The sequence below is a fragment of the Rutidosis leptorrhynchoides genome, chromosome 3 (genome assembly GCF_046630445.1).
Source record: "Rutidosis leptorrhynchoides isolate AG116_Rl617_1_P2 chromosome 3, CSIRO_AGI_Rlap_v1, whole genome shotgun sequence".
NCBI lineage: Eukaryota > Viridiplantae > Streptophyta > Magnoliopsida > Asterales > Asteraceae > Rutidosis > Rutidosis leptorrhynchoides.
This window is the reverse complement of record NC_092335.1, coordinates 425,568,021-425,640,109: the sequence shown is the minus strand read 5'-3', so window position 1 is coordinate 425,640,109 and position 72,089 is coordinate 425,568,021. Positions and strand designations below refer to the sequence as shown.

The 72,089-nt window shown below is 32.7% G+C and overlaps 1 protein-coding gene and 1 pseudogene across 1 annotated transcript; one reads left to right on the top strand and one right to left on the bottom strand.

Moving 5' to 3' along the window:
- Window positions 1-12,455: 12,455 nt before the first annotated feature.
- Window positions 12,456-49,098, top strand: LOC139897840 (probable galacturonosyltransferase 12; annotated as a pseudogene).
- Window positions 49,099-49,765: 667 nt separating this feature from the next.
- On the bottom strand, window positions 49,766-50,713 carry LOC139901448 (uncharacterized). Its single transcript, XM_071884162.1, has one exon. It carries the CDS (start codon window positions 50,711-50,713, stop codon window positions 49,766-49,768), a length of 948 nt encoding a protein of 315 aa, XP_071740263.1.
- Between the last annotated feature and the right edge of the window lie 21,376 nt (window positions 50,714-72,089).

The window sequence follows — 72,089 nt, the reverse complement described above, 5'->3', positions numbered from 1 at the left end:
TCCAATTTGGTGTTATCATGATCGGCGCATTAGTGAGTTTCTCTTTAAGTATTAAAAGATTTGATACACTCATCTGAAAAGATGAATGGAGCATCCTTTTCTAGGAGTTTATTCAGAGGAGTGGCAATTTTAGAAAAATCTTTTATGAAACGTCGGTAAAAACCGGCATGCCCTAGAAAACTCCTAACTCCTCTAACATTGGTGGGATGTGGAAGTTTAGCAATTACATCTACTTTAGCTCTATCCACTTCAATTCCTTCTTTTGAAATTTTATGTCCAAGAACGATGCCTTCTTTAACCATGAAATGGCATTTCTCCCAATTAAGAACTAGTTTTGATTGTTCGCATCTAATAAGCATTCGTTCCAGATTAACTAGACATGATTCAAATGTATCACCGAAGACTGAAAAGTCATCCATGAATACTTCCATGCATTCTTCTATCATGTCGTGAAAAATCGCCATCATGCACCTTTGAAAGGTTGCAGGGGCGTTGTAAAGTCCAAATGGCATGCGTTTGTAAGCAAACGTACCATAAGGGCACGTGAATGTGGTTTTCTCTTGGTCCTCGGGTGCTATTGGAATTTGAAAATATCCGGAAAATCCATCTAGAAAACAATAGTAACTATTTCCGGCTAATCTTTCCAACATTTGATCAATGAAAGGTAAGGGAAAGTGATCTTTTCTGGTGGCATCATTTAATTTTCTATAATCAATACATACACGCCATCCTGTTATAGTCCTAGTAGGAATAAGCTCATTTTTCTCATTTGTAATGACAGTCATGCCACCCTTCTTAGGCACGCATTGAACTGGGCTTACCCATGGACTATCAGAGATTGGATAAATTAAACCTGCATCTAGCAGTTTAATAATCTCTTTCTTAACTACATCTTGCATATTAGGATTTAGTCTTCGTTGGCGTTGCACATACGTTTTATGACCTTCTTCCATAAGGATTTTATGTGTGCAATACGAAGGACTTATTCCTTTAATATCATGAATCTTCCATGCAATGGCTGGTTTATGAGCTTTCAACACAGAAATGAGTTGTGATTTCTCATTTTCAGTAAGAGAAGACGATATTATTACAGGTAATTCAGATTCACCATGTAAATAAGCGTATTCCAAATGGTTTGGAAGTGGCTTTAACTCTAATTTCGGAGGTTCTTCTATCGATGATTTATATCGATATCTATCTTCTTCTTTTAGCATTTGAATTTCTTCTGTTGTTGGTTCATATCCATTAGCTATAAGTGTAGCTAACATTTCAGCTTCATCAATTGGTTCATTACCTTCTCCTAAAAAACATTCTCCTGTTCCTTGTAATTCTGGAAATTCTTCTAATAATTCTGCATTGTGCATCTATAGTTTGAATATAATAACATATATCATCTGCAGATTGCGGTTGTTGCATTGCTCTATCAACTGAAAAGGTAACACTCTCATCCTCTATACTTAGGGTCAGTTTCTTACCGAACACGTCTATCATTGCTTTAGCCGTGTTTAAGAATGGTCTTCCTAATATGAGAGGAACTTGAGAATCTTCTTCCATGTCCAAAACAACAAAATCTACTGGAAATACTAAAGTACCAACTTTAACTAGCATGTTCTCCATTATCCCTCTAGGATATTTTATTGATCTATCGGTTAGTTGTATGCTTATTCTGGTTGGTTTCAATTCTCCAAGGTCTAGTTTAGCGTATAGTGAATATGGCAATAGATTTATACTAGCACCTAAGTCTGCCAATGCTTCTATTGAACTAAGACTACCCAGAAAACATGGAATTGTGAAACTTCCTGGATCAGATAGTTTTTCTGGTATCTTATTCAACAGCACTGCTGAACAATTAGCATTCATAGTAACAGCCGAGAGTTCTTCCATTTTCTTTCTATTTGAGATTAGATCTTTCAAGAATTTAGCATATCTAGGCATTCCTGAAATCACATCAATGAAAGGAAGATTTACATTTATCTGTTTAAACATATCCAAGAATTTCGATTGCTCGGCTTCAAGTTTCTCTTTCTTCATTTTACTCGGGTAAGGAAGTGGTGGTTGGTATGGTTTAACATAAGGTTTAGCCTTAACTGTGTTATCTTCATTAACCTTTTCAACTACCGGTTCATTTTCCTTATCTTGATCAGGTTGTGGTTCTTGTGGAGTAGGAATAGCTTCATCAGAAGTTACAGGTATTTCAGGTGGTTTAAGTGTTGTACCACTTCTTGTGGTAATAGCTTTAGCTGTTTCATTCCGGGGGTTAGCATTTGTATCACTAGGTAGACTTCCCGGTTTTCTTTCACCTATTAACCTTGCTAGGTTACTTACTTCTTGTTCCAGATTTTGAATAGAAGCTTGTTGATTTCTAAATGCTTGAGCATTTTGTTCATTGGTTTGTTTTTGAGATGTGAAAAACTGCGTTTGAGTTTCAACTAGTTTCGTCATCATATCTTCTAAATTCGGCTTTTTATCATCGGTTTGTTGTGGTGGTTTGTTTTGAAAATTAGGTCTTTGCTGGTTGTAAGTATTATTGGATACTTGTTGATTGCTAGGACCTTGTTGGTTGTTGTATGGAATATTTCGGTTATAATTCTGGTTTTGATTGTAAATCGGTCTTGGCGGTTGATAATTATTCTGATAATTATTTCCAGGCCTTTGGTTTATGTATGAAATATTCTCTCTTTGTTCCATTGTTAATTCAATACTGAGATAATCTTTTGTCAAATGTGGTCCTCCACACTGCTCACAACTAATTCGTATTGAGTGAATATCTTTAGTCATCTTTTCCATTCGTCTCTCCACAGCATCTATCTTTGCGGAAATGGAATCTAAGTCATGGCTAGAATCGGCTCTAGCTGCTTTAGATGATATAACGATATCTTTTTCTTGGTGCCACTCATGTGAGTGGGAAGCAGTGTTATCAATAATTTTGTAAGCATCAGTTTCGGTTTTCTTCATAATAGAACCACCAGCTGCTATATCTATGTCTTTCCTTGTAGTGATGTCGCATCCTTGGTAAAATATTTGTACTATTTGACAGGTGTCTAAACCATGTTGCGGACATCCTCTTAACAACTTTCCATATCTAGTCCATGCCTCATATAGAGTTTCATTCGGCTTTTGTGTAAACATAACAATTTCTGCTTGAAGTCTTACGGCTTTAGATGCCGGAAAGAATTGTTTAAGAAATTTTTCAACTAAAACATCCCATGTATCAATCGCCCCTTCAGGTAACGATTCCAACCAATCTTTGGCTTCTCCCTTTAAAGTCCAGGGAAATAACATGAGATATATCTGTTCATCCTCCACTTCTCGGATTTTAAATAGTGTGCAGATCCTATTAAAGGTACGTAGATGTTCATTTGGATCTTCCTTCGGCGCACCACTAAATTGGCATTGATTAGTCACCATGTATAGAATTTGTCCTTTGATTTCATAATCTGGCGCATTAATGTCTGGATGAGTAATTGCGTGACCTTGGCCAGTGCGTTTAGCTCTCATTCGGTCTTCCATACTTAAAGGTTCCAGATTCTCCATAATTGAATTTGTTGAATCGAAATCACTAGAGGATTCCGATTTTATGGTTCGTTCCTCAACAATCTCTGTTTGTATGATTGGTGGTTCCGGAGGAAAGTTTAGTGGTTCAGGATCTACGAATCGTTCCTGAATATTCTCCGGATTCTCAATTGTGAGGTCGGGTTCAAAAAATGGATTATGGGAAATTTGAACTGAAGTACTTGGTCGACTGGATGACGATTCTAAAGAAAAATCAACGGCGGTAATATTTGCTAAATGTCTTGATCTAGTTACAGGTGGTGAACGTACAAAAGGTGGTGAACGTCTTGCTCGGTGCATTCACTGAATATCCTATTAGTTTTTTAAAAGGAAAGAAAAATTATAATAAGTTATCCAATCAATAGACTTTTCTGATTTTGCCCACGTTTCGAATAGCCAAAAGATGCAGCGGAGGGGCAGGATTCGTTTGGTCTCAATATAATTGAGGACTGTTTGGCTCCAATAACCCGGTCCACGTACAAATCCAACTATTACTACGAACCAGAAAATTTTGATGTCTATCAATTTAACAACTTAAAATAAATTTTCGTAATTTTAAGAAATTTAGATAAGAAGTAGATTAAAAATCTATGTCCTAAAACTAGAATAGCGAGAAATAAGAAAGAAAAAGAGTTCGTCGGAAAAAGGTCGAAAAAGAAAAATGGTTGAAAAATAAAAGGTGACGGAAAAATAAAAGAAACTTATAAAACTTAAAAATACTTGACTAACCTAACCTTATTACTACAACTAACTTAAAATTATAATCGCAAATTGAGATTACTAATTGGAATGATAATTGATACATAGGTAAAAGATGTCTAAAAATATTAAAGCTTACAGGAAAAACTAAATCCCAAATAGAAATAACTTAAAAAGAAACTAAAACTTAAAAAGGCGTCGTAAAATTCTAAAGTACTTAAATCTTAGTCTAAAGAAAAAGCACTTAAGGAATTATACGGCAAAGCCTAAAAATTTAGAAGTAAAAATAACTATGGCAAAAACTAAGTTTAAAACTAAATATGAGCTAAAAATACAAATATTACGCTAAAACAATTAAAAATGGACAAAATATAAAAATATACAAAAAGTTGTAAAAAGTACAAATTTTATAAAAATATTATTTTTATATTATTTTATAAAAGTATTAATTTAAATATATAAATAAAACTAATTAAAACTTAATATAACTAAATGATTAAAATTAAATATTAATTTAATTAAAACCTAAATCTTAATTAATTAATAATAATAATTATTACTCCGTATTAATTGCAGTTAGGGTTTCTGGCAAGCGTGTCAGAAAAAGCTCCGCGAGTCGCGGTATTTTAAACAGCAAACCCCGCGAGTCGCGGGGTTCCAAAATTCAACCCTGGAACAGTTTAAAACTGACGCGTTTTTTTTTTTTTTTTTTAATTTTCTGTTTTTATATAAATAAAAGATATTTAAATAAAACTTATATTTTTATAAACTAAAATAAAAATAAAGAAACTTATAAAACTTTTAACAAACTCTTAAAAATATATAAATTTTTGTTTTTCTTTTTATATTTTCAAATATTTAAAACGTACTTTTATAAAAACGAATTTAAATAAAAGTAAAATAAAAATCTTTTTTTTCTATTAGCGTTGCGCTTCCGGCTTTTAAGAGATTCCCCGGCAGCGGCGCCAAAAAAATACTTGATGTTTTAGCAGAGTGGTATAAAATAGTTATTAATTTTACCAGGAAATACTATTAAATACGATACAATTTTACACAAGATATTTATTTATTTAGAGAATGGATATACTTAAACCTTGCTACAACACTTATAGGCAGTGTACCTAATCGTACAGTAGTGTAGTTTTTAGTAAGTCCGGTTCGTTCCACAGGGAATCTTTTTAAACAAAGCTTAACGCTATATTAGTTTACTTTTATAAAAATACAAATATATATATATATATATATAAGTAATATTATTATTATAAAGGGGGGTTTTTACCGTTTAATGACCGGTTTGTCGATTTTAAAACTTTAGTCGCAGTTAAAACCAAATGAAAAATAATAAATAAAAGACTTAATTTAAAGCGTAAAGTAAATAACGATAATGAAATTGCGAAGAATAAAAGTGCGATAAAATAAACTTGCGATAATTAAAAAGTACGATAATTAAAAGTGCAATTAAATAAAATAACAATAAAAATGCTTTAATTAGAAGTGCAATTAAATATAAAATAAAGGAAATTAAATATGAAATAAAAGAATTATGCTTATTTAAACTTCCGTAATCATGATGTTTGACGTGTTGATTTTAGTTTTATGCCCATGGGTTAATTGTCCTTTGTCCTGGATTATTTAATATGTCCATACGGATTTTGTCCATAATAGTCCATCAGTCATAAATATAAAGAGCGAAAGCCTTCGTCAAATTATTCTTAATCCCGAAGTCAAATATTCCAACTAATTGGGGATTCGAATTGTAACAAGGTTTTAATACTTTGTTTAATGAATACACCAGGTTATCGACTGCGTGTAAACCAAGGTTTTACTACTTTGTTAACAATTACACCAATTACCCTTGAATGTAATTCACCCCTGTTTCAACAAGTCTATTAACTATTAATCCAGTTCCGTGTCCGGTAAAATGAATAATTATTGGTATTTATAGATATCCCGCCCACCGTACCCAGTCATGCGTATGTGGTTATATATAAATACGTCGAATTATAAGTTTGTATATTAAATTAACAAGGTATTGTTTAGTTAATATAAAACCCATTAATAACCCATAGTCTAATTTCCACAAGTGTCGTTCTTTTATCCAAACCCAAATTATGGTACAAAGCCCAATTACCCAATTTTAGTAATTAGCCCAACATCATGATTACTTCGGATTAAATAAGCATAATAATAACTTAGCTACGAGACATTAATGTAAAAAGGTTGAACATAACTTACAATGATTAAAAATAGCGTAGCGTTACACGGACAGAATTTCGACTTACACCCTTACAATATTCGCTAACATACCCTTATTATTAATATTAAAATTAAAATTAAAATTAAAATATAAATTATATATATATATTTTACATATATAGATAGAGAGAATGATATATGATGATTAAAAATGCTCAGAATTCGGTTGATTTTATAGGGACTTTCAAAACTTGGGGCTCCGCGACTCGTGGCCCTTTTGGCCTTCAAACTCCGCGAGTCGCGGAGTTTGTAAATACAGCTCACCAGCTTTTGGAGTCTTTCTTGCCGACGATTTTATTTATAAATATAATATATATATAATTAATATAATTAATTATATATTATATTATATTTATATACATAGTTAACTTGTAATTTTTAGTCCGTTGCGTCGAGCGTTGAGAGTTGACTCATGTCCCGGTTCCGGATTTTCGAACGTCCTTGCGTACAATTTAATATCTTGTACTTTGCGTTTTGAATCTTGTACTCTTGTAATTTCGAGACGTTTCTTATCAATAATTGGAACCTCTTTGATTGTATTTTGTACTTTTGAGCTTTTTGGTCGTTTGCGTCTTCAATTCGTCGAATCTGTCTTTTGTCTTCACCTTTTATTATTTAAACGAATATCACTTGTAAATAGAACAATTGCAACTAAAAGCTTGTCTTTCTTGAGGAATAATGCTATGAAATATATGTTCGTTTTTAGCATTATCAATTAATATATCTTAATACTTTACATATGTATTTATTTTAATTAAGACGTTATTACGTCGATAATCGTTACATATATATCTTGTTTCAAATTCCTTAATTTAGTAGTCTCATTTTATGTTTATAACCCATTGTTAATATAATTAATGAGATACTTACTTATCATAATACCATGTTAAATATATATATATATATGTCCATATATATATATCATCATGTCGTTTTTTACAAGTTTTAACGTTCGTGAATCGTCGGACAAACTGGGTGGTCAAACGTTTATGTAAAATCCGTTTCAATTAATCAAGTCTTAACAAGTTTGATTGCTTAACATGTTGGAAATATTTAATCATGTAAATATCAATCTCAAATATATACATATATTTATATACATATCTTATTTACAAATATTGGTTCGTGAATCGTCCGAAAAAGTCGAAGGTTACATGAACACAGTTCCAAATTTTTGAATTTCAACTTAACAGACTTTGCTTATCATGTCGGAAACATTAATTCATTTAAAGATTAAGTTTAAATTTGGTCGAAAATTTCCGGGTCGTCACAGTACCTACTTGTTAAAGAAATTTCGTCCCGAAATTTGTTTAAGGAAAGTTTGATAATGGAAGTAAGATTATTCTTGTATCAAGAACTATAACTTGAATTCTTATCATGAATTCGATCGTTCATATAATCATTATCAAGGAAATAGATTAATGGATTCCTTGAAGGTCTAGCACTCTTATTGATAGATCTATATCATTCTAGAGTCGATTTAATCAACTAGATCATAAGTATTAGAGTTGTTTTGATACAAAACTCAATATCGAGGTTTTCCGCAAAAATGTTGAGAATCAAGTACAAATATAGTGATAACTTTTGCTTTTTGGTTGGTGGGTTGCTTTATGCTAAAAATGCTTAATTTAAGTGGGTTAGCCATGTTCCATCTAATCCATTAAATTAATTAGGTTGGGTCATATAATAGATGATACTTCTAGTCTATAGGTGCACAGAACCGGTTTTGGACCGGTTCCGGTGCAAAAAAAATCGGTTTTTTCGGGAACCGATTCCGGTTTCGGATTCGATTATTTTGATCGGTTTTTTTTTGGATTTTTTTAGGAATCGGTTTTTATTCAGTGCTCGACCGGTTTTTTTTTTGGGATTTTTTTCCCGGACTAGTATTTTACCGGATGCGATTTTTACCGGAATTTTTTTTCCCGGATCGATTTTTAAGTTATAACGCTTACCATCATAAATAATATAATTATAAGTTATAACGCTTACCAATATAAATAATATAAATAACAACATATTTATTTATAACGCTTACAACTTACACTATAAATAACAACACTTTTATTTGAACAATACAATATAAATTTACACAAAAGTTAATACATTTTGAGCTTCGGCATGGCCATCACCCAAAAATGTATTACAAGTTTACAACTAAAGTATATCGAGCTTCGGCATAGCTATCACCCGTTATACTCGCGTTGTCTTTGTGTTTCTTCATATCGATCATGTGTATCAAATTCATCGTCTTGTAAGTGTTGTCGCATTTGTGTAATACTTTCATCAATGTCAAATGGATCAAATTCACCTTCTTCCAATTCGGTGTCGGTATTTTCTTCGGTTGTTATTGGTGATAATCCGGCTTGTTCTTCTTCTATCGCTATACAATCTTTAACATCATTATCTAATGGGGATTCTAATGATGTTTGATCTTGTATCCTATCTACTCCATCCAAATAATCCTTTAAACATACGCATACTTCCACGGCTTGGGGTGTAAGTCTTGACCTTCTATCGGATATAATTCGACCGCTAACCGAAAAGGCCGATTCGGAAGCTACGGTCGAAGCTTGGACGGCTAATAAGTCACGAGCTAAAGCGGCTAATATTGGATAGGTGTCTATGTCATCTTTTGTTTTCCACCAACCCAATACGTCAAAATTGTGAAATTGTTCCGGAGAGATGTTTAATGTAAAGTTTCCAAGTTTATAGTTTCCCAACTCGCTTGTGGGTGTTGATGTTCTTGCACGCTTCGTAGCGTCTTCACGTAATTGATTAAAAAGGCTTATATTAAGGTCTCGGGGCCTTCGATGAGACGATCCGGCCGCATATTGGTCAACAATTGGGTTTGTTTGTCGACCATATTTTGTTGCGTAAACTCCAAATAATTGCTCAAAAATTTGATTAAATTCGTATATTTGATTTTTTATATAGTTGGGTTCGTTTTCTTCGGGGCCATACATACAATCCAAATTATTATATATTGTTGTCATCATAAGTTCAACCCCATTAAAATTTATTTGTGGGTCAAGCGCGCAAGCACAACAAAAAATCATGGGTATTTTACCAAAATATTTTTTAAACTTTTTTCTTATGTGAAAAACGGTTTGTCTAAATAAACGATTACTAGAACCCACAAATTCGACTATTTTTTCCGTCATTAAATAAAGTTGTTGTAATACAAGTGAACTAGTTGGGTAATAAACACCCGATAATTTATCCGTTGCTTCTTTAAAAACTTGTAAAAAACTTGTTAATGCTTCTAAGTCATCCCATTCTTGATTTTCAAACGGTTCGGACAATCCTTTTCTAATTAGTTTTTCATTAAAACCCATTAAAGTTTCACGTTGTCGTAATATATTTTCAAACATAATAAAAGTAGAATTTCATCGGGTAACCCCACCACAATTTTTAACATATTTTTTATAGTTATGATATCGTTCGTTGCTAGAACGATATATTGTTACTAATAATCTTCTAAATTTATCTTTTAACGGACTACAATAGTTTAAACAATCTTGAACGGCCAAGTTTATAATATGAGCAACACAACGTGTATGTACTAATGCACCATCTAATACCGGTTTTAAACGAATTTTAACATACGCATTGCACTATCATTATTTGACGCATTATCTAAAGAAATACTAAAAAATTTATCTCTAAATTATATTCAATTAAAGTGTCGTGTAGAATTTTTCTTATATTATTACCCGTATGCGGATAACCAAATAATTTAAAAGCGATTGTCCGTTTCATTAATAACCAAGAATCGGGATGAAATCAATGAGCGGTAACGGCTAAATAAGAATTTTTCGTTCCGTGTGGTGCAGTCCAAACATCACATGTTATAGAAACATTATATTTATAGTTTCGAAAACCTTCAATTATATAATTTTTTGCTTTTTTCCATAATTTAAACGCATCACGTCTTAAAGTAGAACGACTTACATTGTTATATCGCGGTTTTAGTCGAGTACGAATTATTTGCGTAAGCTTTGGATTGTCAAAGTGGTTGAAAGGAAGCCCTTGTTGAATGACATACTTCGTTAAATCGATACGAAGACCTTCCATATCGAAAGCCAAAAGTGAGCCATCCCGACCAAGTGGAGGTTGCATCATATCTTGATCAACAGTTGATTTACAACTTGTAGGTGTAGCAAAATGTTTTCGTAAAGAAGTGTTACCCACACTTGAATAAAAATTCCCACATCTTTTACAATGAGCTTTTTTCGCCCCATCATTCATTACACATAAGTCGAAATTAGCCCAAACATCGCCTTTTCGGCTAGTTTTTATGTGGCTAACATCGTTGTTGGTGTATTTGCGTGAACATGTTCCAACGGAAGCGGAATCGAAAGCGGATGTTTGAGAGCTATCCATACTAACTAGTGCGTTATTGTTAATTATTGAATAATTAGATATTTAGATTTAGAGAGATATTTGAGAATTGAGAGTATTAGAAGGTGTGATTTCAACCAAAACTAATACCATATATTTATACTAGACTAATGGGGGTAAAATTATTAAAAAAAAATCCAAAAAACTGCGCCAAATTTTAAAAAAAACGGCTCTTTTTTTTTTTACCGTTTCAGACCAAAATCGGTTCAGAACCGGTTCTCAAAATAACCGGTTTTTGCCCGGTTTTTATCCGGTTTTTAACTGGTTCGCATTTCAAATTGGATCCGGTTTAGAACCGGTCCGGATCCGGGAACTGGTTTCGGTTTCGGAAGAACCGGTTCCTGTCAGAACCGATTTTCGGTTCTAGACCCTTTTTTTTTTGAAAACCGGTTCGGGTGTTCACCTCTATTCTAGTCTAAATAAAATATTAAGTCCAACTAGTGAAGTATTTTACACAAGTAATTAATTTAAATCTAGTAATTTCATCAAAGTAATAATAAATTAAATATTTATTATTACTAAATAAAAATAATAATATCTTGATTATTAAAAAAAATAAGTCTACTTAATATCCAAGTCTTTTCTGCTAGTGACGCTAACTGTCGATTTTTTTTTTTTTTTGAAAGGCAAATTCACACATTCATTAACAAGAATATTACAACCACGAATATGTTCCAAGTGAGACTTGAACCCTCAACCTCTTGGTTGGAGGGCCACTACGATACCGCTGGGTCAAAGACCCTTTGGTATAAATCAAAGTAGGCTAATCATGGGATAAAGCTTTCTAAGATATAACGGATTACATCTAAATAAGTCGTAACTTCAGAAAGTCGCTAGTGACAGAAATATATAAGCAAATATATATACAAACACATATAAGAATATAAGCCGAACAGTAGGGTCATTACAACATGTTAAGCATGTGTTCTCATTTGGAAGATGTATTAATGTAAGTGGACTAAAATACCCTCACGTGTTGTGCACATGATTAATCTTAACCGTCAAAAGTTAACTTTTGTTACCACTAATGTTATCAGTGAGATATAGTGATAGATGGAGGTCAAGTCAAAATAATAGTTTAAAGTCACCTAAGAAGTTTGGTATAAAGTTCAGGGGCCATCAGCAAAATTTCGTCTACATATTTTTATTTTCTTTCAAAATATCAAGTAAAAATAATGTGAAAGCGAAATAGTCATCAAAAAATCATTACTTAAATTGTAATATACCATAATCACTTCCCCGATACAAAACATATGTTTGATATTGAAAATGAAAAGTGACGAAACATATATTAAGAAAGATATTGCACGAGTCCATAGTATTGACTACACCATATATAATAACCTAAACCTCAGGCAAGTTTAGGTAAGAGATGGCAAAACCTCAACAGATCATGGATGTCTTCTAATTAACATTCTACATTACTAATTTATATCTTCTTTTTTTTCCCTTCACATTAATACGAATTGCCCTTTCATAGCTATTTTCATATATTTATAAAGTAAGCTAGAAAAGACTATTGATTTGCAAGTGATCGATCGGTGAAAATGCAGTTACATATATCCCCGAGTTTACGGCATGTGACTATGTTGCTTGGGAAAGGAGTTAAGGAGTTTATAAAACTGAAAGTTGGATCAAGAAAGCTGTCTTATAGGATGATTTTTTATTCGATTTTGTTCTTTACTTTTCTTCTTCGGTTTGTGTTCATGTTAACCGTAGTTGATACCATTGATGGTCACGCCAAATGCTCAACCATTGGTACGTACAGTTAATTTCGGTCGATTCTTAAAATCAATATATATGTCCTGTAATGCATAGAAACGAAGATTTGTTACGAAATTAATTGAGTTCACATGTGAATAGTGGGTTTGTTTTGTTTAAATGCCACTATTTTAAAATATGAGTCATAAATTCATGTATATATATATATATATATATATATATATATATATATATATATATATATATATATATATATATATATATATATATATATATATATATATATATATATATATATATATATATAGGGTGAGGATCCATGGAGAAGTAAAGGTAGTAGAGAACCCATGGAACTCATGTAGATACAGTAAATCTGCTGCAGATTGACAAAATATTTTTTTTTTTTTTTTTGCAGATTTTTTTTTCTGTGCAGATTTTTTTTTTTTTTTGCAGATTGGCTTTTTTTTTTTTTTACAGATCGACTTTTTTTTTTATGCAGATTGAGTCAATCTGCATTTTTTTTTTGCATTTTTTTTTTTTTTGCAGATCGACTTTTTTCTGTGCAGACTGACTTTTTTTTTGTGCAGATTCAGTCAATCTGCGTGCAGATTGACCTTTTTTGCAGTTTTTTTTTTGCAGTTTTTTTTTTGCAGATTCACTTTTTTCTGTGCAGATTGACTGTTTTTTAAAAAAAAAAAACTGGAAAAAACGTCAATCTGCAAAAAAAAAAAAAAAAAATTCTGCACAGAAAAAAAAATCTGCAAAAAAAAAAAAAAAAAAATTTTTGTTAATCTGCAGCAGATTTACTGAATCTACACGAGTTCTATGGGTTCTCTACATACCCTAGTTCTCTAGAGATCCTTTATATATATATATATATATATATATATATATATATATATATATATATATATATATATATATATACACACACACACACTAGATTTTTGAGCTCGTGCGTTGCACGGGTGTGTAAAAAACTGTGCAAAAAATGAAATTTGCAGTTCATATTGCTATGTAAATAGCGATACAAAAAAAATATGAAAAGTATAAGAATTATTTAAGAGCCCGTGGTGTTAACAAATTTTAAAAATTCTTTTGAGTTTAAGAGCCCGTGATGTTGACAAATTTTAAAAATTCCTTTTGAGTTTAAGAACCCGCGGTGTTAACGAATTTTAAAAGTTCCTTTGAGTTTAAGAGCCCGTGTTGTTGACAAAATTTTAAAAGTGGTTTATGGTGGTGTTATTAACTTAATGTCTACAATTTGTTTCTCACCATTAATATCTTTTTAATATATAAATTATATACTACGTAATATTTAGAGTACATTGAAAATTTGTCATGAAACGTAGCATTAGTAAAGTATAAGTTATATTATTTTAAAATTATTATATATAATTATTTTTTTAAATAAAAGTGTAACCCGCAAGTTTAATTTTTGAAAAATTGTTAGTTATTTCAGCAAAAGAATAGCACCTGGGAGAGTCGTCATGAATAATTAATATTATAATTTTGATGTATGTATATAACGATAAAATAAAATCATCGAAAAGGCTGGACCATTGATGGTGGTGGTGTACCAATTCTATGAAAAAGTCGTGATTTTGTAATATAAATGGTAAATTTAGGAGAATGTTAATGGTTGGTATGTAAATAGCAATATTAAGAAAATAGAAAAAATATAAGAATTATTTAAGAACTCGTGGTGTTGAAAAATTAAAAAAAAAATCAATTTAAGAACCCGTGGTGTTGACAAATTTTAAAAATGGTGTTAGTTACTTAACGTTTATAACTTTTTTTAATTTCTCATCATTAATATCTTTTTGACTATATGTAATTTATTTAATACGTAATATTTAGAGAAAATATGAGTACGTAATATATTGTTGCGTTCAAATGAGAACGTGTTCTCCCTATAACTTTTGGTGAAAACGGATATGGACCAATCAATATTTAAATCAAACCTTTAATAATTATAATTATCTTAATTTAGCACGTATGTTGCCTTTCGGTGCAATTATCTACATGAAAGTGGTTCAATATGGAAATATAGTACATACAACGCTAGGCCAACGGTTCAATAAAGAAATATTGTCCGATAGTGATATTTTCAACAATATTTTTAATAAATTCACTCACTTTATACATTGATAGATTGTACATTGACATATTGTACAGTACAATCTATCAATGTATAAAATTAGTAAATTTATCAAAAACATTCTTAAAAAAATTATCACGCAATAAATATTTATGGTGTGGTGAATGATGAATTTGTTAATGTACATTAATTAAATTAAATGGCCAAGAAATAAAAGGGTAATTAATCAAACTCAGGGGACTCATAACCGATGGTTCGATACCCGTGTATGTAAAATTTTATGTAAAATTTTGAACGTAATAATATGAGTAATAATAATATGGGATTTGTAACCAAAATTAGGTAGATCACGACATACCATATGATTTCTAATATAATTAATAATTTGTAATTAATTTAATAATATATAATGTAGATATATAGATATAATATATAGATACAAACATGGGTTCTCTAGGATAAAAAAAAAACCCGCACTTTGCTACGGAATAGTTTTAGTCGATTCGTTAACCGTTTAAAAAAAGGTTAACGGTTGGTTAACTGGAGATTTAAACATAAAGATAGTGAAAAAAGTCAATTAATGGTCGGATAATTGAATAATTAAAAAAAATAACGGTTTATTAATTGAACGTTTAAAAAACAAGAAATAACAGCTGGTTAATTAAACGTTTAAAAAAATAATGAAATAAAAAAATAAATGTAAAAAGTTGTAAATAAACTAAAGATTATAAAGTAAAAATAAAAATAAAAGAAAGGTAAAAGAAATAAAAAAAAATATATATATTTTTTATGAAAAAAATCTGTAACGACCCGAAAAATTTCAACTTATTTTAAACCAATTCTCTATATGATTTAATAATTTCGTCATGATAAGCAATGAATTTTGACAAGTTTTAAAACTTTTGAAATGAGTTTTTATACAAACAATTGACCATCCATTTGTCCGACGATTCACGAACGTCATAACTTGTATTAATTATATACTTATGGATATATATGGATTATATCTAACTTGAATATATGATAATTAAGTATCTCATTAAATATATTAACAATGGATTATATACATAAAATGAGACTACTAACTTAAGGACTTCGAAACGATATATATATATATATATATATATATATATATATATATATATATATATATATATATATATATATATATATATATATATATAACGCTTAACGACGTTATAACTTCTAAGTTAAAATAAATATATATGTATTGTATTAAGATGTATTAATATACTTTTTAAAGACTTAAATATATATATTAATATACTTATACTCAACAAAGATAGCTATACTCGTATTCGCATTCGATTTTCTCAAGAATTCTACTCGTATTCATACGGTATTTATACCCGTATTATACACAGTTTCTAGATGTATTTACTATTGGAATATACCAATAGGAAAACATCATTTTCAACCTTTTATCATGGAAAATGACATCTTTGTTATTATATATGACTCCTGAGACATGTATTATATACAGTTTCTAGATGTATTTACTATTCGTATATACCAATAGTAAAACATCATTTTTAACATTTTATCATGGAAAATGACATCCTTGTTATTACATATGACTCATGAGACATCTTTAAACACATAAACAAAATAATTTTGTATTTATACTCGTATTATACACAGCTTCTAGATGTATTTACTATTCATATATACCAATAGTAAAACATCATTTTCAACCTTTTTAATCATGGGGGAGACATGTTTAACACTCTTAACATCTAGTATTAAACTTCTAGCTAAAATTTCAACTTGGAATCTCTTTATATCTATATACATATGACATTTTATATATCTATATCTATATCATTTCCATTTCAATTTTTATTCTAAGATTTTACTCCCTAAAAACACACACTTGAAAGCCTTTGTTCTGCTACTTCAATTTAGCAAAAACACATCAATTACAAGCCTTAAAACAACCTAAAATCATCATAAGAAAAACCAAACAAGAACACTTCATGAAGATGAATACACTTTTTAAAGACTTAAATATATATATTAATATACTTATACTCAACAAAGATAGCTATACTCGTATTCGCATTCGATTTTCTCAAGAATTCTACTCGTATTCATACGGTATTTATACCCGTATTATACACAGTTTCTAGATGTATTTACTATTGGAATATACCAATAGGAAAACATCATTTTCAACCTTTTATCATGGAAAATGACATCTTTGTTATTATATATGACTCATGAGACATGTATTATATACAGTTTCTAGATGTATTTACTATTCGTATATACCAATAGTAAAATATCATTTTCAACCTTTTATCATGGAAAATGACATCCTTGTTATTATATATGATTCATGAGACATCTTTAAACACATAAACAAAATAATTTTGTATTTATACCCGTATTATACACAGCTTCTAGATGTATTTACTATTCGTATATACCAATAGTAAAACATCATTGTCAACCTTTTTAATCATGGGGGAGACATGTTTAACAACTCTTAACATCTAGTATTAAACTTCTAGCTAAAATTTCAACTTGGAATCTCTTTATCTCTATATACATATGACATTTAATATATCTATATCTATATCATTTCCATTTCAATTTTTATTCTAAGATTTTACTCCCTAAAAACACACACTTGAAAGCCTTTGTTCTACTACTTCAATTCAGCAAAAATACATCAATTACAAGCCTTAAAACAACCTAAAATCATCATAAGAAAAACCAAACAAGAACCCTTCATGAAGATCATCCATTTCAAGTTTATACTTTCAATCTTTTGAACCCATTTCAAAAACTCTTTGAAGATCAAGAATTTATTATTCATCTCAGCTAATTTCTAAGTTTTAATCAAGGTAATAAACATATTCAAACTTTAGTTCAATTCATATAATCATAACTATCTTAAATCAAGATAGATTTCTTACTTGAAACTTTTGTTGATTCCAAGCTTCTACATCAAGATTTCTAAGCTATCAAGGACACCATCAACTCAAAGATCCTTTCCTTATTTTTCCAGTAACATCACTCTTTAAACTTGAGGTAGTAACCTTATTCAAAATCTCGTTCGATTCATATTCATATAGCTATCTTATTTCGAGTATATAACTTATAACAATTAGAACATAGTTTAGTTAATTCTAAACTTGTTCGCAAACAAACTTAATCCTTCTAACTTGACTTTTAAAACACTTCAACACATGTATTATGACAGTATGTCAAGCTAACATAAGGATATAAAACTTGTATACACGAAGAACACCTTAAAATCGAACATACGCCGTCATAGTTTCATCGAGGGCTGTTTTGGGTTTAATTTTGAAAACCTATCTTAAACTTTGAATTAAAAGTTTTTCTTCTGTAAGAAATGTTATTTCATATGGATATAAAACATATCCAAAATCCATGGTTTAACTCTAAGTTGAAGTATGTTTTTCAAAATGGTAATCAAGATGTTGTTCTTTTGACGTATATGACCATTTTTCTTTAAAGATTGACATCTAGACTTTAAATCCGACTATAAACCTATACTTTTTCTATTTAGATTAATAAAATACAGTTTGATACAAAACCATGGCAATTTGAAACACTCAAATCGGATTTGAAATGAAGAAGTTATGGGTAAAACAAAATTGGATAGATTTGCTAGTTTTAGCTATCGGACTATTGGACTATCGGACTATTGGACTATCGGACTATTGGACTACTAACATTGGACTACTAACTTGACAATCTAAAAGTATCATATAAGTATGATATAATTATTATTCAAATATAATTATTGTATAGTTGATATATATATTATTATCATAGGTTCGTGAATCTGTCGAAGGCCGAGTCGTATTTTTCACCGGATTGAAAAATAATATTATTTACTATATACGAATTACAGGTGAGTTTATAGATCCCTTTTTAATTTCTTTTGCAATCTATATTTTTGGGCTGAGAATACATGCACTTTATTTTAAACGTAATGGATACAAGTACATACTAAATTCTACACTGAGTTTGAACCGAAAATCCCTTAGCTTTGGTAACTAGTAGCTGCGGGTTATAAGAACCGGTGTGCGCGAATAGTTGTATATGGATCCATAGGGCTTGACATCCCCGTCCATTCCAGGTATAGAGACCCTAGCCTGAACTATAAAGCGGACGTATGCTATTTGAGTTTAGTACACGTTGGTTTACGTGTATTGTACATGTTGGTTGTATGTATGTTAAAACAGGGGTACTTATTATATATACGTTAAGTTTAGTTACCAAGGTGCTCAATTTCATAGAATATTTTGATAAATGTTTTGGATGAAACAATTGAAATCTTGTGGTCCACCTTTATATACATATTATGCGCAACATTAAAACTATGAACTCACCAACCTTTGTGTTGACACTTTTAGCATGTTTATTCTCAGGTTCTTAGAAGTCTACCGCTGTTTGCTTATATGTTATACAAGCTATGTGCATGGAGTCATACATGCTTTATTCGAGAAAACTTTGCATTCACAAAATCATCACCATGTATCTTATTTTGACTGCATTGTCAACGGATGTATTATTGTAAACCATTATTTACGATGATTGTCTATATGTAGACATCATCAGATGTCGAAAACCTTGGATTTAGATATTCATTTATGGTGTACCTTTTAAAAAGAATGCAATGTTTGTAAAACGTATCATATAGAGGTCAAATACCTCGCAATGAAATCGATGAAAGATGTACTTCGTCTAAAGGAATTTAGACGGGTCATCACAGTTGGTATCAGAGCATTGGTCTTAGCAAACCAGGTCTTGCATTAGTGTGTTTAACTGATAGTTGTTAAGATGCATTAATGAGTCTGGACTTCGACCGTGTCTGCATGTCAAAAGTTTTGCTTATCATTCCTTATCGAAAATAACCTGCTCATCATTTAGTCTAGACATGTCTTAGTGCAATTATTGCATAGATAGTGTATAGACAAATTCATATCTTAGCGTATCTGTTACTGTAAATTTTACCTGACAGCTTCCGAAAATTCCTCCGTAATCTACGAGATCTTTTGTACTATATATAGGTATTCTATGTAATTAGAATATCATCCGATATCCGAAAATCATTTCATATCAAAACTCATTTCCCTGCTCTGTACAAGATGAATCCTGCAACTAGTTCGAGTTCCTCGAATTTCGACAGCTATTCCGACATGGATTTCTACCTGAGCTCCGAAAGCAGTGCAACCGGAATGAATCAACCAATTAGCCATCATCAATTCTGGATGAATTGGGGATGGGTTTGTAGTCGACTCAATCAATGGAGACAAGAAGAAGGCAATCCTTTCCATCAATCAAATTCACCACTCGGCGAAGAACCTGAAGCACTTACCGGCGAACCAGTCCGAAACACCATTTTCACCCTCATTTCCAGAATAGCTCGCAACGATTACATAATATCTACTATTCTAAACCTTATCCATCCGCTCGTTCCCACCACTCATCATTCTAGTGTAATAAAAGAAGTTAACGAGCTTCGCGCTCGAGTAGTGGCTCTGGAAAGTATGATGCACAACTTGCAGGCATCACAAGCACCACCAGGATCAGCACCAACAGCACCACCAACATCGGCACCAACAGTACCTGTACTACCAACAACACAAGCCTCAACATCACACGCCTCAACATCACAATCTGTACCTCGAGCATAATTATCATTCTACATCGATTATATTCATTCTACATATCATTCTATATCATTTATATTCATTCTACGTATCATTATTCATCAACATACTTTCGTACAAACTATTAATGATGAGAATATTTTAACGGGTAGGTAATACTCGAGAAATATTTAGATTTCACATTAATGTGTTACATTATACATTCCTTGTTTCTGGTTCAACATTCATTAACTATATTATCCATAAGATATATTGATAATGCTAAAAACGAACATATATTTCATAGCATTATTCCTCAAGAAAGACAAGCTTTTAGTTGCAATTGTTCTATTTACAAGTGATATTCGTTTAAATAATAAAAGGTGAAGACAAAAGACAAATTCGACGATTTGAAGACGCAAACGACCAAAAAGCTCAAAAGAACAAAAGACAATCAAAGAGGTTCCAATTATTGATAAGAAACGTCTCGAAATTACAAAAGTACAAGATTCAAAACACAAAGTACAAGATATTAAATTGTACGCGAGGACGTTCGAAAATCCGGAACCGGGACCAGAGTCAACTCTTAACGCTCGACGCAACGGACTAAAAATTACAAGTTAACTATGTATATAAATATAATATAATATATAATTAATTATAATTAATTATATATATATTATATTTATATATAAAAAACCGTCGGCAGAGAAAACTCCAAGGACTGAGCTGTAAATACTATCTCCGCGACTCGCGGAGTTTGAAGGGGATTTTGCCGCGAGTCGCGGAGCCCCAAAATTCAACTCTGGCTATAAAGCAAACCGAATTCTGATCAAATTTTATATTCTATTTCTCTCATCTCTCAATATATACGATATATATATATATATAATTTATATTTTAATTTTAATTTTAATTATAATTCTAATAATAAGGGTATGTTAGCGAATGTTGTAAGGGTGTAAGTCGAAATTCTGTCCGTGTAACGCTACGCTATTTTTAATCATTGTAAGTTATGTTCAACCTTTTTATATTAATGTCTCGTAGCTAAGTTATTATTATGCTTATTTAAAAAGAAGTAATCATGATGTTGGGCTAATTACTAAAATTGGGTAATTGGGCTTTGTACCATAATTGGGGTTTGGACAAAAGAACGACACTTGTGGAAATTAGACTATGGGCTATTAATGGGCTTTATATTTGTTTAATTAAATGAAAGTTTGTTAATGTTAATATAAAGATTTACAATTGGGCGTCCCTATAAATTACCATATACACTCGATCGGACACGATGGGCGGGGTATTTATATGTACGAATAATCGTTCATTTAACCGGACACGGGAATGGATTAATAGCCACTAGAATAATTAAAACAGGGGTGAAATTACATTCAAGGGTAATTGGTGTAATTGTTAACAAAGTAGTAAAACCTTGGTTAACACGCAGTCGATAACCTGGTGTATTCATTAAACAAAGTATTAAAACCTTGTTACAATTCGAATCCCCAATTAGTTGGAATATTTAACTTCGGGTATAATAATAATTTGACAAGGACACTTGCAATTTATATTTATGACTGATGGACTGTTATGGACAAAAACCAGACGGACATATTAAATAATCCAGGATAAAGGACAATTAACCCATGGGCATAAAACTAAAATCAACACGTCAAACATCATGATTACGGAAGTTTAAATAAGCATAATTCTTTTATTTCATATTTAATTTCCTTTATTTTATATTTAATTGCACTTCTAATTATCGCACTTTTATTTATTGTTATTTAATCGCACTTTTAATTATCGTACTTTTTAATTATCGCAATTTTATTTTATCGCACTTTTATTATTCGCAATTTCATTATCGTTATTTACTTTACGCTTTAATTTAAGTCTTGTATTTATTTTATATTTTACATTAGGTTTTAACTGCGACTAAAGTTTTAAAATCGACAAACCGGTCATTAAACGGTAAAAACCCCCCTTTATAATAATAATATTACTTATATATATTTGTATTTTTAATAAAAGTAAACTAATATAGCGTTGAGCTTTGTTTAAAGATTTCCCTGTGGAACGAACCGGACTTACTAAAAACTACACTACTGTACGATTAGGTACACTGCCTATAAGTGTTGTAGCAAGGTTTAAGTATATCCATTCTATAAAAAAATAAATATCTTGTGTAAAATTGTATCGTATTTAATAGTGTTTTCTGCTAAAATTAATAACTATTTTATATACTACCCCGCTGCACATCAAGTATTTTTGGCGCCGCTGCCGGGGAAACTCTTAAACGCCGGAAGCGCAACGCTAATATAAAAAAAAAGATTTTTAGTTACTTTTATTAAAAGTCGTTTTTGTAAAAATACGTTTTAAATATTCAAAAATATAAAAAGAAAAACAAAAATATAAGTATTTTTAAGATTTTGTTAAATATTTAAGTTTTATAAGTTTCTTTATCTTTATTTTAATTTATAAAAATATACCTTTTATTAAATATCTTTTAAAAAAAAAAACAGAAAACAGAAAATAAAAAAATAAATAAAGAAAACGCGTAAAATTTCAAAGCTGTCAACTGAAATTCTGAACCCCGCGACTCGCGAGGTTTTCTTTATAAAATACCGCAACTCGCGGAGCCTTTCTGACACGCGCACAGAAACCCTAAATCTGCATTAATTACGGGATTTAATTAATTATTATTATTATTTAAACCTAATTATTATTATTATTATTATTAGTTTTATTTTTATTTTTACTTTTTATTTAATTTAATGTATTTAGTATAAATTAGTTTAATAAAATTGTAAAATTAGTAGTTTTATTAAATAAATAATATAAAAATAATATTTTTATAAAAATTGTACTTTTTACAACTTTTTGTATATTTTTATATTTTGTCCCTTTTTAATCGTTGTAGCGTAATATTTGTATTTTTAGCTCATATTTAATTTTAAACTTAGTTTTTTTTACTCCTAGATTTTTAGGCTTTGCCGTAGAATTCCTTAAGTGCTTTTTCTTTAGACTAAGATTTAGGTACTTTAGAATTTTGTGGCGCCTTTTTAAGTTTTAGTTTCTTTTTAAGTTATTTCCATTTGGGATTTAGTTTTTCCTGTAAGCTTTAATATTTTTAGACCTTTTACTATGTATCAATTATCATTCCAATTAGTAATATCAATTTGCGATTATAATTTTAAGTTAGTTGTAGTAATAAGGTTAGGTTAGTTAAGTATTTTTAAGTCTTTATAAGTTTCTTTTATTTTTTCGTCACCTTTTATTTTTCAACCATTTTTCTTTTTCGACCTTTTGCGACGAACTCTTTTTCTTTCTTATTTCTCGCCATTCTAGTTTTTAGGACTTAGAATTTTTTCTACTTCTTATCTAAATTTCTTAATATTACGAAAATTTATTTTAAGTGGTTAAATTAATAGACATCAAAATTTTCTGGTTCGTAGTAATAGTTGGATTTGTACGTGGACCGGGTTATTGGAGCCAAACAGTCCTCAATTATATTGAGACCAAACGAATCCTGCCCCTCTGCTGCATCTTTTGGCTATTCGAAACGTGGGCAAAATCAGAAAAGTCTATTGATTGGATAACTTATTATAATTTTTCTTTCCTTTTAAAAAACTAATAGGATATTCAGTGAATGCACCGAGCAAGACGTTCATCACCTTTTGTACGTTCACCACCTGTAACTCGATCAAGACATCGTTTAACAAATATAACCGCCGTTGATTTTTCTTTAGAATCGTCATCCAGTCGACCAAGTACTTCAGTTCAAATTTCCGATAATCCATTTTTTGAACCCAACCTCATAATTGAGAATCCAGAGAATATTCAGGAACGGTTCATAGATCCTGAACCATTAAACTTTCCTCCGGAACCACCAATCATTCAAACAGAGATTGTTGAGGAACGAACCATTAAATCAGAATCATCTAGTGATACCGATTCAACAAATTCAATTATGGAGAATCTGGAACCTTTAAGTATGGAAGACCGAATGAGAGCTAAACGCACTGGCCAAGGTCACGCAATTACTCATCCAGACATTAATGCGCCAGATTATGAAATCAAAGGACAAATTATACACATGGTGACTAATCAATGCCAATTTAGTGGTGCGCCGAAGGAAGATCCAAATGAACATCTACGTACCTTTAATAGGATCTGCACACTATTTAAAATCCGAGAAGTGGAGGATGAACAGATATATCTCATGTTATTTCCCTGGACTTTAAAGGGAGAAGCCAAAGATTGGTTGGAATCGTTACCTGAAGGGGCGATCGATACATGGGACGTTTTAATTGACAAATTTCTTAAACAATTCTTTCCTGCATCTAAAGCCGTAAGACTTCAAGCAGAAATTGTTACGTTCACACAAAAGCCAAATGAAACTCTATATGAGGCGTGGACAAGATATGGAAAGTTGTTAAGAGGATGTCCGCAACATGGTTTAGACACCTGTCAAATAGTACAAATATTCTACCGAGGATGCGACATCACTACAAGAAAAGACATAGATATAGCAGCTGGTGGTTCTATTATGAAGAAAACCGAAACTGATGCTTACAAAATTATTGATAACACTGCTTCCCACTCACATGAGTGGCACCAAGAAAAAGATATCATTAGATCATCTAAAGCAGCTAGAGCCGATTCTAGCCATGACTTAGATTCCATTTCCGCAAAGATAGATGCTGTGGAGAGACGAATGGAAAAGATGACTAAGGATATTCACTCAATACGAATTAGTTGTGAGCAGTGTGGAGGACCACATTTGACAAAAGATTGTCTCAGTATTGAATTAACAATGGAACAAAGAGAGAATATTTCATACATAAACCAAAGGCCTGGAAATAATTATCAGAATAATTATCAACCGCCAAGACCGATTTACAATCAAAACCAGAATTATAACCGAACTATTCCATACAATAACCAACAAGGTCCTAGCAATCAACAAGTATCCAATAATACTTATAATCAGCAAAGACCAAATTTTCAAAACAAACCACCACAACAAACCGATGATAAAAAGCCGAATTTAGAAGATATGATGACGAAGCTAGTTGAAACTCAAACGCAGTTTTTCACATCTCAGAAACAAACCAATGAACAAAATGCTCAAGCATTTAGAAATCAACAAGCTTCTATTCAAAATCTGGAACAAGAAGTAAGTAACCTAGCAAGGTTAATAGGTGAAAGAAAACCGGGAAGTCTACCTAGTGATACAAACGCTAACCCCCGGAATGAAACAGCTAAAGCTATTACCACAAGAAGTGGTACAACACTTAAACCACCTGAAATACCTGTAACTTCTGATGAAACTATTCCTACTCCACAAGAACCACAACCTGATCAAGATAAGGAAAAAGAACCGGTAGTTGAGAAGGTTAATGAAGATAACACAGTTAAGGATAAACCTTATGTTAAACCATACCAACCACCACTTCCTTACCCAAGTAAAATGAAGAAAGAAAAACTTGAAGCCGAGCAATCCAAATTTTTGGATATGTTTAAACAGATAAATGTAAATCTTCCTTTCATTGATGTGATTTCAGGAATGCCAAGATATGCTAAATTCTTGAAAGATCTAATCTCGAATAGAAAGAAAATGGAAGAACTCTCGGCTGTTACTATGAATGCTAATTGTTCAGCAGTGCTGTTGAATAAGATACCAGAAAAACTATCTGATCCAGGAAGTTTCACAATTCCATGTTTTCTGGGTAGTCTTAGTTCAATAGAAGCATTGACAGACTTAGGTGCTAGTATAAATCTAATGCCGTATTCACTATACGCTAAACTAGACCTTGGAGAATTAAAACCAACCAGAATAAGCATACAACTAGCCGATAGATCAATAAAATATCCTAGAGGGATAATGGAAAACATGCTAGTTAAAGTTGGTACTTTAGTATTTCCAGTAGATTTTGTTGTTTTGGACATGGAAGAAGATTCTCAAGTTCCTCTCATATTAGGAAGACCATTCTTAAACACGGCTAAAGCAATGATAGACGTGTTCGGTAAAAAACTGACCCTAAGTATAGAGGATGAGAGTGTTACCTTTTCAGTTGATAGAGCAATGCAACAACCACAATCTGCAGATGATACATGTTATTATATTCAAACTATAGATGCACATGCAGAATTATTAGAAGAATTTCCAGAATTACAAGGAACAGGAGAATGTTCTTTAGGAGAAGGTAATGAACCAATTGATGAAGCAGAAATGTTAGCTACACTTATAGCTAATGGATATGAACCAACAACAGAAGAAATTCAAATGCTAAAAGAAGAAGACAGATATCGATATAAATCATCGATAGAAGAACCTCCGAAATTAGAGTTAAAGCCACTTCCAAACCATTTGGAATACGCTTATTTACATGGTGAATCTGAATTACCTGTAATAATATCGTCTTCTCTTACTGAAAATGAGAAATCACAACTCATTTCTGTGTTGAAAGCTCATAAACCAGCCATTGCATGGAAGATTCATGATATTAAAGGAATAAGTCCTTCGTATTGCATGGAAGAAGGTCATAAAACGTATGTGCAATGCCAACGAAGACTAAATCCTAATATGCAAGATGTAGTTAAGAAAGAGATTATTAAACTGCTAGATGCAGGTTTAATTTATCCAATCTCTGATAGTCCATGGGTAAGCCCAGTTCAATGCGTACCTAAGAAGGGTGGCATGACTGTCATTACAAATGAGAAAAATGAGCTTATTCCTACTAGGACTGTAACAGGATGGCGTGTATGTATTGATTATAGAAAATTAAATGACGCCACCAGAAAAGATCACTTTCCCTTACCTTTCATAGATCAAATGTTGGAAAGATTAGCCGGAAATAGTTACTATTGTTTTCTAGATGGATTTTCCGGATATTTTCAAATTCCAATAGCACCCGAAGATCAAGAGAAAACCACATTCACGTGCCCTTATGGTACTTTTGCTTACAAAAGAATGCCATTTGGACTTTGCAACGCCCCTGCAACCTTTCAAAGGTGTATGATGGCGATTTTTCATGACATGATAGAAGAATGCATGGAAGTATTCATGGATGACTTTTCAGTCTTCGGTGATACATTTAAATCATGTCTAGTTAATCTGGAACGAATGCTAATTAGATGCGAAAAATCAAATCTAGTACTTAATTGGGAGAAATGCCATTTCATGGTTAAAGAAGGCATCGTTCTTGGACATAAAATTTCAAAAGAAGGAATTGAAGTGGATAGAGCTAAAGTAGATATAATTGCTAAACTTCCACATCCCACCAATGTTAGAGGAGTTAGAAGTTTTCTAGGGCATGCCGGTTTTTACCGACGTTTCATAAAAGATTTTTCTAAAATTGCCACTCCTATGAATAAACTCCTAGAAAAGGATGCGCCATTCATCTTTTCAGATGAATGTATCAAATCTTTTAATATTCTTAAAGAGAAACTCACTGATGCACCAATCATGATAACACCAAATTGGAATCTACCATTTGAACTAATGTGCGATGCAAGTGATTTTGCAATGGGAGCCGTTTTAGGACAAAGGATTGAAAAACGATTTCAACCTATATATTATGCTAGTAAGACGTTACAAGGAGCACAAACAAACTATACAACTACTGAAAAAGAACTCCTTGCTATTGTCTTTGCTTTTGACAAATTTCGATCATATCTCGTTCTAGCAAAAACGGTGGTCTATACCGACCATTCTGCTCTTAGATACCTATTTTCAAAACAAGATGCTAAACCAAGATTAATCCGTTGGATCTTACTCTTACAAGAGTTTGATATTGAAATCCGAGATAAAAGAGGAGCAGAAAATCTCGCCGCTGATCATCTTTCTCGTCTTGAAAATCCCGAATTAGAAGTTCTGAATGAATCAGCCATACAAGACAACTTTCCTGATGAATATCTATTGAAGATAGATTATAAAGAAATCCCATGGTTTGCAGACTATGCAAACTACTTAGTTTGTGGATTCCTTGAAAAAGGATTATCGTACCAAAGACGAAAGAAATTCTTCAGTAATATAAAACACTATTTCTGGGAAGATCCACATCTGTTTAAAAGTTGTCCCGATGGAATAATACGCCGATGTGTATTTGGAGATGAAGCTAGTAAAATTTTAAACCATTGTCACACAGGACCAACAGGAGGGCATTATGGGCCTCAACTAACAGCAAGAAAAGTTTATGAAGCTGGATTCTATTGGCCTACAATTTACAAAGACGCACACCTTCTTTGCAAATCCTGTGATGCATGTCAAAGGGCCAGAAAAATAAGTCAACGTGATGAAATGCCACAAAATGTCATCCAAGTATGTGAAGTATTTGACATTTGGGGTATTGACTTTATGGGTCCATTTCCAAAATCTCATAATAATCTATATATACTCGTAGCCATTGATTATGTATCTAAATGGGCGGAAGCACAAGCTCTCCCAACTAACGATGCACGAGTTGTAGTCAACTTTTTAAAACGTCTTTTTGCAAGGTTTGGAACACCGAAAGCTTTAATAAGTGATCGGGGTACTCATTTCTGTAATAATCAACTTGAGAAAGTTCTTAAAAGATATGGAGTAACTCATAAAATCTCCACCGCATATCATCCACAAACAAGTGGACAAGTTGAAAATACCAACCGAGCTTTAAAACGTATTCTAGAGAAAACTGTAGGATCAAATCCGAAGGAATGGTCCATTAAATTGGAGGATGCACTCTGGGCTTTTAGAACAGCCTACAAAACTCCAATTGGAACCACACCTTTTAGACTTGTTTATGGAAAAGCATGTCATCTTCCAGTAGAAATTGAACACAAAGCATTTTGGGCTTTGAAGACATGTAATCTTGATTTACATGAAGCCGGACGTCTACGATTAAGTCAACTAAACGAATTAGAAGAATTAAGACATGAAGCATACGAAAATTCGTTAATCTATAAAGAAAGAACGAAGAAATGGCATGATAAAAGAATCAGAAGTTCAAAAGAATTTAAAGAAGGAGACAGAGTTCTTCTTTTCAATTCACGATTCAAGCTATTTCCTGGAAAATTGAAATCAAGATGGTCTGGACCATTCATAGTCAAAAGAGTTTTCCCATACGGAACGATAGAATTGATAAATTCAAATGGGATTGAATTTAAAGTTAATGGTCACAGAGTTAAACATTACATATATGGTCCGATGGAAGTCGACAACGAAGTTAATCACAATTTCGACACCACAGCTAACTAAGTGTGGGGAGAATCAAGTCTTTAAAGGATAATATGTATTTCTGTTAGAGTTAGATTGTCTGTTTTCGTGTAGTTCTCGAAAATGGAACACGTATGGTCTTTCCCTAGCAGACCCTAAAGAACTAGTCTTCTCCCCCCATTCTGAATTTTTATTTTTTTTAGGTTTTTACAAAATGAAGACTGCCTGTGAACTAAACCATGGTCTAATGCTACACGCTTTGATCACTAAACGTAATAATGACATACTACCGAGCGAATTAGTATCAGTAATCAGAGAAAGAATGGACGGAGTTAGAAAAGAATCCAGATGCGAAGATAATAAGTTACAATTTGGTAAAGGAAAATCAAAATCCGCAGCGAAAAGAAGAGCACGACACCTAGAACGATGTCACAAATGCGGAAAATGGTCACATGGAGGTAAATGTTCAAATAATCAAACCTATTCAAATACCGAATTTGTTACTTTATGCAGAGACGGACCGTTCATATGTTTAGAAGAAAAGACACTGAATGCTCGAGGTTACGCCTTTGGGGCCATGGAAAACCAATTAAACCGACTATCTTATGAATGGAATAGATCATATAACTAAGAAATCTATTTCACAGGTATGTCTGTACAGTTTTTTATTTTTATTTTTATGTTTAACCTTTTGATAATAAACGCTAATTTGTTCGCTAAAAAGTATTAAATTGGTATTAAATAAAATTAGGTTTGGCGACCGAAATTATTGATATCATTCAAAAATTTATTACATCACTGCGAAATTTAACGTTTATTCTTAAGGTATAAATATCTTTAATCAATCAACCCAAAATATTTCAAAAATTCGTCATGAGTTAAATTAGGTCTTGGAACCGAAATTACTTTACCGAAAAGAGGGGCGCATATTTTTGATAATATTTGATTGATTAAAGTGGGATAAAAAGACAAAAAGATTTTTAATTTTATTTTTACCATGTTTTTAAAATTAATATTTAAATCTTAAATTAATATTGTAAACTTTGTAAAAATAATATATTTAAAATATTTGAAAAATTAATATAAGTTTGGTATGAATTTATAATATGAATTTTTAAATTAAAATTTGGTGTGAATTTTTAATTTTTAAAAAAATATGAAATTTTAATTTTATGCATTTCAAATTTTAAGTTGGTGTGATTTTTTTTTAAATATTAATTTTGAATTTTATATTTAAATTGTGTGAATTTAAAAACAAAAATTTACTTTATCTCATTAAGTTAAGAATATGATTTTTAAAATTCGTCGTAAGTTGAAGACTAGGTCTTTGAACCGAAATTGCTTTACCCGAGGGAGGGACGAGAACTTTTATTATCATTATTTTTAATCTTATTGAATTAGAGTATGCCAAAAACATTGAAAAAACCCAAAAATCTTAGCTTTTAAAACAATCGCTACAAAAAGACAAATTTTAAAATTTTGTCGAAGGACGGACTAGGACATCGATCCGAAACGACCTCGTCCTAAATAACAAGGGAAACAAAATTTTAAAATTAATTACTTAATTGTTTTAATAAGTTAATGATTATAAAAAAAAAAAAAAAAAGAAAAAAAAAGAGCAAACTCCGCGACTCGCGGAGTTTGAAGTGAAAAACCTCCGCGACTCGCGGAGGGACCAAAAATCAGAAAAAAAATAAAAAGAGCTGCACGATCAGTTCACTTCCCCCACACAAAAACACCCAAAAACACTGCGAAAAGAGCTGCGAAAAAACCCGAAAAACACCCCCAAAAATCCCAATTTTTAACCGTTAATCACCAAATTTTTTGCTAAAATCTTGTTGAGAAGGATGCTATCTAAGAATTACTCAAGAAAAACGGTAAATTTCTACACCTAAACACCATTAATTCGAAATTAGGTGTTCTTGAGCTATTTTTTCCCCAATTTGATTTTGATGCTTTTTAGTGTAATTAGACTTAAATTGTTTATGTATTATGCTTGTATAACCTAGATTGATGCTGTTTAACATGATTAGAAGCCTTAAACTTCAAATTTTGAATAATCTAGGGTTTGTGTTCTTGAGCAAATTTGGGGCTTTTTGATATAAACAGGTTATGGCCGATTTTTGTCATGAATTGTTGCTAAATTGAGTAGTGTAACATGTCTAGGTAGTTAAATGATCCAAACTTTGAGCCTAAACATGATTTTGAGAATTAAAGTGGACTTTTTCAAGTCTAAATATCATGAACTTGATTTTTGAAAGATAATGCCATTTGAGACTTGTTTGATTGCTAGTAATGATTATTTTGACATGTTATTTGAGTTGAATGCTTATGAACTTGGCGAAAATTTTCGTATATGCTTATTTGAAAAGGTGTAGATTTGATAAAAATGTGAAAATAAGCTTAAGTTTGATATAAATTAATAATGTAATTGTAATTATTTTGATTGATGATTTTGCTGACACTAATGCATATTTGGATGCACAAAATTTGTGTTTGATGTGTTTTGCAGAATGAAAGGGGTGAATCTTCATCCCAAGCCCGCAATGCTCCTGCTGAGAATTTGGAACAACAGGAGGTAGATAACTACTACAAGCAGGATGTACCTCATCCAGTCATGACCTTTTCCGATATGCATTTGGAAGAGTTGCACCCGAACCTGAGATTTGACAGACTTTGGATAGATTATCCAAAATATCAACGGGGTTTGCATACTCTTCATTCCAAGGTTGTTGAGGTACCGAGGGTCATAGAATGGGGACCCTTAGAAGCTGTAGAATTGGCCGGGCCAATTAGGGAATTACTTGTACAGAGGTATGGTAATTCTTCTTTTAATGACTGGATATGTTTATTCACCATACGCAGACCTGTATATAAAGTATGGTGTGAAGAGTTGTTATGTAGTATAGAGTTGAATGATCGGGTAGCTAGTTTAACCGATCGTTCTTTTATTAGATTTTTGTTAGGCGGTTCGATGCGCCACATGTCTTTACTGGACATGGCTCAGGCTTTACGTATATATACGCCTGAGGAGTTAGCGTCTGTCGATTGTAGAGGATTGATACTAAACGGTAGAAAGATAGATGAGAATTTTGATACACACGGTGTGTGGAATCAAATGACAAGCCATCACCGTTTCAAAGGGGGAAACTACTCTTATTTGGATATAGATAGAGCCGAATTAAGAGTGATACATAGGTTTTTAGCTAATTCGATTACACAAAGGGGTAAAAACAAGGAAAAAGTAAATGAACAGGATTTTTTTTTACCATATGTGTATTCGAGACCCACAGAGCGCTGTAAGTATACCATATTGTGTGGGTTATTATTTATCAGCTATGGTTCGGGGGATGCGACCACATAGCATAATAGGAGGTGGTATTTTTATTACTTTGATTGGTGAATATCTCGATGTGGATATAAGTCGGGGGGGATTATTACTAGAAGAGTCGGAACCCCGCGATACTATAGGTTTAAATGTATACCATGGTGCAAAAGTTTTGAAGAGGCGAAATAACGCCGCAGTATGATACCATGGTAGACATCCACAGGTGGAGAGAAACCAGCAACAAGGTAATGTAGGAGGGGGGAATGAGATGCAAGAAATGCATAGGTTTATAGCTTCTCAGGAATACGAAAATGCTAGACAGAGAGCATTTGAAGATTGGCAAGTTCATCAGAACCAGATCATAGCTCATTGCCAACATATAGGTAGAAACTATATTCCTACACCGAAACCCATCTTCCCTCCTTGGTCGATAGAGATGCAGCCACCATATCCTACGTATGACCCTGCCGAAGCATTCTATAGCACTTATGGTTATGCCTGGAACCCCTATTGGTACCAATATCATCCTTAGTTTACTTATTTTTTTTTTTTATTTTGTAATTTGTAATTATTGATACATTTAATATTTTTGTTAATATTGTAATTATTTTTATAATTATCTAACTTTTATTCTTAGATTTTAATAATTTTTGAATGTGGGGTAATATACCAAACTTCAAAAATATGTATATATGTTTGCAGTTTATCTTATGTACACAACAGGGTAAAACAACGCATTTTCAAAGACTGGCATTAAAGTTCAGCAAAAGCAACTAATTTTGACGACAAGATGCAAAATATATGTGAAATAACAACAAGACGGAATGAACAAATGATGTGCACCATTTATCATTCAGCAAACAAACGCCAATATATTTGGAAACTTTGGTAAAATTTAATCATTTTCACACAAATCACCCTCAATAATTTAAATTGTTACTGATTTCTTGCAAATGAGGGCATTGCAAGATCTTAAGTGTGGGAAGGGATTAAATTCTTTCGGATTTTAAAATTTTTTACTTTATACACTTGGTTACCATTAAAAATACTAGTAAAGCAGTAGTTGTATTAGAATCTAGTGCTCTCTGATAAAAAAGAACAGCCCTAGTCTTATATACTGACTACCCAATTCTAGTAAAATTTTTCAATTAAATGAATTCAAATCATGTTTATACATATTTATGAACGATAAAACTAGGTTTTAACACCGAAATTATTGTTATCTCAGAAAGAACATAAATTAAGAAACAAACTAAAATGTCAAAATTCATTTAAAATGGAATAGAGGACGATAAAAAGGAAAATAAAAGCCAAGTGTGGGAAAATTTACCAAATTATTTTAAACATATGTCACATATATCTGTAACAAATAACTGAAAATACTTTTGCTTTGGACTAAACTAAACTGTTTTACCCGATGAAAGAAAAGAAGAGATGGATCTACATGATGAATCAATTCCATCATTAAAAGGAAGTAAAGTCTTCCGAAAAAGAAACGCGCTTCTTGATTTAGGTCATGAAGTTGTCGTCCAGACCAGCTGTAGGTTGACGAAAAATCTAGAAAAGTCATCACTAAAATCAGCAGGAAATCCACGGACCTCAGCATTAAACAGGGTCGCCAAGTGGTCAGATTTATCCTAACCATGAGAAGGATTTATCTCGTACAATGGGGGGCACCATGCAAATTAGCTGGATAAGACTAATGAATCAGATCCCCAGAAAGGATAATCTCCTTAAAGATTAAAAATCAGCTTTTAAGACTGATATTACTCAATCCTAGAGATTGACCTTAAAGATTGAGAATTACAAACTCATGGAATTCAATGATATCTAAACTCGAGCTTAAACGAGAAAATATTTTGATCAAAATTACAAACCGATTTGTTTTCTGAAAACCCTATTTTCAATGCGTTCATTACCATTGAACGTAAAATTCTAGGAATTCACCTGGAATTCATTAGGTCACCTGAACCAAATCGGGTGTCAACCGTAAGAACGGTGGTTGCATAGCATGGTCAAAGACATGACCTTGTGCCATACCGAAAAATTATAAGGGTGAGCTTTACTATTGCTCCTACCAAGGATAGTAATTGCGTCCGACACGTTATAGACCATAATCAAAAGCATGTCACGGGACATTGCCTTAACAGTTGCTTGTTCAACGCTTTCCTTTACAACCGGACGGTAGTTTGCCGAAAGGTAATATACGGAACAAGTAAACTGGACGTGTTGCTTTCCAAATACAAGGTTAGCAAGTGGGTGACACAAAACCGCAAGTTTTGAGCTAAAATTTTCAAATCTGAAACCCACCAAACCCACAAAAATATTTTGCAAACACCGGTAAAGGGTTATTCCGGAAAACTTATCTAGGGTAAAAACTAGATTTCAAAAGATCAAATGTTTTCATAAAGATCCAATTTCCTTAATGGATCTAAATTTTTATAGTCATGTGGGACTGTAAACCATATCGTTACTACCATTGTTTATACCGCCGTATAGAAATCACTGATGTACAAAGTGTGAAGAATAAAGAAGTGATTCTAGTATTTCAAGACGATATTGCTTGAGGACAAGCAACACTCAAGTGTGAGAATATTTGATAATGCTAAAAACGAACATATATTTCATAGCATTATTCCTCAAGAAAGACAAGCTTTTAGTTGCAATTGTTCTATTTACAAGTGATATTCGTTTAAATAATAAAAGGTGAAGACAAAAGACAGATTCGACGATTTGAAGACGCAAACGACCAAAAAGCTCAAAAGAACAAAAGACAATCAAAGAGGTTCCAATTATTGATAAGAAACGTCTCGAAATTACAAAAGTACAAGATTCAAAACACAAAGTACAAGATATTAAATTGTACGCGAGGACGTTCGAAAATCCGGAACCGGGACCAGAGTCAACTCTTAACGCTCGACGCAACGGACTAAAAATTACAAGTTAACTATGTATATAAATATAATATAATATATAATTAATTATAATTAATTATATATATATTATATTTATATATAAAAAACCGTCGGCAGAGAAAACTCCAAGGACTGAGCTGTAAATACTATCTCCGCGACTCGCGGAGTTTGAAGGGGATTTTGCCGCGAGTCGCGGAGCCCCAAAATTCAACTCTGGCTATAAAGCAAACCGAATTCTGATCAAATTTCATATTCTATTTCTCTCATCTCTCAATATATACGATATATATATATATATATATATAATTTATATTTTAATTTTAATTTTAATTATAATTCTAATAATAAGGGTATGTTAGCGAATGTTGTAAGGGTGTAAGTCGAAATTCTGTCCGTGTAACGCTACGCTATTTTTAATCATTGTAAGTTATGTTCAACCTTTTTATATTAATGTCTCGTAGCTAAGTTATTATTATGCTTATTTAAAACGAAGTAATCATGATGTTGGGCTAATTACTAAAATTGGGTAATTGGGCTTTGTACCATAATTGGGGTTTGGACAAAAGAACGACACTTGTGGAAATTAGACTATGGGCTATTAATGGGCTTTATATTTGTTTAATTAAATGAAAGTTTGTTAATGTTAATATAAAGATTTACAATTGGGCGTCCCTATAAATTACCATATACACTCGATCGGACACGATGGGCGGGGTATTTATATGTACGAATAATCGTTCATTTAACCGGACACGGGAATGGATTAATAGCCACTAGAATAATTAAAACAGGGGTGAAATTACATTCAAGGGTAATTGGTGTAATTGTTAACAAAGTAGTAAAACCTTGGTTTACACGCAGTCGATAACCTGGTGTATTCATTAAACAAAGTATTAAAACCTTGTTACAATTCGAATCCCCAATTAGTTGGAATATTTAACTTCGGGTATAATAATAATTTGACAAGGACACTTGCAATTTATATTTATGACTGATGGACTGTTATGGACAAAAACCAGACGGACATATTAAATAATCCAGGACAAAGGACAATTAACCCATGGGCATAAAACTAAAATCAACACGTCAAACATCATGATTACGGAAGTTTAAATAAGCATAATTCTTTTATTTCATATTTAATTTCCTTTATTTTATATTTAATTGCACTTCTAATTATCGCACTTTTATTTATTGTTATTTAATCGCACTTTTAATTATCGTACTTTTTAATTATCGCAATTTTATTTTATCGCACTTTTATTATTCGCAATTTCATTATCGTTATTTACTTTACGCTTTAATTTAAGTCTTGTATTTATTTTATATTTTACATTAGGTTTTAACTGCGACTAAAGTTTTAAAATCGACAAACCGGTCATTAAACGGTAAAAACCCCCCTTTATAATAATAATATTACTTATATATATTTGTATTTTTAATAAAAGTAAACTAATATAGCGTTGAGCTTTGTTTAAAGATTTCCCTGTGGAACGAACCGGACTTACTAAAAACTACACTACTGTACGATTAGGTACACTGCCTATAAGTGTTGTAGCAAGGTTTAAGTATATCCATTCTATAAAAAAATAAATATCTTGTGTAAAATTGTATCGTATTTAATAGTGTTTTCTGCTAAAATTAATAACTATTTTATATACTACCCCGCTGTACATCATATATATATCCATTTATCATAGAGCAATTATTTTTCATACGAATTCAATTACATATTCTGATTTTGACCGATCAGAATCCAAGTTAAAAACTGCAACCAGTGACATCACTCTTAGAGTCCTACATTTTTCAAAAACCATACTTTGAATTCAAAACTGTACTAGAACATCACTCTTATTCATAAAACCCAGAAATATATTCATTTCATTCAAAATCTTAAATGATTTCATCTTGAACATCATACGTTTATTAAACGATTACAACCTGTGTTCAAACCCTTCACGATTCTTGAAAATGCCTCAATCGAGAAGATGAACCAACCACACGTTATCGACAGAAGGAAAGAGTTATACTTATAGTCATACACCTGAAAAGCTCTCAAAACCTAAGTAAAACTTTAACACGTATCCGTGATAAATCATTCGGCATTATTATTACTGAAAGTAATTTTGCAATTCCTTTTCAAGCATTCAGTTTTATCACACTTCCAACAAGTCAACTTCGACTTTTCATAAGCCTTGATATAACCTTGACATATACGATTACCCTTCCTGACGTTGTTATCGGGGAACCTTTTATATCCCACCATATTAATAGAAAACGTACCAGCAACTCCGTTACTCTTTGACTTAAGTCTCTCTATATTTATTTATTGGAACCTCATCATATACTCATCTGCATCTTGTAACAATAATTACCATACCAATACCAGGAAGCATCAATCATTATTTTCGAATTTCGGGGCATTTCTAAAACAACAGTTATATATACATATAACGTCTATATCCTGGACATACGTACTTCAATTCTGGAATCCTGAAAAATACCTCAACCTACGAATCAGTTCTCTGAGTGTTGAAAATATAGACGAAGCAGCAAAAACTGTAAACTACCTTAACAGTCAAGAATTTGATAAGGAATGGAGAGTTGGAAATGCTCAATAGAAAATTTTGGAACTGAAAAATAGATTGAGCAAACCATGAAGGAGACTGTGGACAAATCACAAGGACTAAACTTGTACATCAAGAATCCAGATAATTATGTATCCGATGAAATCTTTAGCGAATATCTTACTCCTTACTTAGTTGGAATCCTTGCTGAAGAATTTTCTTCATCAACCTTCGATCTTAGAAATTCCAAAATATCATCATAAATATCTTCGATATTTCTGAGAATATTTTCATAAATATTCTTGCCCGAAATTATTTATCTCTTCGTGCTATCCCTATTACATCATAAAGGAAACTGTTTTAGTTTCTAAAATTCTATAACATTCAAGTTTAAATTATGAATGATTTTCGGAGAAGTGTTGGGAATTAAAGTATGAGTTAGTATAATATAATGACGCCTGGCCAACGTGGTTATATTACAGTAAGTCATGCTAAATTTCTAATGGAACATGATGATGGTTCACAGACCTTACCCTCACCATGTGTCATGTTACACGACTCTTTTATTTTACTTAAGCTCCAAACATACCAAGAACATATTTCTTGATAATTCTATCTTTTCTGTGATTTCTGGTAATTTAACAAATCAGATCGTACTATTACTATTTCTTTCTTAGAACGTTAGCCATGATCATTCGAAATTCAAAGATTTAATCTACGAATCCGAGACGTCTTAATCGCTTTACTTAAGGCCGAGAAGAGAAAACAGAAGCATAGAGCTTCGAAACATAAAGAGGAGTATAAATAACAGCAAATAGAAAAATTACAAACCGTGTATATCAATGCATATAGCAATATAGAGACATGGTAGGATTAAGAATAATATCACACCTAGGGCGAAGTAGAAGTAAACAGATTCCTCTGGTGAGAGTTGAAAAAGAAGAATGATTGTTGCGATAGTCAGGATAAGGACAAGGATCAGAAATGGATTAAGCATTTTTCACAATCTTTGGAAGTGTGAATTGAAGAATAAAATATAGAAGTGGTAGAAATAATGGAACGGATGAGGTTAATTTATAGCTAAAAATTAGACAAAGCAATCGAGGCAGATGACCGCATTAATTAAAGAGGATCATAATTTCCTAAATCAGATCTTATATAGATTACGAAGATTTTCTTTAAGATCCCTTAAATCCCGGAAATCAACCGTGACTACGTCCAAAGTTAAGACGAATCTTTATTTTCTTCATTTCACTCTTTTACGATAGCTTCACTCATACTCTTCGCGTAATCGAATTGTTCTATCCATATTTTTCACAATGGTGAAAAACTCTATAATTATTGAACTCATAAAACGGAACTCGGCTCATTCAAGGTATTCAAAATACTCCATTAATATATTTTATTATATTCTTTTGATAATGATTTTATGAACAATCGAATTCATGATGGGAATTCAAGTTATATCATATTTCTTGATACAAGAATATTCTGGTTTTTGTTACCAACTTTCATTAACCAAATTTCGGGACGAAATTTCTTTAACGGGTAGGTACTGTAACGACCCAGAAAATTTCAACTTATTTTAAGCCAATTCTCTATATGATTTAATAATTTCGTCATGATAAGCAATGAATTTTGATAAGTTTTAAAACTTTTGAAATGAGTTTTTATACAAACAATTGACCATCTATTTGTCCGACGATTCATGAATGTCATAACTTGTATTAATTATATACTTATGGATATATATGGATATATATGGATTATATCTAACTTGAATATATGATAATTAAGTATCTCATTAAATATATTAACAATGGATTATATACATAAAATGAGACTACTAACTTAAAGACTTCGAAACGATATATATATATATATATATATATATATATATATATATATATATATATATATATATATATATATATATATATATATATATATATATATATATATAACGCTTAACGACGTTATAACTTCTAAGTTAAAATAAATATATATGTATTGTATTAAGATGTATTAATACACTTTTTAAAGACTTAAATATATATATTAATATACTTATACTCAACAAAGATAGCTATACTCGTATTCGCATTCGATTTTCTCAAGAATTCTACTCGTATTCATACGGTATTTATACCCGTATTATACACAGTTTCTAGATGTATTTACAATTGGAATATACCAATAGGAAAACATCATTTTCAACCTTTTATCATGGAAAATGACATCTTTGTTATTATATATGACTCATGAGACATGTATTATATACAGTTTCTAGATGTATTTACTATTCGTATATACCAATAGTAAAATATCATTTTCAACCTTTTATCATGGAAAATGACATCCTTGTTATTACATATGACTCATGAGACATCTTTAAACACATAAACAAAATAATTTTGTATTTATACCCGTATTATACACAGCTTCTAGATGTATTTACTATTCGTATATATCAATAGTAAAACATAATTTTCAACCTTTTTAATCATGGGGGAGACATGTTTAACAACTCTTAACATCTAGTATTAAACTTCTAGCTAAAATTTCAACTTGGAATCTCTTTATATCTATATACATATGACATTTTATATATCTATATCTATATCATTTCCATTTCAATTTTTATTCTAAGATTTTACTCCCTAAAAACACACACTTGAAAGCCTTTGTTCTACTACTTTAATTTAGCAAAAACACATCAATTACAAGCCTTAAAACAACCTAAAATCATCATAAGAAAAACCAAACAAGAACACTTCATGAAGATCATCCATTTCAAGTTTATACTTTCAATTTTTTGAACCCATTTCAAAAACTGTTTGAAGATCAAGAATTTATTATTCATCTCAGCTAATTTCTAAGTTTTAATCAAGGTAATAAACATATTCAAACTTTAGTTCAATTCATATAATCCTAACTATCTTAAATCAAGATAGATTTCTTACTTGAAACATTTGTTGATTCCAAGCTTCTACATCAAGATTTCTAAGCTATCAAGGACACCATCAACTCAAAGATCCTTTCCTTATTTTTCCAGTAACATCACTCTTTAAACTTGAGGTAGTAACCTTATTCAAAATCTCGTTCGATTCATATTCATATAGCTATCTTATTTCGAGTATATAACTTATAACAATTAGAACATAGTTTAGTTAATTCTAAACTTGTTCGCAAACAAACTTAATCCTTCTAACTTGACTTTTAAAACACTTCAACACATGTATTATGACAGTATGTCAAGCTAACATAAGGATATAAAACTTGTATACACGAAGAACACCTTAAAATCGAACATACGCCGTCATAGTTTCATCGAGGGCTGTTTTGGGTTTAATTTTGAAAACCTATCTTAAACTTTGAATTAAAAGTTTTCCTTCTGTAAGAAATGTTATTTCATATGGATATGAAACATATCCAAAATCCATGGTTTAACTCTAAGTTGAAGTATGTTTTTCAAAATGGTAATCAAGATGTTGTTCTTACGACGTATATGACCATTTTTCTTTAAAGATTGACATCTAGACTTTAAATCCGACTATAAACCTATACTTTTTATGTTTAGATTAATAAAATACAGTTTGATACGAAACCATGGAAATTTGAAACACTCAAATCGGATTTGAAATGAAGAAGTTATGGGTAAAACAAAATTGGATAGATTTGCTAGTTTTAGCTATCGGACTATTGGACTACTAACATTGGACTATTAACTTGACAATCTAAAATTATCATATAAGTATGATATAATTATTATTCAAATATAATTATTGTATAGTTGATATATATATTATTATCATAGGTTCGTGAATCTGTCGAAGGCCGAGTCGTATTTTTCACCGGATTGAAAAATAATATTATTTACTTTCTACGAATTACAGGTGAGTTTATAGATCCCTTTTTAATTGCTTTTGCAATCTATATTTTTTGGCTGAGAATACATGCACTTTATTTTAAACGCAATGGACACAAGTATATACTAAATTCTACACTGAGTTTGAACCGAAAATCCCTTAGCTTTGGTAACTAGTAGCTGCCGGTTATAAGAACCGGTGGGCGCGAATAGTTGTATATGGATCCATAGGGCTTGACATCCCCGTCCGTTCCAGGTATAGAGACCCTAGCCTGAACTATAAAGCGGACGTATGCTATTTGAGTTTAGTACACGTTGGTTTGCGTGTATTGTACATGTTGGTTGTATGTATGTTAAAACATGGGTACTTATTATATATACTTTAAGTTTAGTTACCAAGGTGCTCAATTTCGTAGAATATTTTGATAAATGTTTTGGATGAAACAATTGAAATCTTGTGGTCCACCTTTATATACATATTATGCGCAACATTAAAACTATGAACTCACCAACCTTTGTGTTGACACTTTTAGCATGTTTATTCTCAGGTTCTTAGAAGTATTCCGCTGTTTGCTTATATGTTATACAAGCTATGTGCATGGAGTCATACATGCTTTATTCGAGAAAACTTTGCATTCACAAAATCATCACCATGTATCTTATTTTGACTGCATTGTCAACGGATGTATTATTGTAAACCATTATTTACGATGATTGTCTATATGTAGACATCATCAGATGTCGAAAACCTTGGATTTAGATATTCATTTATGGTGTACCTTTTAAAAAGAATGCAATGTTTGTAAAACGTATCATATAGAGGTCAAATACCTCGCAATGAAATCGATGAAAGATGTACTTCGTCTAAAGGAATTTGGACGGGTCATCACAAAATCTAAAATGAAAAAAATACTGTGGTGAATAAAACAGTAGGTGCTACTATTCACAAAGGTAAGAAGGTAAATACCTTCACTCGTTTTAGCATGTAGATATAATATAATATAATGAGAAATAAATATATAATGCAACTGATTTTCTCAAAAATAAAAATCTTTATATTTGGAAGGACAATTAAAAAGAATAGAAATGATATTTTTTGTCACTGATTAATAAATTCATTATAATTATACATATACATAGATACAATATATATAAAATAAATATTTGATGCACAATTATAGTAAATTTATTACTTATCGAATTCGATGATAAAATATCATCACCATTATAGAAAATATCACCATCTTACAAGGAAACCTGTATTCATTTGCGAAATATAATATCCTGTTCTAGGATTTCTTTAATTGTTGTATTCGGATGTAAACTAATTTGTAAGTCCATCCCTTTCAAATTGATAAACTATGACTAACTAATGAGATGGTAAAAGATTGGTCAAATGGTAAGATTGGTCATATGTCACCATACCAACCATAACATACTTTTAGAAAAATTAATGTAATATTGTCAAATTTTTGACAGAAACAATATCCTTGTACATTTACCAAATTAACATGCTTCTTGTGCATGCGAACGATATATTAGTAAGTCCAAAAGAACCTGAAAAAAAAGGGTAACCGATAATTTTTTCTTGTTCAAGCTTGATCGAAAAAAAGAATATTTTTACTTAAAGTCAAACACCCTAACCGAGTTAATTCTAGCGCCGAATCTACTCTTTAATCCATGGGATTACGGCTAGTTTGAAATGTTTCTGTACAAAAGATCATTTAAATTGTACTCATAATCGCAAAATTTAACCATAGGACCTCATATATTTTTCGAATTTATAGTTTTTCCTTTGTATTGTATAGGATACCACTGAATTTAACTAATTTGACTTCATATATTTTTCGAATTTCTAGTTTTTTAAAAGGTAAACAACCATTGAAATAACATTCAAAATTTATTAGTACTGAAAAAAAAAATCGAGACCTTATTGAGTTCTCGTCCTGAAATTGCCACTGGTTATTTCATAAACATTTTGACCTTTTTTTAACCACTCTAAAATATAGTGCTAGTGAGTTTGAATTTGAAATATCATAGGATCAAAACACTAAGGTTATGTTTGGCGCGTAGCTTTTTGAAGCTTTTAACTTTTATGAAAAAGCTACTACTTAATTTAAAAGTTCTGTTTGGTTAAAGAAGCTTAAAGCTTTTAGACAGAAGGAAAAAGCTAAAAGCTAGTAGAAGTAGCGTTTAGCTTTTAGCTTCTACTTTTTTATAATTTTATTCTTTATTTAACAAATTCAGCTCCTATGCGAAACACCAAAATATATTTAAAAAACTAACAGCTACTAGCTAAAAGCTACCAACTACCGGCTAATTTTGCCAAACATACCTATTAGCTACCAGCTATTTTTACCAAACATACCATAAACCGTATAGAGATGATTAAAAAATAATCCTGAAAAAATTTACAAATGATTTGTTCGGACAAAAACAGTCATGCATAAGAGCACTACTACCAATAATGGTGAGCTCACACGTCAATAGCAAGTCAAAGACATCCGCCATCTTTGGAAACAATGGCACCAACAAGCCAAAGGCGTGCCATTTTCATCCCATGCCCCACTTCGTGAATTTATAGCAATTTCTTTGGCTTGCTTATTCTATTTAAATATTTGTACACATATAGCATTATTAATTAAACATTAATTTAATTAAATAATGTTTTTTTTTTAATATATATATATATATATATATATATATATATATATATGAACCGAGGTTCCATCCGACGGTAAATTAGTGTGTGATGAGAAGAATGTGATGCTGTGACACTCATGTGATAGTAAGTCAATATATATATATATATATATATATATATATATATATATATATATATATATATATATATATATATATATATATATATATATATATATATATATATATATATGAACCGAGGTTCCATCCGACGGTAAATTAGTGTGTGATGAGAAGAATGTGATGTTGTGACACTCATGTGATAGTAAGTCACGGAACCAAGTGATGGTTGGGAGTGACAATGCTAATTTTGTGTGTGTTAAAATGTCAGGTTGTCTGAAGAAACTGGGACCAAGCATGTTGGTTAAAAACCTTCAATCAACTGTAATTTCCTAAATTATTAACTTCCTGTTTTGTTTTAAACTTTGGACATTTGTTTGTTTTATTTATCATTTTTTGTTTTTTTTTTTTTGTTTTTTCTTTTTGTTTTGCATAGTTAATGATTCGATTTGCCGCTTAACATAATCTTATTTTTGGGTTTCTGCAAGGTCCCAGAGGTAATATATCAAGTTTTGGAGGACCCTTTCAGTAAATATGACACATCAGAAGGGTCTGAATCTGAGATTCCTCAAACTTTGGAAGATTTTGTTTCTAATCTTAAAGGCAATAATAGACCAGATGGCAAGACCTTTGCTATGAAGCTCAAATCCATGGTAATTTCCTACCATATACTCAGGGACGGAGCTTGAAGATTATCACGAGGGTAGCCGAGGTAAATCAAGCAAAACATATGGTGTCATATAAATAACATAAATAAAGCGTTAATAAATGTTGAAATTCATTAACTAACAAAACACACTACAACTCAGCTCGACGACCCTTAAAGTTCATAAAATCATCAATTACAAACTCTGAATTAAACATTTGCGTAAAACTGAAGTTATTTTCATCGCTTGCAAAATCACCTACTGCAAAAAAATTAGTACATAATTATTCTAGTAATTTAATCAATCATTCAATTAATCAATGAATACATCTATAAATTAATTTAAAGCCTAAACTTTGAGTGTTAAACATTGACCATTCAGTTTATCAAGATACCAATATTCAGTTTATTTATAATAATATTATTATTAAACCTAAATCAATTAATAAAAGAGCCACGTTAATATATATAATATGACTACATAACTTTTCTAACAAACGTTACACAAGTAGAATGAATTACTACGTACTGTATTATATAACTATAAAATATAAATATAAATTATAAATACTCCGTAATATATATACTTTTGGGTTTGACTTTGATATCCAGCCATCGATTACGAAATAGGCTTTAATTTTTAATTTAATATACAAGTGTTAGGCATGAAGACGAGAGTCTATTCCTTTATTGGGATGACCCAATTGTAAGTTTTTATTAATTTAACTCAGAAAAATATGAAAATTACTATATACTCCAAATGTTGCTGGGGTGGCCTGCGCCTGCCTAGCCCCTATTATGCTTCGTCCCTGCATATACTAACCAATGGCGGATGAATTGTAGTCACGCGTGTCCTTCTAGTTAAAAGCTTGAAAGAATTTATACATAGAATTTTTTTCGACATCTTTTGGTAATATTGAAGGGTTGATTCTTTTACAAAAGTTGCTTATTTTATCGTTGGGGAAAAAAAGTGAAATGACGAAAATACCCCTGATTACTATTGATGAATAGTGACAGTTTTTTGTCTATATATACTAATAGACAAAAAAACTGTTTCACTATTCATCAATAGTAATCAGGGGTATATTCGTCATTTCACTTTTTTTCCCAACGATAAAATAAGCAACTTTTGTAAAATAACCAACCCTTCAATGTTACCAAAAGATATCGAAAAAAATTCTTTTTTACAAAAAAATTAACTAACTTTTTTTTTCCTTCTCTTTTCTTCCTCAACGATAAAAAATGCAACTTTCATAAAATGAACAACCCTTCAATGCTATCAAAAGATGTCGAAAAACATTATTTTTTACAAAATAGATGAACTAACTTAAAAAAAAAAAAAACGAACGCTAAAAGAAGCAACTTTCACAAAAGGAACAACCCTTCAATGTTAGATGTCGAAAAAAATTCTTTTTTACAAAATAGATCTAAGACTTTTTTTTTTAACTCGCATTCAAAACGGAGCCCCCGGTGCGAAGCGAGGGCTCGAGAACTAGTTTACACTATACAATAGTATCACTGGTTAAAACCTAAAGAAGATTTCATTACATCACGTATTTCACTGGTAGCTCGTGCTACCGATGCCAATACATTAGATCCGCCCTTCATACTAACACACCCACAACTCGGCCTACTTCACTCCTGAATTGTCTTTTTTCTCAATCAATGGAAATGGGTCGAACTTCAAAACATGTAGTTTAAAAAGTTTAATATTGATGAGTACATCCTAAATCGTCTAATGATCATTACTTGATTGCTGTTTTGCAGGTGACCCTTCTTGAACAAAGAACTCGAAAAGCCAAAATCCAAGAATACCTGTACCGCCACGTGGCATCGAGTAGCATACCAAAACAACTTCACTGTCTTGCTCTCCGGCTAGCCAACGAGCACGCCACAAACGCTGCAGCCCGACTCCAGCTCCCATCCCCTGAGCTCGTGCCAACACTCGTCGATAACTCGTACTTTCACTTTGTTCTTGCATCAGACAACATTCCTGCAGCCTCTGTTGTCACAACATCTCTTGTTTACAACTCATTACGTCCCGATATGGTGGTTGTTCATATAATCACGGATAGAAAAACTTACTCACCGATGCAGACATGGTTTTCTTTGCGTCCGTTAAAGCCAGCTGTCATCGAGGTGAAGGCGTTACACCATTTTGATTGGTTTGCCAAGGGGAAGGTCCCAGTTTTGGAGGCAATGGAGAAAGATCAGAGGGCCCGTGCTCAGTTTAGGGGCGCGTCATCAGCCATTGTGGCTAATAACGGTGAGAAACCTTATGTTATTGCTGCAAAGTTGCAAGCTATGAGCCCTAAGTACAACTCGGTCATGAACCATGTTCGAATATATCTGCCAGAGGTAAAGTACAACTCGCTCTCCAAGATTTTCCTTTTCTAGAGCTAAGTCAAATATTTTGCAAAAATCGCTACTCGGGGAGTACAGGGTCCGGACCTTTTAGGGAGTACTCGGAAACTCGGGGAGTCCTCGGATGTTGACCAAGTTTGACTTTGACCGATATTAACCGAGTTTTGACCAATTTTCTGAGTAATCCCGGGTTTTGACCGATTTTTAAAGTAATCCTGAGTTTTGGCCGAGTTTGACCAAGTTTGACCGGGCTTGGCTGACTTTGACCGAGTTCTCTCTGAGCTCCCCGAGTAGCAAAAACCGAGTACTCATCAAGTAATTCCGAGTTCTGCAACACTATTTAAAGTTAAATCGCTTACTGGGTGTCTCAACAGATGTTTCCAAGTCTTAACAAGATAGTCTTCCTAGACGATGACCTTGTAGTACAAACAAATCTGTCGCCTCTATGGGACATTGATATGAACGGAAAGGTAAACGGAGCAGTTGAAACATGCACGGGAGGGGATAAATTTGTAATGTCAAAGTGCTTCAAGAGCTACTTGAATTTTTCACATCCACTAATATCGAAAAATTTCAACGCAAACGAATGTGCTTGGGCCTATGGCATGAACATATTTGATCTTCAAGCTTGGAGAAATACTAACATAAGCCAGAATTACCATCACTGGCTTCAAGAGGTAATTTTTTTTATTAAACTTAACATTAATATTTAATATTTAATATTTAATATACAAGATAATATTAAAGATTAAAGTACTCTAATAACTTGTTTTCGGGTGCAGAACTTGAAATCCGATCTTTGTGGCAATTAGGAACATTACCTCCAGGTTTGATAGCATTTCATGGGTATGTTCATACTATTGATCCTTTCTGGCATATGTTAGGCCTTGGTTACCAAGAGAATACAAGCATACCGGATGCTAAAAGTGCCGCTGTCATCCATTTTAACGGCCGAGCAAAACCGTGGTTAGATATTGCATTTCCGGAGCTTCGGGCATTGTGGGCTAAATATGTCGACTTCTCAGATAAGTTCATCAAGTCCTGCCACATCAGAGCATCTTAAAATGGGCTAACGAAGATAATGTGATGATACTTCATGTATATGAGAAACCAATAAAGCAAGGAGAAGGGTAATCTTTTGATCAATAATCGTTTTTGTTGATTTTAGATGCAAAATGAAAATCAGAATCATCCGATGCTCTTATTCTTTGCTTCAAGTCACTTAATTTTTGGTGTATTACCATGAAAGAAGATCAAGAAAAAAATATGAGATGTAAAATAACAATTTTTTTCCCAGCTTACTAGCATTTTTTTACCCGTTATCAAAGGCGATCAAATAATTCCTATATCTATATTCCACTTCAATATAAAGGTAGAAGGTTTTCCCTGTTCGGGCTACCCGGGAGGGCGAGTAATCCGACCCCATACTCGTACGCAGCCCAGCAGGATTACTCCCTGGCTGTTTCCAAACCATACCTGGCCACCACTAAATATTCGCCCTATACGGGATTCGAACCTGAGACCTCTTGCAAGGAACTCAGGAGCCCAACCACTGGGCTCCACTTCAATATACTCATAGATAAAAACTAATCTGTCATGGTTATCGAGTTTTTTTTTTACATATCCTAACATGTCACTAACTTATCATTAACAAGAAGATGAACTGCAATATGTGATAAACTTAAACAAAGCACAAATGACTGAAACAAAACGTTGATGTTTAATCAAACTTACTTTTTTCCAGTTACATTTGAAACCAAATCTTTTAGAAACTTTGCAGACTTAGTGATCGGAGAGTTAATAGCCATTAAATTATACAACACATTCTCAACTTCAACGATCGAAGGTCTTGTTTTGAAACTCGTAATTACTTTCAATGCACCTTCTTCTTCTTCTTCAACCAACACACTCCATTTCTCACCACTTAAAACACCATCTTTAACACACTTGAATACAACACCGTTTCGCTTACTCAACAGTCCCCTAACTTCTAACCCCATAAACGAATAAACGACTTCAAACGACCCCAAAAATTTCATAAAATCAGCAAGAATACTCTCTTCATCATCATAACTCCACCTGGGATTAAACATCACCACTGGTTTCGGATAAACACTATTACTAACTGCCTCCATTACTTCCATTTGTGAAGCTTCTGGTGTCAAAAACACCACCACGTCAGCAGAGTTCAAACCACTTGCATTCGATAACGAGCAAATGTCAACATGTTCAACGGACCGAAAACCTACTTTATTAGCAGCTGCTGTTAGTTTAGAATTAGGCCATAGTATCATAAACTTTACTTTAGACCCTTTTCTTTTCAGCTGCATTTCATCGAACACTTGGAGTGCAAGTTTTGTTAAGGAGTCTGGTGAGTCATCAATGACAGGAATTTCGACACGAAAACGTGGTTGCTTTTGTTTCTTGAGCTTGCCTGCAGTGAGATTGGGATTATTGAGTGGTTTTTGTAATGTAGATGAAAGGCAGGTTTTAACCTGTTGTATGGCTTCTTCTTTTGATTTGGGTGGAGATGGAATACTACAGTGAATGGATAATGGAAAGTAATTGTTTTTTGGTTTATAAATTTGGGAACTTGATGATGAAGTAATGATAAATGTGGGATTCAGAAGATGATTTCTGAAGGAATTGAAATGGGAATTTGGGAGTAAAGATGCCATCTTCGTGTTTTCAGAAACGGAATAATGAAAAAGGAGGCAATTTGTTGCAAATTTGAGTCGTTATTAGATAAAGAGATTTTGCGGGAGAATACCAGCCACAAGAAAAAATTCTAGTAGTTCACACTTTTTTTTTTCTTTCTTTTTTGTTTTCTGTTTATCAATAAAAAAAAATGTTATAAAATTACTTCATGCCGCTTTTAAGGTTTTATACGGAGTATTAAATAAACTACTCTTTCTGTCTCAATTATATTGACGATTGAGATGTCTAAAATTAATTGTTCACTTTCATCTATAAATTGATAAAAACAAAATTAATTGTTCACTTTCATCTATAAATTGATAAAAACAATGCCATAAAGTTTTTTTTGCGCCTTTACTGGACATGTAAGACAAAGATAGATAAAAACTAAGGAATACGACTGAAAAGTTAACAAAAAGTACATGTGACAGTTATTTTTTTCAAACCGCATGATTTTTGTCTATCTACAACATATATGAGACGAAGGAGTATTATGTAAACATAATGTTGCCCGACCTAGATGGTTCTAGCCAAGGGCGGATCTTCAGGGGGCAGAGAGGGGCGTCTGCCCTCCCAAAAGTTCGAACAAGTAGAGTATATCGTTGATTTATTTTAGAAGAAAATAGAACTTGAATTCAATTTTAATAGAGAAAGGAGACTATTAACTGTAGATGTGGTAATGAGGAAAGCAGGTAAGAGAAATGAAGTGGGGTAACGTACTTTTAAGTTTTTTTTATCATGACAACTCCTTTAAGTTTGCACAGAAATTCATTTTTAACCTTATAAATATAATGTAGTGCTTTCTATTTTATAATTTTAAAATACTCCCGCATAAATTATTGAATAAATTATTAAGGGATTACTACCTAAATTAAAAACAAATTTTAACAATATGATTTGATTCGAAGTACATTACTTTTATTTTTATATTGACAACTTAATAATTAACTTAAGTTGAATAACTAATAACTTGAGTGAAAATGTATATTAATTTATTTTATTACGTTCAATAGGCTACTTATTTTACAAATTAAAATTGTTAAGCTATATCGAACAATTTTTGTCAAATTATCTCTTGTGTTCAAAAGCATTTGGCCCTCCTGATCAAACCAAAATCGTTAGGTGTGATTAGATTTCGGGTTTGAGTGCTTAATTTGAGAAAAAGAGTAGGTTGATTGTTTTAACTCCAATAATTGTGCAAACCCCGATTTGGAATCTGGATTCCAAGGGCGTAAAACAACCAAGTGAATTAACCTTATTCGATCGGAATCGAATAAGTTAATATCTTAGTGTGGATTAACTCGGACGGTGATCGGAGCACCGGTCGGAATTAAGTTAACGACTAGAGTGACGTTATCGCAATTGATTTTGGCAGAGTAACGTTCATGCATCCAGTGTTGTTAAGGTGAGTGATTTCACTTGTGTATTTATAGATGTTATGGAGGGAATGATGACGTGGCACATGTCCCTTTCATGGTTGTAACAAACTTTGTCAATCCCGAGGGGTGACGTGGCACCTGTCCCTTTCGTGGGGAATAACAGATTCTAACGAACTTCCCTAGATTTGCGGGCTGACGTGGCACGCGACTTGCCCGCGTGCTTGTTCCGTGATCAAGTGGTCATTCCGGGACGAAGTGCCTGCTCCGTGGTGACGCATTCTTGATTCGGGACAACGTGCTTGTCCCGGGAGTGTCTTTATGTCGGTAAGGGGACCTAGATGCTGGTGTCGGTGAGTTGATCCCGGTTAAAGCATCACGGTGCTCTTAGTCTAACCGGGTAGGTCTTGTCAAATACTTGGGAAGTGTTTCTTCTCGGTCACGATTACGATGACTGGCTTTGTGGTGCCTAGTTATGATTATCTTGACCGGTTGTGAGGTGCCGGTTACGCGTATGTCATCCAGGTTCTTAGTCTTGCTATTTTTCCATCATGGAGGAGTAACCGGGAAGGTTTCAGACGGATAACGAGAAAAGGAGTTGGCAACCCGGAACACGTGGTGCCGGGTATGGTTTTTGCCGAGATGCTTGCCTATTTTGAGACGGATCGTTATGCGTATCATCAAGTCCCCCCAGTTTAATGAGGGTAGCCGGAACGGTTACCGTTGTCAAACTTCCGAGACACGGCCACGCTTCTTGATTGGATGTGCATTTAATGCTTGTCAGCATGAAAAGACAATTTCTGCAAATGCGCCTCCCTTTTCGTGTTCTTTCCATTTTTCAACTTTTGGAACGGTTTCCAAGAGATTTTCTTTTAATCCTTTAATCATTACTTTTGTCGATCCATCTTTTGATCTGAACCGTTGGATCAATTTTCTTAAAACCTATAAATAGTTTCCCTTTTTCGATATTTTTACCTTTTACAGCCTTTGAGCCCTAAACGCTTCTTCTTCAAAAACCAACAGTTTTCTTACGAAAAAGGTACCTTTTCTACTTCCTTCTTCTTTTACTTACTTTTCTTTTTTGCGTTTCCGTTCATATGGCGGATCAGTCTTCCACTTCTACTAGCGTAGATGTTCCTGAAACTTCTGGTAGATCTTCTGTAAATGTTAATGATATTAAGAGTCTAGTATGCGACGAATATCTTGACGAGATGGTACAAAAGTACCCATTTTTATCCCGTTATTCGTTGAGGGTGCCCGATGCGGCTCATAGGGCCCATAAGCCTCCTCCAGGAATGGTTACCTTTTATGGTCATACCATTAGTGTGGGCAACTTTCGGTTGCCTTATTCTGAGTTTATGTACCAATTTTTCGATCATTATGGCATAGCGACTGCGCAGGTACATCCCCATGCGTACCAAAAATTGGTAATGTGGGAAATGTTTTTCAACTACTATCACATTCTCCCTTCCGTCCGTTTGTTCCGATTCTGTTTTATCGTTTCGAAGTCCGAAACTGGATGGTTCACCATCAAACGTAGAGCAGGAATTAAGTTTACCGGAGATATAGACACGTCATTGAAAGAGTGGCGGGAGTCTTTCTTTTTTGTTGATAGGGAAGGACTGCCACCACGATTTGTTAAACTTTGCGAATGGGCAGTTGATTTAAAGAAAAGAGTCAACAAAGTTCCGACTCTGAATGCTGCCGAAAAGGCGTGTGTAGAGGCTATTCGGGGGTTTGAGTTTCCTCAGCATCCATACCCAGAGGCTATGCTCGTGTTGGGTGGAGTCAGCCACCAATGGCCAGACCCGAATATCAAGCCTGTGCTTCGTTTTAATGGAGCAGGTGAAGACTGGTCTCCGCCAATTGTTATGTCGCTAGGTTGATTTACGGTATACTAACCTTATTTTTGTTTGATGTTTGTACAACAGTGATGGAGTTTGCTACCTTTTTGGGTTTTGGGGATCTTTCAGACATCTGGGTGGAGAGTGTCCCGGTGAATCAGGAGGAGCAGCCGGATGTGGTGCCGCAGGATTTGGAGCACGATGCTGGTGATGGTGCTGACCTGAATCTTCCCTGTCCTGAGGTTCCGGGTGACAATGCTGTGGTGAAGAGGAGAATTCATGAGCTCCCTCAGCTTCGTAAGAAGTCTAAAGGTGACTCTTGTTTCATGAAAACGAACATCTCTCCTCTCATTGCTTGTCTCTTAGGTAGTAAACATTTTAATTTGTCTTTGATTATTTATATATTTTTTTCAGTCACTGCTGAGCCGTCTGTGACCGAGACGGAGCCTTTGAACATAGGCGATGCTGAACATTTTGACCTGGAGAGCATTGATGAAATGCACTTCCGGGTGCCTATTGGTGATGATCTTGTTCGTGCTTTTTCTCAGTTGGATATTAACTATCCCAGTTGTGCAAGCTTTCTGGAAAAAGAGGTTTCTTCCTCCCTTGCCCATTCGGCGTCTGCCCTTTCTTGCGAAGAATCTTTGGCTATTCGCACTCGCCCGTTGATGGCGTTGAATACGCTTATTCAAGATGGGTTTAACAGGGAAAGGCGAGGGGCAGACTTGGAGCGCCAACTCGTAGATGCTCGTCTTGAGTTATCTCAGGCTCCACTTGCCCGGGAAGCCGTCCAGAGTTTGGAGACTCAGCTGAGGGTGGCCAAGGAGGGACTCAGCCAGAAGGAGAGTGAGCTTGCTGTCGCTCGAGAAGAGTGTGCTGCTGGTCGAGAAGAGTGTAAACGTTTGCGTGGCACTTTCCCTGCCGTTCTAAAAAAAGCTATCAACTCGCCTACTGTAAAGGTGCCTTTTGAGGACTATTTGAACAGCATCGCGTCGGCCCACTTTACTCATGCTGTCATGCTGATACAGAAGCATCACACTAGTGGGGTCACCTCCTTTCATTCCGAGATTGCTCAGAAGTTGAATCCATCTGCCATGGAGTCGGTTCAGGCTGCTGCGAATGCTTTGAAGGAAATTCGCTTTGGCAGCTTTGAAGACCTTTGTACCAATGACAACACGACCGCTCAACAGCTCTTGGATTTTAATTTATGAAAATTTGTATTGCACGGTTGTGCATTTTTTGGGTTAAACTTGTAATTATTCGCGTACAGTTGTTTGATGAAATATTAATTTCAAGTATTTTGTATATTTTTCTTGAATTGAACTAGTTCATATCTTCGTATGTATGCCTAGGAATACATTTGTATTAGTTTTGGCGTGTACACCGTGCAGTCACGCGTGTTTATGCCATCTACTCATTGGCCGTTTATCAGTATAAACTCGTACCAGCGAGGGCTAGGCGACACCTCTTAAGGGGGTACAAAACGTGCATGGGACTTATTTGGATGTCAGAATCCGTTTTGCCACTGGACGTTTATAATTGTTTGAACATTGTTGTGAATAACATAATGACAAAGTTATTGCAAATGATAAAAAGCTTTTTATTAATTCCTTGAAAGGGAAATTACATTCGTCAGATCTTTTATTACAAGAAACAAAAGATAAAAATCAAGATAACCGTGAATTGAGGTGATCAAGTTCAATCACGGTACCTATCGAAACCTCAGTTGCTATTTTAGCCACTTTCATTTTCCTCAACCGCCATCTTGTCTCGGTTGGAACTTTCACGACTTTCGGTCCTTGACCATTTGAGTGTCGGGCGAAGCGGTTTAACCTTTCCGCGCGTTCCTTTAAGAGGTTTTTATCACTCTGATCGGCGACGCCTGCCGGCAACTGCCTTCTCTGCTTTATGAAGCATGTTTGCACTTTGGTTACCGGGATGTGCCGTTGGGGAGAAAAAGGTTTGTCTTCTAAGAACCGAGACACGTTCCTCTTCCATGACATGGGTTGTCCTTTGTGACTCGTCATTTTGCCTGTCTTGAATAGCTTCATTGCCGGAAAAAGGGTGTCGGGTGGATTGAACCGTTACCACGCCTTGCCGGGTGAGGAGATTGAGTATACCGTGAGCAGTGAATGCTATGGCGCCGAACTTTTTGAAAAATTGTCTCCCCAGTATTACGTTCGTCGCAGTCACAGATGTGATGACCCGAAAATTTCTGATCAAATTTAAACTTAATCTTTAACGTTTCCGACACGATAAGCAAAGTCTATGAAGTTGAATCTCAAAATTTTGAACTATTCAATTAACCTTCGATTGTTCTCAACGATTCGCGAACAATTATATGTAAATAGATACATATACTATAACTTGAAAACGTAACAAAGTGTTAAGTAAACGATACTGTGCATTAAACTTATTGGTTTGATTATCTGATTGATATATTTAACTATGAAGTTAAAAGATTATGCTAAACGATTGAATTAAAGGATATATACATAATTTCAAGTTATTTAGTAAATGATAGTAACATTCGTTTGATATTGAGATAAGTTAACTAAAACGTTTAAGATGAACAAGTAAAACACTAATTTACTACAGTATTTTCGAATTGCTACAGTACCCGAAAAAGCTACAGTGTTTTCAAAAATCACTATTTGCTACAGTAAAAATGACTTGCTACAGTAAACACTATTTGCTACAGTGAAAACGACTTTGCTACAGTAAAACACTATTTGCTACAGTACTATTTGCTACAGTAAAACACTATTTGATGTCGACAAACTAGAAGTTAAAAGAATGTGAGCTGGATCAGAGGGCCATGCGATCGCATGGCCTTGATGCCCAAAAACCATGCGATCGCATGGGGTACTTTTTCAGGCCACATCTATAAATTCCAGTGTTTTCGCTCGATTTAAATGACACACATACACAAATATATATATACTCCGTAATATTATTTATTATTATTATTATTATTATTATTATTATTATTATTATTATTATTATTATTATTATTATTATTATTATTATTATTATTATTATTATTATTATTATTATTATTATTAATAAGATTATTATTAATCTTATTATTTTTATTATTAGTGTTATTATTTTTTTTGCGATACAAAAATAATAATGTACATAAAATATTACGACGGAGTGCTATCCAAGTAATTTTCAAAACGAGTTTCCGAGCGAGCTAGAGCTAAGGAAATTATGGGTTATTGCCAAGGAGGTTATGGGTAATGTTCGGGGGTATTTTTGTGAATCAAACCTCGTGTTTATCATCTCCGATGCGTCTACGTGCTTTCCTGCAATATTGTATATCAATATAAAACAGTGAGTTTCATATGATCCCTTTTACTCTTTACATTTTTGGGCTGAGAATATATGCAATGCTTTTATATCTATTTTACTAAATGGATACAAATACTAAAACTGATTTTGTGTGAGTTTCATTGCTCCCTTTTTAATTGCTTTTTGCAATATATTTTTGGGCTGCGAATACATGCAATTTATTTTAAAAACAATGGACACAAGTACATACTAAATTCTACAACGAGTTTGAACCGAAAATCCCTTAGCTTTGGTAACTAGTAACTGCCGGTTATAAGAACTGGTGGGCGCGAGTAGTTGTATATGGATCTATAGGGCTTGACATCCCCGTCCGAGCTAGTAGCGCTAGCCTTTTAACGGACGTATGCTATTTGAGAAACGTATGTGACGACCCGGGAATTTCCGACCAAATTTAAACTTTATCTTTATATTAATCCGACATGATAAGCAAAGTTTGTTAAGTTAATTCTCAAAGATTTGAAACTATATTCATATATTCATTTAACCTCGACCAAATTCCAATGATTCACGAACCATTAAACGAACGTAAATGATTATATATGAATATGTGTATATATTATAACTTGATAACGTTAACGATGTATTTAATATAAATACTTTACATAATAGTATTTGGTTCCATATGTTTATCGATGGAATTTCATAGTAATCAAATGATGTAGTTTTCAACTGTACGAAAACACTTTTTGATATAATAAGACTTGTCTATCTAAACTGCCTTTGATTAAATAAACATAAGTTGGAATATTGGTAGTAACGTGTATTTAAAACGAGTTCATTAAAGATATATATTTTCAAATCAAGTACACGGTAGTAACACTCGCCTAGTGACGCAATTGATATTTAAAACGATTAGTATCTATTTAAATTTTAAAATGAAAACGTTACGCGTTAATTTTTCTAAACGAAATAAAAATAAACTTTGAAGTATAAATAGTTTTGAAAAACTAAATGTTATATTATTAAATAAAGATTTTGAATACAAAATTACAATTCTAAATATGTATATATCTATATATTTTAACTTAGTCATAAAACGTCCTAGTTTAAAATAATATATTTTAATAAACAACGAGTCACGGATTTATAAAAGCAAATGACCACAACACTCAATTTTACAAAGTTACATTTTTATAAGGTAAATTATTGATAAATAAGTCAAACTATTATTAAAGGTACACGCCGCGTAACGTAAAAGGCTAGTTTTCTAAACGTACGAAAGTGCGATCGAAAAACCGAAAGTGATACATGAGTCGTGAGACCACGACCGTGTCATTTTTGTAAAAATTATATTTTTACCATGAACGTAAATATAATATAATATATAATTAATTATATGAATTAAATATATTATATATATAAATAATATAAAAAAGGTGTCGGTAAACAAAAACAAAACATTTTGTCCTAATTCTAACTTCATGCGAGTGCATGATTTACAAGCACACTCTCCATGCGAGTGCATGGAGGTTAGGTGCAGCTCAAACCCTTTTAAAAGCTCGATCGCACTAGTTGCTAAAATCATTCTCAACTTTCTATCTCTCTAATATTACATGTACTCCGTAATATTTATTTTATTTATTAAAAATTATTATAAATCTTATTATTATTAGTATTATTAATATTAGTATTATACATAAAATACTACGACGAGGTCATGAGCGCATTATTTTAAAAACCGGTTTTTCGAGTAGGATAGGGCTAAGGAAATTATGGGCTATAGCTATGGAGGTTATGGGTATGGTTCGAAGGTATGCTCGTGAGGGCAATCTAGTGTTTATCATCTCCGTTGCGTCTACGTACATTTCCTGCAATATTGAATCTCAATATTGATACATGAGCACTCATAACTTAACTTTTATATATTAATAGTGTATCCCTGACTAGTGCTCGAGTATATAGGATTATGCACAGAGGTGAAACCAGGATTTTAAGTTAGGGGATGCAAAATTGTTATGCACCCAATAATTTTAATTCTAATTCTAATCAACAATAATTAAAAAGATTAAAATCATAAAAACTAATTATACATCAACTTGTTAATTAAGTTAATTCAAAGTAATATTAGATAGTAACTTATTAGTCTAGAGTTTAAAACTAATATGTTAATTTTTTTTTAATGAAGATGGTAAATTAACGTATGCCCTTTTTCAATAACGATAATAACTCAAGATGATTCGTAATGGAACAAAATTGAAGATTTAAAAAAAAAAAACAAAAAAAAAAACAAATAATATAACCAAACATTTATGTATGGGAACTGGGACGAGTTATCATATAAGCATTTCCGTTTCACGGACATAAAATAGATAGATATAATTAATGCGGAGAAACTAATAATATGTAATTACCCCTACATACTAAACTCATACTAAACTCCATGAGGAGTTTAGTCGTTTAGCCCCATATTGGCTCCGCCATTGATTATGCATGCTTGTATTTTTTGATATTGTCGTTAGATAGGTTATGTTGAATCCTGAATTAGTTACATATGCGGTTGAGATAAGGTATAAGATATGCATGTCGTTGGAAAGCTAGCGAAAAACTAAGAACTTTTCATTTAGATGTCGAATGGTTTCGATGAACAGATTAGAAGTTATAGTCAATTGAATCTTTATATTATTATTAAAAATGATTATTATTATCGTCGTTATTATCGCCTTTATAATTTTTATGTAATTATTATTATTATTATTACTATTATTATCATTACCTATAAGAAGTATTATCATTAAAAATTGTTATTTTATTATTATTACTATTGTTAAAATTATATTATTATTATCATTAAATAGTTATTAGTATTAATATTATTATAATATTTATTATTTTTGGTATTATTATAATTAGAACTAATATTAGTAACTGATGTCGAACGAGGTGTATATAAAATAGCTATTATTTTTCTAGGAAATACTATTAAATACGATACAATTTTACACAAGATATTTATTTATTTATAGAATGGATATACTTAAACCTTGCTACAACACTTATAGGCAGTGTACCTAATCGTACAGTAGTGTAGTTTTTAGTAAGTCCGGTTCGTTCCACAGGGAAATCTTTAAACAAAGCTCAACGCTATATTAGTTTACTTTTATAAAAATACAAATATATATATAGGTAATATTATTATTATAAAGGGGGGTTTTTACCGTTTAATGACCGGTTTGTCGATTTTAAGACTTTAGTCGCAGTTAAAACCTAATGTAAAATATAAAATAAATACAAGACTTAAATTAAAGCGTAAAGTAAATAACGATAATGAAATTGCGAATAATAAAAATGCGATAAAATTAAATTGCGATAATTAAAAGTACGATAATTAAAAGTGCGATTAAATAAAATAACAATAAATAAAAGTGCGATAATTAGAAGTGCAATTAAATATAAAATAAAGGAAATTAAATATGAAATAAAAGAATTATGCTTATTTAAACTTCCGTAATCATGATGTTTGACGTGTTGATTTTAGTTTTATGCCCATGGGTTAATTGTCCTTTGTCCTGGATTATTCAATATGTCCGTCTGGTTTTTGTCCATAACAGTCCATCAGTCATAAATATAAATTGCAAGTGTCCTTGTCAAATTATTATTATACCCGAAGATAAATATTCCAACTAATTGGGGATTCGAATTGTAACAAGGTTTTAATACTTTGTTTAATGAATACACCAGGTTATCGACTGCGTGTAAACCAAGGTTTTACTACTTTGTTAACAATTACACCAATTACCCTTGAATGTAATTTCACCCCTGTTTTAATTATTCTAGTGGCTATTAATCCATTCCCGTGTCCGGTTAAATGAACGATTATTCGTACATATAAATACCCCGCCCATCGTGTCCGATCGAGTGTATATGGTAATTTATAGGGACGCCCAATTGTAAATCTTTATATTAACATTAACAAACTTTCATTTAGTTAAACAAATATAAAGCCCATTAATAGCCCATAGTCTAGTTTCCACAAGTGTCGTTCTTTTATCCAAACCCCAATTATGGTACAAAGCCCAATTACCCAATTTTAGTAATTAGCCCAACATCATGATTACTTCGTTTTAAACAAGCATAATAATAACTTAGCTACGAGACATTAATATAAAAAGGTTGAACATAACTTACAATGATTAAAAATAGCGTAGCGTTACACGGACAGAATTTCGACTTACACCCTTACAACATTCGCTAACATACCCTTATTATTAGAATTATAATTAAAATTAAAATATAAATTATAAATATAAATATTACTTCGTATGAAGAGAAGAAAAATAGGATGTTCATTTTGATCAGAATTCGGGTTGATTTATAGCCAGGAGTGAATTTTGGGGCTCCGCGACTCGCGGCAAAAAGGCCTTCAAACTCCGCGAGTCGCGGAGAGGTATTTTCATTTCACACCCTTGGAGTTTCTGGCTGCCGACGGTTTTTATATATATATATAATATATATATAATTAATATAATTAATTATATATTATATTATATTTATATACATAGTTAACTTGTAATTTTTAGTCCGTTGCGTCGAGCGTTAAGAGTTGACTCTAGTCCCGGTTCCGGATTTTCGAACGTCCTTGCGTACAATTTAATATCTTGTACTTTGCGTTTTGAATCTTGTACTCTTGTGATTTCGAGACGTTTCTTATCAATAATTGGAACCTTTTTGATTGTCTTTTGTTCTTTTGAGCTTTTTGGTCGTTTGCGTCTTCAAATCGTCGAATCTGTCTTTTGTCTTCACCTTTTATTATTTAAACGAATATCACTTGTAAATAGAACAATTGCAACTAAAAGCTTGTCTTTCTTGAGGAATAATGCTATGAAATATATGTTCGTTTTTAGCATTATCAAATATTCCCACACTTGAGCGTTGCTTGTCCTCAAGCAATATCGTCTTGAAATACTAGAATCACTTCTTTATTCTTCACACTTTGTACATCAGTGATTTCTATACGGCGGTATAAACAATGGTAGTAACGATATGGTTTACAGTCCCACATGACTATAAAAATTTAGATCCATTAAGGAAATTGGATCTTTATGAAAACATTTGATCTTTTGAAAATTAAATCTAGTTTTTACCCTAGATAAGTTTTCCGGAATAACCCTTTACCGGTGTTTGCAAAATATTTTTGTGGGTTTGGTGGGTTTCAGATTTGAAAATTTTAGCTCAAAACTTGCGGTTTTGTGTCACCCACTTGCTAACCTTGTATTTGGAAAGCAACACGTCCAGTTTACTTGTTCCGTATATTACCTTTCGGCAAACTACCGTCCGGTTGTAAAGGAAAGCGTTGAACAAGCAACTGTTTAAGGCAATGTCCCGTGACATGCAGATGATTATGGTCTTTTAACGTGTCGGATGCTAGAACTATCCTTGGTAGGAGCGATAGTAAAGATCATCCTATGATTTTTCGGTCTGGCACAAGGTCCTGTCTCTGACCATGCTATGCAACCACCGTTCTTACGGTTGACACCCGATTTAGTTCAGGTGACCTAATGAATTCCAGGTGAATTCCTAGGATTTTACGTTCAATGGTAATGAACGCATTGAAAATAGGGTTTTCAGAAAACAAATCGGTTTGTAATTTTGATCAAAATATTTTTTCGTTTAAGCTCGAGTTTAGATATCATTGAATTCCATGAGTTTGAATTCTCAATCTTTAAGGTCAATCTCTAGGATTGAGTAATATCAGTCTTAAAAGCTGATTTTTAATCTTTAAGGAGATTATCCTTTCTGGGGATCTGATTCATTAGTCTTATCCAGCTAATTTGCACGGTGCCTCCCCATTGTACGAGATAAATCCTTCTCATGGTTAGGATAAATCTGACCACTTGGCGACCCTGTTTAATGCTGAGGTCCGTGGATTTCCAGCTGATTTTAGTGATGACTTTTCTAGATTTTTCGTCAACCTACAGCTGGTCTGAACGACAACTTCATGACCTAAATCAAGAAGCGCGTGTCTTTTTCGGAAGACTTTACTTCCTTTTAATGATGGAATTGATTCATCGTGTAGATCCATCTCTTCTTTTCTTTCATTGGGTAAAACAGTTTAGTTTAATTTAAAGCAAAAGTATTTTCAGTTATTTGTTACAAATATATGTGGCATATGTTTAAAATAACTTGGTAAATTTTCCCACACTTGGCTTTTTATTTTTCTTTTTATCGTCCTCTATTCCATTTTAAATGAATTTTAACATTTTAGTTTGTTTCTCAATTTATGTCCTTTCCGAGGTAACAATAATTTCGGTGTTTAAAACCTAGTTTTATCGTTCATAAATATGTATAAACATGATTTTAATTCATTTAATTGAAAATTTCGAAAAATTTTACTAGAATTGGGTAGTCAGTATATAAGACTAGGGCTGTTCTTTTTATCAGAGAGCACTAGATTCTAATACAACTACTGCTTTACTAGTATTTTTAATGGTAACCAAGTGTTTAATATAAAAAATTTTAAAATCCGAAAGAATTTAACCCCTTCCCACACTTAAGATCTTGCAATGCCCTCATTTGCAAGAAATCAGTAACAATTTAAATTATTGAGGGTGATTTGTGTGAAAATGATTAAATTTTTACCAAAGTTTCCGAATATATTGGCGTTTGTTTGCTGAATGATAAATGGTGCACGTCATTTGTTCATTCCGTCTTGTTGTTATTTCACATATATTTTGCATCATTGTCGTCAAAATTAGTTGCTTTTGCTGAACTTAATGCCAGTCTTTGAAAATGCGTTGTTTTACCCTGTTGTGTACATAAGATAAACTGCAAACATATATACATATTTTTGAAGTTTGGTATATTACCCCACATTCAAAAATTATTAAAATCTAAGAATAAAAGTTAGATAAATATAAAAATGGTTACAATATTAACAAAAAATATTAAACATATCAATAATTACAAATTACAAAATAAAAATAAAAATAAGTAAACTAAGGATGATATTGGTACCAATAGGGGTTCCACGCATAACCATAAGTGCTATAGAATGCCTCGGCAGGGTCATACGTAGGATATGGTGGCTGCATCTCTATCGACCAAGGAGGGAAGACGGGTTTCGGAGTAGGAATATAGTTTCTACCTATATGTTGGCAATGCGCTATGATCTGGTTCTGATGAACTTGCCAATCCTCAAATGCTCTCTGTCTAGCATTTTCGTATTCCTGAGAAGCTATAAACCTATGCATTTCTTGCCCCCCTCCTACATTACCTTGTTCCTGGTTTCTCTCTACCTGTGGATGTCTACCATTGTATCGTACTGCGGCGTTATTTCGCCGCTTCAAAACTTTAGCACCATGGTATACATTTAAACCTATAGTGTCGCGGGGTTCCGGCTCTTCTACTAATAATCCCCCCCGACTTATATCCACACCGAGATATTCACCAATCAAAGTAATAAAAATACCACCCCCTATTATGCTATGTGGACGCATCCCTCGAACCATAGCTGATAAATAATAACCCACACAATATGGTATACTTACAGCGCTGTGTGGGTCTCGAATACACATATGGTAAAACAAATCTTGTTCATTTACCTTTTCTTTGTTTTTACCCCTTTGTGTAATCGAATTAGCTAAAAACCTATGTATTACTCTTAATTCGGCTCTATCTATATCCAAATAAGAGTAGTTTCCTCCTTTAAAACGGTGATGGCTTGTCATTTGACTCCACACACCGTGTGTATCAAAATTTTCATCTATTTTCCTACCGTTTAGTATCAATCCTCTACAATCGGCAGACGCTAATTCCTCAGGCGTATATATACGTAAAGCCTGAGCCATGTCCAGTAAAGACATGTGGCGCATCGAACCGCCTAACAAAAATCTAATAAAAGAACGATCGGTTAAACTGGCTACCCGATCATTAAACTCTATACTACATAACAACTCTTCACACCATACTTTATATACAGGTCTGCGTATGGTGAATAAACATATCCAGTCATTAAAAGAAGAATTACCATACCTCTGTACCAGTAATTCCCTAATTGGCCCGGCCAATTCTACAGCTTCCAAGGGTCCCCATTCTATGACCCTCGGTACCTCAACAACCTTTGAGTGAAGAGTATGCAAACCCCGTTGATATTTTGGATAATCTATCCAAAGTCTGTCAAATCGCAGGTTCGGGTGTAACTGTTCCAAGTGCATATCTGAAAAGGTCATGACTGGATGAGGTACATCCTGCTTGTAGTAGTTATCTACCTCCTGTTGTTCCAAGTTCTCAGCAGGAGCATGGCGGGCTTGGGATGAAGATTCACCCCTTTCATTCTGCAAAACACATCAAACACAAATTTTGTGCATCCAAATATGCATTAGTGTCAGCAAAATCATCAATCAAAATAATTACAATGACATTATCAATTTATATCAAACTTAAGCTCATTTTCACATTTTTATCAAATCTACACTTTTTCAAATAAGCATATACGAAAATTTTCGCCAAGTTCATAAACATTCAACTCAAATAACATGTCAAAATAATCATTACTAGCAAATAAACAAGTCTCAAATGGTATTATCTTTCAAAAATCAAGTTCATGAATTTTGGACTTGAAAAAGTCCACTTTAATTCTCAAAATCATGTTTAGGCTCAAAGTTTGGATCATTTAACTACCTAGACATGTTACACTACTCAATTTAGCAACAATTCATGACAAAAATCGGCCATAACCTGTTTATATCAAAAAGCCCCAAATTTGCTCAAGAACACAAACCCTAGATTCTAAAGATTTTGAAGTTTTTGGCTTCAAATCATGTTAACAAGCAACAATCTAGGTTATACATGCATAATATACTAACAATTTAACACTAATTACACTAAAAATTAACAAAATTCAAATTATGAAAATATGCTCAAGAACACACTAAAATTCGGATTTAAAGGTGATTTGGGGAGTAATTGTACCTGTTTTCTTGAGTAGTTCCTAGATATCATCCTTCTCAACATGATTGTAGTGAAAAATTTGAAGATTAACGGTGAAAAATTGAGTTTTTGGGATGATTTTCGTGGGTTTTCTCGGGTCTTTTTCGCAGTATTTTGGGTGTTTTTGTGTTGGTGGGAGTGAACTGATCGTGTGCAGCTGTTTTATTTTTTTTCTGTAATTTGGTCCCTCCGCGAGTCGCGGAGGTTTTAACTTAAAACTCCGCGAGTCGCGGAGTTATTTTTTTTTTTTTTTTTTTTTTTTTTTTTTTTTTTTTTTTTTTTTTTTAAAATCATTAACTTATTAAAACAATTAAGTAATTAATTTTAAAATTTTGTTTCCCTTGTTATTTAGGACGAGGTCGTTTCGGATCGATGTCCTAGTCCGTCCTTCGACAAAATTTTAAAATTTGTCTTTTTGTAGCGATTGTTTTTAAAAGCTAAGATTTTTGGGTTTTTTTTCAATGTTTTTGGCATACTTTAAATCAATAAGATTAAAAATAATGATAATAAAAGTTCTCGTCCCTCCCTCGGGTAAAGCAATTTCGGTTCAGAGACCTAGTCTTCAACTTACGACGAATTTTAAAAATCATATTCTTAACTTAATGAGATAAAGTAAATTTTTGTTTTTAAATTCACACAACTTAAATATAAAATTCAAAATTAAAAATTAAAAATTCACACCAAACTCAAAATTTAAAATGCATAAAATTAAAATTAAAATTTCATATTTTAAAAATTCAAAATTCACACCAAACTTAATTTAATTTTTCAAATATTTACAATTTTAAAAATATTGTTTTTACAAAGTTTACAATATTAATTTAAGATTTAAATATTAATTTTAAAAACATGGTAAAAAATAAAATTAAAAATCTTTTTGTCTTTTTATCCCACTTTAATCAATCAAATATTATCAAAAATATGCGCCCTTCTTTTCGGTAAAGTAATTTCAGTTCCAAGACCTAATTTAACTCATGACGAATTTTTTTTAAAATATTTTGGGTTGATTGATTAAAGATATTTATACCTTAAGAATAAACGTTAAATTTCGCAGTGATGTAATAAATTTTTGAACAATATCAATAATTTCGGTCGCCAAACCTAATTTTATTTAATACCAATTTAATACTTTTTAGCGAACAAATTAGCGTTTATTATCAAAAGGTTAAAAATAAAAATAAAAACTGTACAGACATACCTGTGAAATAGATTTCTTAGTTATATGATCTATTATATTCATAAGATAGTCGGTTTAATTGGTCTTCCATGGCTGCATAGGCGTAACCTCGAGCATTCATTGTCTTTTCTTCTAAACATATGAACGGTCCGTCTCTGCATAAAGTAACAAATTCGGTATTTGAATAGGTTTGATTATTTGAACATTTACCTCCATGTGACCATTTTCCGCATTTGTGACATTTTTCTAGGTGTCGTGCTCTTCTTTTTGCTGCGGATTTTGATTTTCCTTTACCAAATTGTAACTTATTATCTTCGCATCTGGATCCTTTTCTAACTCCGTCCATTCTTTCTCTGATTACTGATACTAATTCACTCGGTAGTATATCATTATTACGTTTAGCGATCAAAGCGTGTAGCATTAGACCATGGTTTAATTCACAGGCAGTCTTCATTTCGTAAAAACCTAAAAAAAATAAAAATTCAGAATGGGGGGAGAAGACTAGTTCTTTAGGGTCTGCTAGGGAAAGACCATACGTGTTCCATTTTCGAGAACTACACGAAAACAGACAATCTAACTCTAACAGAAATTCATATTATTCTTTAAAGACTTGATTCTCCCCACACTTAGTTAGCTGTGGTGTCGAAATTGTGATTAACTTCGTTGTCGACTTCCATCGGACCATGTATGTAATGTTTAACTCTGTGACCATTAACTTTAAATTCAATCCCATTTGAATTTATCAATTCTATCGTTCCGTATGGGAAAACTCTTTTTACTATGAATGGTCCAGACCATCTTGATTTCAATTTTCCAGGAAATAGCTTGAATCGTGAATTGAAAAGAAGAACTCTGTCTCCTTCTTTGAATTCTTTTGAACTTCTGATTCTTTTATCATGCCATTTCTTCGTTCTTTCTTTATAGATTAACGAATTTTCGTATGCTTCATGTCTTAATTCTTCTAATTCGTTTAGTTGACTTAATCGTAGACGTCCGGCTTCATGTAAATCAAGATTACATGTCTTCAAAGCCCAAAATGCTTTGTGTTCAATTTCTACTGGAAGATGACATGCTTTTCCATACACAAGTCTAAAAGGTGTGGTTCCAATTGGAGTTTTGTAGGCTGTTCTAAAAGCCCAGAGTGCATCCTCCAATTTAATGGACCATTCCTTCGGATTTGATCCTACGGTTTTCTCTAGAATACGTTTTAAAGCTCGGTTTGTATTTTCAACTTGTCCACTTGTTTGTGGATGATATGCGGTGGAGATTTTATGAGTTACTCCATATCTTTTAAGAACTTTCTCAAGTTGATTATTACAGAAATGAGTACCCCGATCACTTATTAAAGCTTTCGGTGTTCCAAACCTTGCAAAAAGACGTTTCAAAAAGTTGACTACAACTCGTGCATCGTTAGTTGGGAGAGCTTGTGCTTCCGCCCATTTAGATACATAATCAATGGCTACGAGTATATATAGATTATTATGAGATTTTGGAAATGGACCCATAAAGTCAATACCCCAAATGTCAAATACTTCACATACTTGGATGACATTTTGTGGCATTTCATCACGTTGACTTATTTTTCCGGCCCTTTGACATGCATCACAGGATTTGCAAAGAAGGCGTGCGTCTTTGTAAATTGTAGGCCAATAGAATCCAGCTTCATAAACTTTTCTTGCTGTTAGTTGAGGCCCATAATGCCCTCCTGTTGGTCCTGTGTGACAATGGTTTAAAATTTTACTCGCTTCATCTCCAAATACACATCGGCGTATTATTCCATCGGGACAACTTTTAAACAGATGTGGATCTTCCCAGAAATAGTGTTTTATATCACTGAAGAATTTCTTTCGTCTTTGGTATGATAATCCTTTTTCAAGGAATCCACAAACTAAGTAGTTTGCATAGTCTGCAAACCATGGGATTTCTTTATAATCTATCTTCAATAGATATTCATCAGGAAAGTTGTCTTGTATGGCCGATTCATTCAGAACTTCTAATTCGGGATTTTCAAGACGAGAAAGATGATCAGCGGCGAGATTTTCTGCTCCTTTTTTATCTTTGATTTCAATATCAAACTCTTGTAAGAGTAAGATCCAACGGATTAATCTTGGTTTAGCATCTTGTTTTGAAAATAGGTATCTAAGAGCAGAATGGTCGGTATAGACCACCGTTTTTGCTAGAACGAGATATGATCGAAATTTGTCAAAAGCAAAGACAATAGCAAGGAGTTCTTTTTCAGTAGTTGTATAGTTCGTTTGTGCTCCTTGTAATGTCTTACTAGCATAATATATAGGTTGAAATCGTTTTTCAATCCTTTGTCCTAAAACGGCTCCCATTGCAAAATCACTTGCATCGCACATTAGTTCAAATGGTAGATTCCAATTTGGTGTTATCATGATCGGTGCATTAGTGAGTTTTTCTTTAAGAATATTAAAAGATTTGATACATTCATCTGAAAAGATGAATGGCGCATCCTTTTCTAGGAGTTTATTCATAGGAGTGGCAATTTTAGAAAAATCTTTTATGAAACGTCGGTAAAAACCGGCATGCCCTAGAAAACTCCTAACTCCTCTAACATTGGTGGGATGTGGAAGTTTAGCAATTACATCTACTTTAGCTCTATCCACTTCAATTCCTTCTTTTGAAATTTTATGTCCAAGAACGATGCCTTCTTTAACCATGAAATGGCATTTCTCCCAATTAAGTACTAGATTTGATTTTTCGCATCTAATTAGCATTCGTTCCAAATTAACTAGACATGATTTAAATGTATCACCGAAGACTGAAAAGTCATCCATGAATACTTCCATGCATTCTTCTATCATGTCGTGAAAAATCGCCATCATACACCTTTGAAAGGTTGCAGGGGCGTTACAAAGTCCAAATGGCATGCGTTTGTAAGCAAAAGTACCATAAGGGCACGTGAATGTGGTTTTCTCTTGGTCTTCGGGTGCTATTGGAATTTGAAAATATCCGGAAAATCCATCTAGAAAACAATAGTAACTATTTCCGGCTAATCTTTCCAACATTTGATCTATGAAAGGTAAGGGAAAGTGATCTTTTCTGGTGGCGTCATTTAATTTTCTATAATCAATACATACACGCCATCCTGTTACAGTCCTAGTAGGAATAAGCTCATTTTTCTCATTTGTGATGACAGTCATGCCACCCTTCTTAGGCACGCATTGAACTGGGCTTACCCATGGACTATCAGAAATTGGATATATCAAACCTGCATCTAGCAGTTTAATAATCTCTTTCTTAACTACATCTTGCATATTAGGATTTAGTCTTCGTTGGCGTTGCACATACGTTTTATGACCTTCTTCCATAAGGATTTTATGTGTGCAATACGAAGGACTTATTCCTTTAATATCATGAATCTTCCATGCAATGGCTGGTTTATGAGCTTTCAACACAGAAATGAGTTGTGATTTCTCATTTTCAGTAAGAGAAGACGATATTATTACAGGTAATTCAGATTCACCATGTAAATAAGCGTATTCCAAATGGTTTGGAAGTGGCTTTAACTCTAATTTCGGAGGTTCTTCTATCGATGATTTATATCGATATCTGTCTTCTTCTTTTAGCATTTGAATTTCTTCTGTTGTTGGTTCATATCCATTAGCTATAAGTGTAGCTAACATTTCAGCTTCATCAATTGGTTCATTTCCTTCTCCTAAAGAACATTCTCCTGTTCCTTGTAATTCTGGAAATTCTTCTAATAATTCTGCATGTGCATCTATAGTTTGAATATAATAACATGTATCATCTGCAGATTGTGGTTGTTGCATTGCTCTATCAACTGAAAAGGTGACACTCTCATCCTCTATACTTAGGGTCAGTTTCTTACCGAACACGTCTATCATTGCTTTAGCCGTGTTTAAGAATGGTCTTCCTAATATGAGAGGAACTTGAGAATCTTCTTCCATGTCTAAAACAACAAAATCTACTGGAAATACTAAAGTACCAACTTTAACTAGCATGTTCTCCATTATCCCTCTAGGATATTTTATTGATCTATCGGCTAGTTGTATGCTTATTCTTGTTGGTTTCAATTCTCCAAGGTCTAGTTTAGCGTATAGTGAATACGGCATTAGATTTATACTAGCACCTAAGTCTGCCAATGCTTCTATTGAACTAAGACTACCCAGAAAACATGGAATTGTGAAACTTCCTGGATCAGATAGTTTTTCTGGTATCTTATTCAACAGCACTGCTGAACAATTAGCATTCATAGTAACAGCCGAGAGTTCTTCCATTTTCCTTCTATTCGTGATTAGATCTTTCAAGAATTTAGCATACCTTGGCATTCCTGAAATCACATCAATGAAAGGAAGATTTACATTTATCTGTTTAAACATATCCAAGAATTTGGATTGCTCGGCTTCAAGTTTTTCTTTCTTCATTTTACTCGGATAAGGAAGTGGTGGTTGGTATGGTTTAACATAAGGTTTATCCTTAACTGTGTTATCTTCATTAACCTTTTCAACTACCAGTTCTTTTTCCTTATCTTGATCAGGTTTTGGTTCTTGTGGAGTAGGAATAGTTTCATCAGAAGTTACAGGTATTTCAGGTGGTTTAAGTGTTGTACCACTTCTTGTGGTAATAGCTTTAGCTGTTTCATTCCGGGGGTTAGCATTTGTATCGCTTGGTAGACTTCCCGGTTTTCTTTCAC

What these genes read in the sequence shown, in the direction of transcription:
- LOC139901448 (XM_071884162.1), bottom strand. Translation starts at nt 50,713, where the DNA reads ATGGCATCTTTACTCCCAAATTCCCATTTCAATTCCTTCAGAAATCAT.